This window comes from Garra rufa, chromosome 11 (genome assembly GCF_049309525.1).
Source record: "Garra rufa chromosome 11, GarRuf1.0, whole genome shotgun sequence".
Lineage (NCBI taxonomy): Eukaryota > Metazoa > Chordata > Actinopteri > Cypriniformes > Cyprinidae > Garra > Garra rufa.
In genome coordinates this window covers 2,096,004-2,164,620 of record NC_133371.1, presented here as the reverse complement: position 1 = coordinate 2,164,620, position 68,617 = coordinate 2,096,004, and the positions used below count along the sequence as shown (strand labels likewise).

The window sequence follows — 68,617 nt, the reverse complement described above, 5'->3', positions numbered from 1 at the left end:
TATACACTGTAAAAAATTTGCTGTAGTTCTGCAGCTGGTTGCCAGTAACTTACTGTAGATTTTTATTTATGTTATTTACTGGCAACAGTTTGTTCAAAGTTAAATGAACATTAAACATTAACAAGTCTTTGTCTTTACAGAATAAAACTATAAAATAACAACCTACTGCAAAGCATTCTGGGAACCAGAAACCTTCATCAACCTTTTTCTGTTTTTTTCCTTCAGATTTTGGTTCCCAGAATGCTTTGCATGAGGCTGTTATTTTAGTTTTATTCTGTAAAGATAAAGACTTGTTAATGTTTAATGTTCAATTAACTTTGAACAAACTGTTGCCAGTAAATAGCATAAATTAAAATCTACAGTAAGTTACTGGCAACCAGCTGCCAGTAATACTGTAATTTCTACAGATTTTGTTTACAGTGTATATATATATATATATATATATATATATATGGTAAAGTGCTTCTTTTTCACAAGGGAATAATCACAACTGCCACAAAAAATAAAGACATTTTGAAACAAAATGACATTTAGATTCAATAAGATTCCATATTACAAAACTGGAACAATTATTAGCTTTAAAAAATCAACAACTAGTCTGAAAGTAGAAGCAACCTTGTTCACCAAACTCTGCTTATCAAGATCTTAAACAATTAAAACTTTATTTGCTTCAGCCTCTCGGTTTCAACTGGTTGAACAGGATAAAGTCTGATAACCGTAAAATAAACACAGCTCTCACATGTTGTAGGGTTTTAAATGACATGCAATTCTTAGAAAACTCCACCTTAAACATTGAAATGTACTACCAAAGGGTTTCAAGTTCAAGGAATTTACCCTGACCAGGATTTAAGGTACTTCGAAAAATATTAACAGACCATGGCTAATAAGGGTTGAGAAAACTGTAATTTGATATGCAAATATGATATTTAATGCACCACTGCATAGAGTGACCTCTGCGTACTATGAGAGACCAATAAGTAAACTCTTTTAAACTGCTCTTGATAGTATATACTTGCATGTCCTACTTTACATTACCTGCCATGTAAATCATTGCCAATGACATCCCCATAAAAATTTCAGATAGATGTTATGTTATTTAAAATACATCTCATGAAACTTTGATTGGAATAATGTGAATAGAGCTGAATCCGGCAGGAAGGAGAATTTGGTAACAGTGATTTGAGAACAGTATAAGGTTGTTGAGCATGCAATTAACAATTTATAAAAGTCAGAATGTCATACAGTACTGAGCTCATCAACAATGACAGGTATCTTAACAGAAATTTAGCCCTGAGCATCAAAGGAAGAGCCCATTTGTATTGTATTATTAGTGTGTCAGTGTTGATATGATAGCTAAACAAAGTTAAGAAACCAGTTAGACGGGGGATGGATGGGATTTATCTAGAAAGTCGCTTTCTATGGCTCTTCCTTAGTCGCATTCTCATAATGCTTTGTCACAGATTCCAGACCAAAGGATTGTAAGACACAATTTGCCTCTCAATGCTAGCTTTCACACTCTTCAGGGGGTCTCATTCACTCCTTTTTCCCAAGTCATTAGCCCTTTTACTGTTCCCCTCGGCCACAGAGCGCTTTTGCATTCCAATACACACAAACACTCTGATTTAAACAGTATGTGCCACTCAAACATCTACGATCTTCACTAATAACACTAATAATGAAAACTACTCAACAAAAACTTAACTGTGTAAGAAGGTTGGAGAAATGGGTTTACTTACCCAGTCAGAACAACAGATGATGAGGAGTTTCCAGAGTTAACCTCATGCAAAATGTATTAAATGAAAAGTCTATAAAAACAAAAGCTCGTCTTAAAAGTTAAGCTTCCAACCACTAAAAACACACGTGTGTCATCAGAACTGGTTCTGCCACTTCTGCGTCCTCGTCATGAGCGCTGATGTTGTTGTGTAAGCCTGTGTCACAGGTTAAAGCATTTTCTCAATGCTCTGAATCAACACATTCCTACACCTCAGGGTTAAATCATGCTGGAGAACCTGTTGGCAAGGTCACTCTACCTGGCTGTTGTTCCGGTTTTCTTATCAAGAACCTAAAGCGGCCTTCTCTTCCTCTAAACTGCCCATCTGAACCCTGTATGTAGCCAAGGTGCTTTATCAGCTGGGCTTTATGGGAACACATGGGGTGTGATAAGCTATGGCATGTTAAAGGGATAATTATTGATGACCGGGGTGTTATAGTCGTTGTCATGTTTATTGGTCTGCTCATGTTTGACACATCACAGCACAGCTATGGAATGTCTTCAGGAATGTGAATCTCTTGAAGAACCGCCCAGGTCACATTTCCCCTAAAATCAACAGAGTCTAAGAAGTAAATGGCACTTGACAATTAATAGTTGTTTTTTCTGTTATAACATGTTTAATTACATGCTTGTATGTTATATTTGATTTAACAGTTTTAACAATGTGATATAGACACAGACAGATAGATAGATAGATAGATAGATGATAGATAGATGATAGATAGATAGGATAGTGCCTTGCAAAAGTATTCACACCCCGTAAATCTACACTCCACACACCATAATGTCAAAGCAAAAATGGAATTGTCACAACTTCAAAAATGTATTAAAAATAAAAAACTGAAATAAGTACATTGCATAAGTATTCACACCCTTTAAGTCTTTTTTTGTTATGATGCAACAAGCTTTGCACATCTGCATTTGGCAATTATCTGCCATTCTTTGCCTTACCTCTTCACCTCTCAAGCTCTGTCAGCTTGGATGGGGTCTAGCAGACATTTTCAGGTTTCTCCAGAAATGTTTGACTGGGTTTAAGCCTGGACCACTCAAGCCACTCTTGCTGTGTGCTTAGGGTCATTGTCCTGTTGGAAGGTGAACCTTCTGCCCAGTCTGAGGTTCTGAATGCTCTGTATTGGGTTTTCATTAAGGCTATCTCAGTATTTTGGTGCACTGAGATTTTCTTCTACTCTGACGAGTCCCTCAGTCCCTGTCGCTGAAAAACAGACCCACAGCTTGAGGCTGCTACCAGCGCACTTTACTTTTGGGATGGTGCTCTGCAGGTGATGACCAGTGTCTGGTTTACTTCAAACATGATGCTTGGAATTGAGGTTCATCAGACCAGAGAGTCTTGTTTCTCACAGTCTGAGCGTCCTTTAGGTGCTTTTTAATTTTCAAATTCCAAGTGCGTTTTCATGTATCTTCACTGAGGACAGGATTGGGTCTTGCCACACCGCCATAAAGCCCAGATCGGCGGAGTGTTGCAGTGAAGTTTGTCCTTTCGTATGTTTCTCTTATCTCCACATATGATCATGAAGCTCAACTAGAGTGACCATCAGGTTCTTGGTCAGCACTCTAACCAAAGCGCTTCTCCATCACTTGCTCAATTTGGCCAGGAGCAACATTTTCAGCTGTTAGATCTTATATTAAGAAGTATGTGCCTTTCCAAATCATACCCATTCAAATGAATTTGCCACAGGTTAACTTCACTCGAAGAGTAGTAACATCTACAAGCAATACGAATGCTCCTGAGCTAAATTTCAGCTGTCCCAGATAAGGGTATGAATATTTATGCAATGGAATCATTTAAGTTTTTATTTTTAATAAATTTGCAAAAACCTGTTTTTTGCTGTGTCCAGTGTTGCAGCTAAGCATTACACATAACACAAGTTACGTAATAATATTACTTTTTCCGCGTAACTAATAAAGTAACGCATTACTTTTTAATTGACAAGAAAATATCTGAGTTACTTTTTCAAACAAGTAACGCCAGTTAGTTTTTCCCCAATTCATTGATTAAAAGCTCTCCTGCCCCCATGCTGAGAGAAATTGTGAGTAAGATGTTACTTTAGTTCTAGAATAAATGTGAACATGCATTAATTCATCTCACTCACTAAAAAAACAGATACAGTATTCTTCAAAATGAATAAAAACAGTGAAATTCAATGCAAACCTGCAATTAAATAGGTTAAATAATACAAATATCCTTTATGTATTTAATCCCATTTTTATTAACCAATGTCTTTGCTGCCGTCCTTCGATGATTCAATTCCATACTAATAAGCAAAAATCACTCGAGATAATCTAACATTTGTTTTCCTTTTTTTGTTGTTGCTGAAAAGTTGACATTTCTTCTTTCACGGTCTACTGTACAGACGTGAATTTACTTTTCTCTAAGCCAGAGGCTTTTGGTGTAAAAAGGCTTTTACATTTGCCAAAAATAGAACTTTTTTTTATTAAAAACAAACAAGCAAGCCATGCCAAGATTTAAAAAGCAACGGAAAAGTAAAAAAACGCATTACTTTGCATAAAAAGTAACTAAGTACCGTAATTAGTTACTTTTTTAGGGAGTAACTCAATATTGTAATGCATTACTTTTAAAAGTAACTTTCCTCAACACTGGCTGTCATTATGGTGTATGGAGTATAGATTGATGGTAAAAAAAAAAAAAGTATTTTAAAGCAATTTAACGTAAGGCAGAAACATGAAAAAAATAAAGGGGTATGAATACTTTTGCAAGGCACTGTAGATATATAGATAGATAGCTCCTGTCTTTTGTACCAAGTACTTTCAGGATGGATGGCTTGTGGGTGGATTGTATCAATTGCCCATCAATTGTCCCCACAAACGAATTCCAGTCTCAGTGAAACCAGAACACTGAGTTGACCGGTGTCAAAGAGTCCTCTCATCTCTGCTCCCACACAACCCCAACAGCACGTTCCTATCCATATTCATGCGTCTCAGCTGTAGGGCAGACGTTTGGGACTGGACAAACATCCAGTTCTCCTAGCAATACGCAGCCTGGAATCTACTAACGCCCCTCACTAGATTGAACGGTACAGTGGCTTCCTTCATGGCGAGCCATTTGTGGACATTGAAGTCTTTGTTTTCAGCCACAGAGATGTTCGATTTTGCGGCATTGTGGCTGACAACAATCATATTTTATTCAACAGTCTACTGACATAGCTGTACTGAAGTCACACAGTCTCAGCCACATGACTGAATAGTTTTTCCATGAGACAACTAGAGGACAGCAAGGACACCCCATGTGTGCTTAATTGTACTGACTGTTAAAATATTAAAATTATACTTTACTTTTTACACATATTATTGAAGTAAAAAGCCACTTAAGTGCACTTAAAGACACTTTCATGACTGTTTAACAAACTTAAAGGAGTAGTTCACTTTCAGAACAAAAATTTACAGATAATGTACTCACCCCCTTGTCATCCAAGATGTTCATGTCTTTCTTTCTTCAGTCGTAAAGAAATGATGTTTTGAGGAAAACATTTCAGGATTTCTCTCCATATAATGGACCTCTATGGTGCCCCCGAGTTTGAACTTACAAAATGCAGCTTCAAAGCCGAGGAAAGAAGGTTCTTATCTAGCAAAATGATCGGTTATTTTCTAAAAAAAAAAAATACAGTTTGTATACTTTTTAACCTTAAATGCTCGTCTTGTCTAGCTCTGTGTGTACCTGTGTATTCTGGTTCATGACAGTTAGGGTATGTCAAAAAACTCCCATCTCATTTACTCCTCTAACTTCAAAATCGCCCTACATCACTGTTTTATCTTTTTTTGTAAAGGGTTTTGATCTTATTTGCACGTTCACTTTGTAAACACTGGGTTAATACTTCTGCAGCGATGTAGGATGATTTTGAAGTTGGAGGAGGAAATGAGATTGGAGTTGGAAGAGTTTTTCGACAACTGTCATGAACTGGAAAACACAGAGTTCAAGCAGAGCTAGGCAAGCGTTTGAGATTAAAAAGTATATAAATTGTAAATGTTTTTAGAAAATAATCAATTGTTTTGCTAGATAAAACCCTTCTTCTTCGACTGGGATTATTTAGAGCCCTTTACAGCTGCATTTAAACTGCATTTTGGAAGTGCAAACTATAATAGAAGTCCATTGTATGGAGAGAAATCCTTAAACTTTTTCCTCAAAAAACATAATTTCTTTACGACTGAAGAAAGAAAGACATGAACATCTTGGATGACAAGGGGCTGAGTACATTATCTGTACATTTTTGTTCTAAAAGTAAACTACTCCTTTATGTACACTTTTAAAAAGTGCACTTTAATGACAAAATAAAAGCTTTACAGTACATTTTAAATCATGGTTTGAATAATCTTCCATCATGCTTTAAAGAGGTACACTTATTTTGATGTAGACTACCATACTAAAGCACATGTACTGTATATTTTAAATGTATTAAAGGAGTAGTCTAAGATGTTCATGTCTTTCTTTCTTCAGTCGTAAGGAATGTTTTTTGAGGAAAACATTTCAGGATTTCTCTCCATATAATGGACTTCTATGGTGCCCCCGAGTTTGAACTTCCAAAACGCAGCTTCAAAGGGCTCTAAATGATCCCAGCCGAGGAAAGAAGGGTCTTATCTAGCAAAACGATTATATAAAAATTATAATTTATATACTTTTTAACCTCAAATGCTTGTCTTGTCTAGCTCTGTGTGTACTCTGTGTAGAGATTAAAAAGTATATAAATTGTAAATGTTTTCAGAAAATAACCGATCGTTTTGCTAGATAAGATCCTTCTTCCTCGGCTGGGATTATTTACAGCCCTTTGAAGCTGCATTTTGTAAGTTCAAACTCAGGGGCACCATAGAAGTCCATTATATGGAGAGAAATACTGAAATGTTTTTCTCAAAAAACACCATTTCTTTATGACTGAAGAAAGAAAGACATGAACATCTTGGATGACAAGGGGGTGAGTACATTATCTGTACATTTTTGTTCTGAAAGTGTACTCCTTTAACTTGCAACTGCAAACTGTCTAGAAAAAAGAGATTAATATTTTTTAACATATTCCACTTGGTTTTCATGATGCATCAGCTATTAATACTGCAAATTTGATAGCCTAATGGATGATCTAGATCTGATTTCTCCAAATTCACTGACCACACAGACAATGCACTTCACAATTCATCTTGTTAAACTGTGAAACAGGCTAAAGATTAACCAACCTCTCCCAGTGATAAATCACTGGTCACGGCATGAAATCTGCAGCATCACAACCTTGTCCTGCAGGAAGAGGAACTACAGACAACAGACAAAATGTCACACAATATGACTTCCTGTTTGAGGCTCAAGTGGCAGAGACACTTTCACTGCCAGAGTAATCCCTATTTTAATCAATACAGCTGCTTGACGCATTTGGTAAGGTCATGGTGTAAGTTAGTCCTTGTATTTTGAGTTGTGATAATGTAGCTGAGTACTATCATTGTAATTTTTTTTTTCTTGTTTTGGTCGCCTGTTATCTAACTTACACCGTCAGTCTTTGTTTTGCCTACGTCATGAGAGCTGTGATGGTGTTTCACTAATAGCAGAGAACTGATAGCAGTGCACTGATAGCAGGGAAATCTGAAGTGGACTCAAATGTAGAGACAAAACACAATGCTTGTTGGCCATAAAGGCCATGCTAAAGGTAAAGGGTTAATTAATAAAAAAAAAACATTCATCATTTACTCACCCCCTCATGTAGTTTCAAACCTGTTTGACGTTTTTTTTTTTATTTGCTGCAGAGCACAACCAAACCAAAACGTAACCAAACGTTTTGATTACCCTTGTATTTAAAATGTTGTATAAAATCAAGGACATTTTATATACACAAATCCCTCAGTAAAAACCTTCAGGATATAGAAAGGAATAAAAATGTAAATTTTGGTGTGTGTAAGTGTTACTGAAGTGGAGATTTATGGCTCAGTGTAGGAGAAAAAACAAATTTTGAGAAAACAGGCTTTAAAATTCTGGATTGTAATTGAAATCTATTGACACAAATAGATAAAGTGCTATAAAAGAAACACTTAACAGTGTCTTTTGGATGTTTTCTTTCCACTAGTCTAAAAACCAAAATCTCAAATTTGACAGGTGCATGAAAAAACTGCATTTTTGCCTGCAGTGTCTCCCCTTAAAGTAGTTCACTTTAAGAAGGGTCTTATCTAGCAAAATGATGGGTTATTTAAATTTTTTTTACAATTTATATACTTTTTAACCTCAAAAGCTTGTCTTGTCTAGCTCTGTGTACCATTGACTTGGTAATTGGACGAAAACACTTCACTTTTGTCATTTCACAAAATAAATTATGTTATGTTCCACAGGAGGAAGAAAGTCATATAGATTTGAAATGACAAAGTTGTGTAAATTATTTTGAACTTTCCCCACTTAAATGACCTGGATGTTGAGATGAATTAAAAGCTGGCCTGAGAAAGCCAACCTACTGAAAAGGTTCTTCTTCTTCTTCTGAGAAAAAATTTGGACTGAATCTCCACCTAGAGTTTTCAGGTCTACAACCACCAAACTCAGGTCAGACCTTCAGACTTTTCTGAAGTTAGTCGCTACATCTTTTCTAACTGATCCAGCTTAAGGTTTTCAAAAACCAGACTATAAACCACCAAAAATCCCATAGACTTACATTGAAGGGTGAAAACTTTTGTACACAAGACCCGGTTTCACATACAGGGCTTAGACTAAGCCAGGATTAGGCCATAGTTCAATTAGGACATGTAAGTAATTTTTATAAATCTGCTTAGCAAAAAACATTACTGGTGTGCGTCTTGGGACAAAACAAGGCATGGATATATTTTTAGATTAGTCAGTGCAAGTTTTTTTTCAGTTGAAACAGCTCAGACTTACATTTTAGTCTAGGACTAGACATAGGCCTTGTCTGTGAAACCGGGGGATAGTGTTTAAGCTGTCTGTCACTAACAAAACTTAATGACTGTTCTAGACAACATGTTAATGATGCTAATAACAAGCTAATAATGTTAAAAAACAGGCTAATCATGCTAAAACATGCTAACAACAAGCGGATCAAGTTAAAACATGTTAACCATGCTAGTCATGTTACAAGCATTATAATCATGCTAGAAACATGATAATCATGTTAGAAAGATGCGTATCAACACATATATATATATATATTGGACCGCTCCAAGCACGTAGATGCGTCCGCCATATTGGAACGGTCCACTTGACGTCATTCACCATTCTGTAGGATCGCAGACCAACGGTGATTACTATGGTGATTTACATAGATCTATGGGTGAATGACGTCAAGTGGACCGCAGCAAAATGGCGGACGGCTTACATATAAAGGCCCATAGAAACAGTCGCTAATGAGGCATCTACGTATACATATCTATGTATCAACATGCTAAAACACTTAACAACAGGCTAAGCATGCCATGATATGATGATAGCAAAAAAACTTGTTAGAAACATGCTAATCATGTTAAAATGTGCTAACAACATGCTATTCATGCTATAAGCATGCTAACAACATGCAAATCATGTTAGTATAATTAGCAACATAACATGCTTATCATACTTGAAACATGCTTACCATGTTAAAACATGCAAACATGTTAATATGCTAGAAAGATGATTAACAATGTGTTTACATTTAATCATGCTAGAAACATGTTAGCAACATGAAGCAACAGGCTAATTATGCTAAAAAATGTTAGCAACATGCTAAAAACATGCTAGCAACATGTTAACAAGAGGCTAATAATGCTAAAAACATGCTAGCAATGTTAACAAGAGGTTAATAATGCTAAAAAAATGCTAGAAATGTTAACAAGAGGTTAATAATGCTAAAAATGTTAACAGGCTAATCATGCTCAAAACATCCTAATCATGTTAAAACATGCTATCAACATGTTAACAAGAGGCTAATAATGCTAAAAACATGCTAGCAACATGTTAACAAGAGGCTAATAACACTAAAAACATGTTAACAGGCTAATCATGCTCAAAACATCCTAATCATGTTAAAACATGCTATCAACATGTTAACAAGAGGCTAATAATGCTAAAAACATGGTATCAACATGTTAACAAGAGGCTAATAATGTTAAACACATGCTAGCAACATGTTAACAAGAGGCTAATAATGCTTAAAACATGTTAACAGGCTAATCATGCTCAAAACATCCTAATCATGTTAAAACATGGTATCAACATGTTAACAAGAGGCTAATTATGCTAAAAACATGGTATCAACATGTTAACAAGAGGCTAATAATGCTAAAAACATGGTATCAACATGTTAACAAGAGGCTAATAATGCTAAAAACATGCTATCAACATGTTAACAAGAGGCTAATAATGCTAAAAACATGGTATCAACATGTTAACAAGAGGCTAATAATGCTTAAAACATGCAGGCTAATCATGTTCAAAACATCCTAATCATGTTAAAACATGGTATCAACATGTTAACAAGAGGCTAATAATGTTAAAAACATGGTATCAACATGTTAACAAGAGGCTAATAATGCTAAAAACATGGTATCAACATGTTAACAAGAGGCTAATAATGCTAAAAACATGCTATCAACATGTTAACAAGAGGCTAATAATGCTAAAAACATGGTATCAACATGTTAACAAGAGGCTAATAATGTTAAAACATGCTAGCAACATGTTAACAAGAGGCTAATAATGCTAAAAACATGTTAACAGGCTAATCATGCTCAAAACATCCTAATCATGTTAAAACATGCTATCAACATGTTAACAAGAGGCTAATAATGCTAAAAACATGCTAGCAACATGTTAACAAGAGGCTAATAATGTTAAAAACATAGTAGCAACATGTTAACAAGAGGTTAATAATGCTAAAAACATGCTAGCAACATTTTAACAAGAGGCTAATAATGTTAAAAACATGTTAACAGGCTAATAATGCTAAAAACATGCTAGCAACATGTTAACAAGAGGCTAGATAATGCTAAAAACATGCTAACAGGCTAATCATGCTCAAAACATCCTAATCATGTTAAAACATGCTATCAACATGTTAACAAGAGGCTAATAATGCTAAAAACATGCTATCAACATGTTAACAAGAGGCTAATAATGCTAAAAACATGCTAGCAACATGTTAACAAGAGGCTAATAATGCTAAAAACATGCTATCAACATGTTAACAAGAGGCTAATAATGCTAAAAACATGGTATCAACATGTTAACAAGAGGCTAATAATGCTAAACACATGCTAGCAACATGTTAACAAGAGGCTAATAATGCTTAAAACATGTTAATAGGCTAATCATGCTAAAAACATCCTAATCATGTTAAAACATGGTATCAACATGTTAACAAGAGGCTAATAATGCTAAAAACATGGTATCAACATGTTAACAAGAGGCTAATAATGTTAAAACATGCTAGCAACATGTTAACAAGAGGCTAATAATGCTAAAAACATGTTAACAGGCTAATCATGCTCAAAACATCCTAATCATGTTAAAACATGCTATCAACATGTTAACAAGAGGCTAATAATGCAAAAAACATGCTAGCAACATGTTAACAAGAGGTTAATAATGCTAAAAACATGCTAGCAACATTTTAACAAGAGGTTAATAATGCTAAAAACATGCTATCAACATGTTAACAAGAGGCTAATAATGCAAAAAACATGCTAGCAACATGTTAACAAGAGGTTAATAATGCTAAAAACATGCTAGCAACATGGTAACAATGTAAAAATGTGCTAACAATGTTAATGTTAATTATGCTAGCAAAAGCAACATGCTAGCACAACATGTTAACAATGGATTTATAATTTGCTTCTATACTTCACTCATCTAGGCAATCTAAACTATTTTAAGATGTCAAGTGTATTGTAAAGAAAAAACAAAGAAAACATCCACCTGTTTTCAGCATCAAATGTCAGCAAGCGACTTCCCTGATCATTTATAAATGAAGTACTCACTCAAAGTTCTCATTTAATAGGAAATTTAATTTCACATGTCAGCAAAAACATTGTAGTGTGTAACACAGCTACACCTGAAAAGCAAAAAACTAATCCAACGCTGTCGGCACAGTAATTCATTTGAAACGGTGGCAAACTTGCAAAGTCACCAAATAAAGGAACTTCCTATGTGACGTATACAATGTGCATATGACATACAGACGTATAGGGCATCTACAAACGTACGACAAATGAGCACAATATTTCCTTCTGTGAAAAATACATCTATCTGTGAGATAAAATACATGTTTTGAGGACAAAAAGACAGAGTATAAAGAATTTTTTTTACCTCAGAAAAAATATTTTAAGTAAATGCTTTTTATTACAACGAAATATCACAAAAGCAGTATTAGAATTGCACCAACTCTGTTGAAACAGAGTTTAAAAAGCACATCGGTTAAGTGTTCTATATTACGTCATGAGATTCCTCTGAAAAACAAGCTCTCTATACAAAATGTACATTATCATATATAAATTTGGCATTTAGATGTAAAAACTGATGTCTTACATATATATCTATGTATAGTTTTACTCTTATAACCACCTAGCCCTCCAAACATAACTCTTTTAAACCAAAGAAGCTTCTCAGAAAGACACATGTATCGCATAACAGATCAATTCTGGTCCTTATTGATAAGAAGAAAGGACGCTGACATTGATTCGGTACAGAACATACTCAACTACAACTAAAGCAGGTTTACATGTAAAATCCCACAGTCCATCGTCTCTGTGGATGACAGAAAAAGGCAGCCGTTTGGTCGATTTATTTCCATTTGTTAAAACCCTCACAGTCTCTTCTTATTGATGTCTGTCTCCAATAGTGCTTTAAGGCAGGCTCATCAGGTTTATGAGTGCTCATTCCCAAATATGCTTGTCAATCAGCATAATCTAGGCTTCTGTTCAAAGGCAGGCCTGCTGCACCTGTGTCAGAAGCTCCCCGAAGCGATCGAACAGGCCCTCTACCCATGTCCTGTTGCCCATGCAGGTCTGAACCGTCTCCTCCTGCCCCAGATCTTTACCCCGCGACTTCAACAACCGAATCTGATGTGAGAAAAAAACATGCTCAAGAAACACAGTATAGCAGTCTAAACATAAAATAGATGTAACTGAAGAGCTTTTCTAAAGAGACAAATGTGTCTACCCTTACCAAAAAGTATACTTCAAGTTTATTTTATTTAGTATACTTACGTAAAGTTCAAGTATATTTTTAAGCATACTTTATGTAGTAAGTTTAAAAATACCTCTCCATGGGTCGACATTTTACATATCAAAGGTTTTGATGCTGTTTTATGTCTGATGATTGTGTTAGATTACATGTGGAAGCATCTGTTGTTTCGGTTTCTTCTTCACTTGTGTTTTAGAAGCATATAACAATCAAAACACAGATTCTCGGAACAAAAATAAGCTCAAAAATACTTAGACTTTTTCTAAGTCAAGTGTACTTAAATGTCATTTTAAGTATATTTCTGAGAAGTATATAAAAGCACATTTCTGAGGAGTACATAATAAGTACTGAAAGTATACTTTAGTAAAGTTCAAATATATTTTTAAGTATACTTTATGTAGTAAGTATGAAACATCAGTGTACTAGTAGTATACATTTAAGTGTACTATTTTAATACTCCTTGGGACTAAACTGGCCCAATTTCTAGTATATAACAGTAGTAAACTTTGAGTTCACAACTAGTTTACATCTATGTTTTCAGTTTGTAGTGCAAGTATTAGGGCTGGGTAAAAAATATCGATTCTCCGATTTTAATCGATCTTCAGTTTAACCCAACGATATCGATTCGGGAAATCCCCGAATCGATTCTTAATGCAAGTGCTTCATGTAAGAGGATATGAATATTCCCCTCTCGTCCTGAAGGTGTCACTAGTGTTCCTGCTGAGAGAGTTTTCTCAACTGCTGGTGATCTAATCACAGCGCAAAGGAGCTATCAGAACATGTTGATCAGCTGCTTTTTTTGCAGAAAAATCTGGTGATCAAAAATGATAAGGCTGTAGTTAAGAACTGTTAGTTTTATGGACAGTTAGAATGTTTTGTATACACAGACAAGGGCTTTATAATGGGCCTGTTTTGAACGTTTTGAATTTAGAAAAATGTTTTATTTCTTAAACATGTTTGAAGTTCTTAATAGATTTCACTGTTGCACATTTACAGTCTTTTTATTTTTTTTACAGTAATGTGCATTTTGCAGTTTGTTTACATGGTGTACAATGGATGCACATATTTATGACTTCTTGTTAGTGTTCATTTAAAATAAAAGTTGTTTAAAATAAACAACTGTGTGCACCCTATTATTAATGTAGATGTGTATTTCAGTAATAAACTTTAGTAGGAGAGTTTCAGTTACCAGAATTTATATCAAAATATGGATCCCATGTCTGCAAAACTAACATTTTAAATGAAATATTGATAGCTAATCGATATCGAATCGAATCGAAATCGGAATCGAATTGAAATCGGAATCGAATCGAATCGAAACCATAAAAATAAGAATCGAATCGAATCGCCGAATTGGTCACAATACCCAGCCCTAGCAAGTATACTAAAAGCGAATTTATAGGTATATTGTTAGTTTAATAATTAAATACTTTTTATTGCATTTTTAGTACACTTTGAAGTATAGTCTTAGTAAACTACTAGTTTAGTAGTTTTATACTGCAAGTACACTCTTAGGTTTTGTTTAACTGAACTTTACATCATACTTCAAATATACTACTATGTCCCTATTTAGGTATTAATTTGTATATATTTTGTTATATAAATATCTGAACATTCAAAACATCAAAAGAAATAAACACGGTATCTGCTTGTAAACAAAAATTGTAGCTTCATGCACTTTTATAAACACTTGAATGTGGGTTTCATAAATAATAAATAAATAAACAAACAAACAACATTTTGTACAAAAAGACTATTCATGATAATCAAAACGTAGATGAGTTAATAAACAACCCAAAGCTTGACAGTCATTATTACCTCTTCATGGGTCGACATTTTATTCCATAACGTTACACAGTTTTACATTTCTATGGTTTTGATGCTGTTTTATGTCTGACGATTGTGTTAGATTACATGTGGAAGCATCTGTTGTTTCAGTTTCTTCACTTGTGTTTTGAAAATTCTGTACAGATGTGAAATAGCGCCCCTAGCGTATAACAATGAAAACACAGATACTCAAAGCACAAGTATAGCTCAAATATACTTAGACTTTTTGTAAGTCAAGAATACTTAAATGTCATTTTAAATATATTTCTGAGAAGTAGGGCTGCACGATATTGGGAAAATATGCGATATGCGATATTGTTGTTGAAATACTGCGATAACGATATTTCTTACGATATTTATTTTTTCAATTATTTTTATTATTATTGTCTATTTTTAATCATTTATATATGTAATGATCATACTAAAATAAACAGGTAAAATATATTCTACTGAATTAAAACTTAATAGAAAATATGAGTACCTCAACAAGATGTTTATTTTCTCTATTATAGGTAGAGCCATTAAAATTGGAGATAACCACTGCATTTTTAAAGAATCTACAGTATAAATAACAAAAAATAAACGACCCAGTTCTTTCTTAGTCATTTAGACAATAAATGCAGCCATAATCAAAGTAGGCTACTGTTTCAAGGTAAGGTAAGGTAATCGTTATTGTCCCTCGCAGGGAAATTTGTCTTGGGCCCATCACCCATGCTGCAATCAATTGACAGACAAACCAAGCACACCAATAACAATACAAATAACACAACAATAAATAGATAAATACATAACCCCAATAAAAAAATAAATAAATAAATAAAAATAACATTTTACAGCTCCATAATACAATTATTTAACCACTTTATAGACACAGTGATGAATGAATTTTTAAATCTATTCATTCTACAATAAGGAACTCTAAACCTCCTCCCAGAAGGCAACAACTCATATTCTGTGTACAAAATGTGTGTTGAATCACAAACAATCTTATTAGCTTGTCTTAGAGTAGCCTTTTCATAGTCTGCAGTGATGTCTGTTCTTTAACAATATTCAAAGTGCAAATAGAGACCGAATTTTTGAAGCATGATACAGTTATAGACAACTACAAAACTTAATATATAGCCCACATATTAATAACAGCCTAAATATGTTATATAGCCTAATTTGCGCGCATTGTGGGTTCGCTCTCTAAACACGGGGTATTAAAATTGTATTTGAATGCGCGTGCGCGTGTTACTTTTGGTTTCGTTTTAATGGCCGCGTAAAACTGTCAGCAGCGCATAGCGTCCATTCTACAATACAATAGATTACTTTAACTAAACCTTATTTTGAAAGTGGCAGGACACAAACGGGATTTTGAAAAAAGCGTGTCCCCACAGTGGAAATTATGGCTATGCGTGAGCGGTCCTCTGCAGTTGAGTTATCATTTGATTTGAATGTGTGCCGCGTTGAACAGTAGCCTACATTAAGACTGAATCGGCAGAATTGTATTTGACAGAATGTGCGAGCTCTAACACGAAATATAGATTGTGGGGACCTTTTAACTGTCCACAGTAATACATCGTCATATCACACACACCTAATTGCAATGCAGTTTGTGCAGATCCGGAACAGAGGATATTTGAGAGAAAACAGCCGGTTCCTAGTTCAGCGGAGCGCAGTGTCAGTGACAGGGAGTGACTGACGGCTAATATATCAAAAGTTAATTAAAGGGAATAATATAAAGATTAAGTTTAAATGGTTATGTAATGTTGGAGAGAAAGGCGAACCTGTCACACTGCAACTCACAGCAGTCTGTGCAGTAGTTAGCCTAGCGAAAGTTTTGTAAAGAAATGAAACCAATTAAATGCCATTTATCGCAACTCTCTGCGATACCAATATCGCGTATACTGTTATCGCGATAACGATAATTCTTCGATATATCGTGCAGCCCTACTGAGAAGTATATAAAAAGTACTGAAAGTATACTTTTCTTATTTTAAAGTTTAAAATAAGTATACTAATAGCACACTTTAATAAACTTCTTTTTTGTAAGGGTATCTAGGCTGCTCTGAGTAGTTTGTTCATTGGTAGCAACCAGATTCAAACCTGAATCTCCCATAGATCAATGTGGTACACACACACATTTAGTTAAAGTTACTTTTAAAAAGTTAAAAGTACATTTGAGATTTATATATCATCTGAAAGCTGAATAAATAAGATCCATACATAATTCCATTAATGTATGGTTTGTTAGGAAAGGGCAATATTTGGTCAAGACACAACTATTTGAAAATCTGGAATCTGAGGGTGCAAAAAAAATCTAAATATTGAGAAAATAGCCTTGAAATGAAATTCTTAGCAATGCATATTACTAATCAAAAAATAGGTTTTTATGTATTTATGGTAGGAAATTTACAAAATATGTCATGTTTAACACATTTTTGTGCTCAGTTCACTTTATTTACATTTATAGATTTTAAAAATGATGAAAACTAAAGGGTTGAAAGAGAATTGTTTAAGAATATTGCTAACGTTTAGTGTAAAATGAAATTGTTTTCATTTTCAATGCTTCGTTCAGGGACTAGTTGCATTAACAAACAGTTAGCCAAGCAGAAATCAGTGTCTTATTTTTTGGATTTAATGTAGACTAATCTACATTTTTAAGTAACCAAATTAAAAACATGACTAGTCTTAAAGAAAAAATAATAATAGATGACTAACTTGTAAGACTCGCCTAAACCTTTTATGCAACCGGCTCCAGGTCTTCTTTTACTTGAGCAAACAGTGTGAGGTGGAGTATTTTAAGGATAAAACAGTCCACGTCAAAGCTGATACTGATATGAACACTGCTAGTCAAAACAAGATTCCTTTGAAGATTCCTAGAGCTTGTCAGCAAGGACTAGCAGATTGGTTATCCATTCAAAAACTCATACAAACAAACATATTAAAGCCTCACCTCCTCCATACACATCAGGTATGTGTGGTACTTATAGTGTTGTAGAGAGTGATATAGGGAAAACCACTTCGTTTTCTGCTGATCCACTGTGTATTCCTAATTGAATGGGACAACAGAGAAATAAGCACTTCAACTGTGTATCTACAGTAATCTAAAAGCCAGCATGGTATACCTCCTAGTGGTCAAAAAAATTAACTAGTTGTTCTCAGGATATTTGGCATTGGTTGTACTGCTAGACCTACAACACTCACCAGGGGAAGTTTGCTGAGCGATTTTGAGGGCTTCATGGTTTTCCTGTTGTAAGACTTCCCACTTAACCTCACTTTAAAAACGGGAGTCTCGCAGTCTGTTTTCAGCTCGGTCACCACGGACAGCTCAGGAAAACTGTCTAATGCATTCTGATGGACAAAACAGATAAAATAACATGCATGAAAAACACATTCTGCAACCATAAGCTTGCACAGTGAGTATGTTTACACATACTTGCACAGATCTTCATGACCTATTTTTATTAGTCTGACTGCCATTAACTATATATAGATATTTGTGTATCAAATTTATTCTGAACAAAATTTCTGTGCAAGTGAAGGGCAGTGCTTACTTTCAATGATGAATCCAACTAATGAGAATTTAGGCAACTCAAGAGTGTTTATTTGAAGTTTTTGCCTTTCTAGTAGGGTTGTTTAAACGTACATCTTTTCAAAACCAACAGGTTAGTGGGTTGTCTTCATTACTGGTCAACTAGTTTGTTGGAATTGTTTACCTAAAAATGTACTTACCCTCAGGCTATTCAAGCTATCCATGAGTTTCTTAATCGGAACAGATTTGGAGAAACTTAGCATTGAATAATGTTTCTCACCAACAGATCCTATGCAGTGAATGGGTGCCGTCAGAATGAGAATCCAAACAGCTGATAAAAACGTCACAATAGTCCACAAGTAATCCACATCACTCCAATCCATCCGTCAACATTCCATAAGGTGAAAAGCTGCATGCTTGTAAAAAACAAATCTATCAATTTAACTTTAAACCATTACTTCTGGCCAAAATACGAGTCCATAATCTATAACACTTCATCCAGTGTTAATGTCCATCCTCTGTTGTCCTCTCACATCGAAATCTACAGACATGTCTCTTTTACAATCTTTTTGGAATGTTTTACTTGTAAACGGTGCTTGATCTGTGCATATTTATCTCCTGACTCAGGCGAGACCACTTTTTCAATATTACAGTGAGGAAAACCATTATTTGATCCCCTGCTGATTTTGTATGTTTGCCCACTGACTATAATTTTGATAGTAGGTTTATTTGAACAGTGAGAGACAGAAAAACACATTTCAAAAAGGTTATAAATTGATTTGCATTTTAACGAGTGAAATAAGTATTTGATCCCCTATCAATCAGCAAGATTTCTGGCTCCCATGTGTCTTTTATACAGGTAACAAGCTGAGATTATGAGCAGTCTCTTAAAGGGAGTGCTCCTAATCTCAGTGTGTTACCTGTACAAAAGACACCTGTCCACAGAAGCAATCAATCAATCAGATTCCAAACTCTCCAACATGACCAAGACCAAAGAGCTGTCCAAGGATGTCAGGGACAAGATTGTAGATCTACACAAGGCTGGAATCGGCTATAAGACCATCGCCAAGCAGCTTGGTGAGAAGGTGACAACAGTTGGTGCGATTATTCTTAAATGGGAGAAACACAAAATAACTCCCTCGGTCTGGGGCTCCATGCAAGATCTCACCTCGTGGAGTTTCAATGATCATGAGAACGGTGAGGAATCAGCCCAGAACTACACAGGAGGATCTTGTCAATGATCTCAAGGCAGCTGGGACCATAGTCACCAAGAAAACAATTGGTAACACACTACACTGGAAAGGACTGAAATCCTGCAGCGCCTGCCCAAGAAAGCACGTCTGAAGTTTGCCAATAAACATCTAAATGATTCAGAGGAGAACTGGCTGTGTTGTGTTGTGGTCAGATGAGACCAAAATCGAGCTCTTTGTCATCAACTCAACATGTTTAGAGGAGGAGGAATGCTGCCTATGACCCCAAGAACACCATCCCCACCGTCAAACAAAAAATGCTTTGGGGGGTGTTTTTCTGCTAAGGACAGGACAACTGCACCACATCAAAGGGACGATAGATGGGACCATGTTCTGTCAGGGCCAGGGCATTCAAGCCAGCCAGGGCACTGGAAATGGTGCATGGACGAGTAGGACCCAAAACACACAGCCAAGGCAACAAAAGAGTGGCTCAAGAAGAAGCACAGTAAGGTCCTGGAGTGGCCTAGCCAGTCTCCAGACCTTAATCCCATAGAAAATCTGTGGAGTTTCGCTGAAGGCAAAAGCCAAACGTAAGCCTCAAAAACCTTAATGACTTGGAGAGGATCTGCAAAGAGGAGTGAGACAAAATCCCTCCTGAGATGTGTGCAAACCTGGTGGCCAACTACAAGAAAAGTCTGACCTCTGTGATTGCCAACAAGGGTTTGCTAAGTCATGTTTTGCAAAGGGGTCAAATACTTATTTCGCTCATTAAAATGCAAATCAATTCATAACTTTTTTAAATGTGTTTTTTTGTTGTTATTCTGTCTCTCACTGTTCAAATAAACTTACCATTAAAATTATAGACTGATCATTTCTTTGTCAGTGGGCAAACTTACAAAATTAGCAGGGGATCAAATCATTTTTTATCCTCACTGTATGGCTAGAGAACTTGTATTTTTGCCAGAAGCAATATAGCAACTTAAAAACAAATTAACGATGGATTTGTTTCTTAGAATCATCCAGCTTTTCTCTTCACAAGTCATTAACTGATGAACAATGGTGTGGATTACTTGTGGACTATTGTGATGCTTTTCTCAGCTGTTCAAAGTCTCATTCTGACGGCACCCATTCACTGCAGAGGATCCATTGGTGAGCAAGTGATGTAATGCTGAATTTCCCAAAAGTGTTCTGATGAAGAAACAAACTCATCCACATCTTGGATGACCTGAGGGTGAGTACATTTTCAGGAAAAATCTAGCAAAAAGGTGTTTACATGATTGTTTTCATGCTGACTGAGCTATTAGTCAGAGGAGTTTTAAATGTGATTATTATTGTAAGCTGAAGCAGCACTATGATATACTGATGATAAAATGGAAAATGGTGACTCATGGCTCACTTTGAAGATCTGACCCATGCGCAGTTTGGGCAGCAGTCTCCGCCTGTTGTCTGTGATCATTCCATCCACCCTCTTCATGTGAGGCAGCAGCAGCTCGTCTGAATGCAGGCCCAGATCAACCACAAATTTTAGCTTGACCATGTGCCACTTATTACTGTCCTGTTAAAAATCAGATAGTTTTGATTCTCGACTTCTCACCGTTCTCGCGCTCTAGCGCGTTCATGACGTCCGCGTCCAGGGCTATGCTGATCAGCAGCTCAACAAAGCTCTTAAAGGTCTCCTTCATGGTTCTGGTGTTCAGGAAACGCGGGGCGAACGGAACCGGAGGCGTAAACTCTGGGGATATATGGGATTGGACAAAGCATAAGTGTGGAACAATAGCAACATACAGACTGATTCTTATTGAGAAATTATTGTGCAACAGCAACCAGACCAGTGTTTTCTTTTTTAGTATAATTTATATACTATTACAGATTTGTTTTTTTTTAATATTGACAAATTTGCAATATTAAGCAGCAAAACAAACTGTTTTGTACAGCTAAAAATAGCTGGATGCGGATGAGACCAGAAGCCAGACCCCAAAAAATTTACAAATCGCCACGTAGACTCATACAAAAAAACTTTAGTTTTTATTTTAGTTGATATAGTCATTTTGTCATTTTTATTTGTTTTGAATATTATTTAGGTTTGGTTTATTTGTATTTCAGTTTTAGCTATATATTTTACTTCCAGTTAGTAATTTTAGTGCTCCGGCTAAATTTTTACATCTAATATTTATATTACATTTTAACTTCAGCTTTTTTTTTTTTTTTTAATAAAAAATGTTTTAATAGTCTTAGTTAATGATTACCCTGAACCAGACTTTCAAAAAACATGAAACACAGAAACATTAGCCACTACAACCTGAACCTATTTTATTTTATTTTATCTTTTAAATCATTAAAATTTAAAAGTGCACTAAGTAGCATTTTCCAATTTAAAATTTCAGCAAATGTTTAAAAATTTGAGTGGTTTGATATAAGTCACTTTTTTCCATACATTGGATAAAATTTTGTCTGCAAACCTTGATGGTACACAAAACAAGTGCTATAACATGAAACATATAATAGTTTATGTTTATTGGTATTTACTGACATTTTAGATTGTACTTGTCACATTTACAGTGCCTTGTGAAAGTATTTTTTTTTACATTTTGTTGCAGCTTTATGCTGCTAATCTGCTTTAAAAAAATCCACATCAATCTACACTATATACACCATAATGACAAAGCAAAAACTGATTTGTAACAACATTGCAACAACAAATTCATCAGAAATAAAACACTTAAATCATTCCTATGCATAAGTATTCATACCCTTATATGGAAAAGTTGAAATTCAGTTCGGGAGCATTCATATTGCTTGTAGATGTTACTACACTTCAAGTGAAGTTAACCTGTGGCAAATTCAATTGAATGGGTATGATTTGGAAAGGCACACACATCTTAATTAAAGGTCTAACAGCTGAAAATGTATATCAGAGTAAAAACCAAGCTCAGGGGTAAAAAAATAAACACATCTGGGAAAGAATTCAGAAAAACTTCAGCAGCATTGAAGTTTCAAAGAAGCATGTAGTCTCCATTACCCTTAATGGAAAAATTTTGAAACCAGGACTCTTCCTTAAACTGGCCTCCTGGCCAAACTAAGCAATTGATGGAGAAGAGCTTTGGTTAGAGGTGACCAATAACCTGATGGTCTCTCTAGTTGAGCTCCATGATCATTTATGCAGATAGGAGAAACTTACAGAAGGACAAACATCTCTGCAACACTCCACCAATCTGGGCTTTATGGTGGTGTGGCCAAACTCAATCCTCTCCTCAGAAAAGACACATGAAAACACACTTGGAATTTGCAAAAAAACACCTAAAGGACCCTCAAACCGTGAGAAAAAAAAATCTGTGCAGAGTACAATCCCAAAAGTAAAGTGTGCTGGTAGCAGCCTCTTGCTGTGGAGCTGTTTTTTAGCGGCAGGGACTGAGGGACTCCATCAGAGTAGAAGAAAAGCTCAATGCACCAACATATGGAGATTGCTTTAATGAAAACCCAGTCCAGAGCATTCAGAACCTCAGACAGAGCAGAAGGTTCACCTTCCAACAGGACAATGACCCTAAACACACAGCAAGAGTGGCTTATAGACAACTTTTTGAATGTCCTTGAGTGGTCCAGGCTTGAACCCAATCAAACATTTCTGGAGAAACCTGAAAATGTCTGCCAGACCCCATCCAAGCTGACAGAGCTTGAGAGGTGAAGAAGTGAGGAGAAGAATGGCAGATAATTGCCAAATGTTGATGTGCAAATCCTTGCATTATACACCAAAAGACTCAAAGCTGTAAAGGTGCTTCAACTAAAGTACAGTATTAGGGTATGAACACTTTTAAAATGTATTTTTTTTTAAATGTGCAAAAAGGTGTCACAAATCAGTTTTTTGCTTTGTTATTATGGTGTACAGAGTGTAGATTGATGCATGAACAAAAGTTATTTAAAGTAGCTTAACATAAGGTTGCAACATAAAACGTGACAAAAATGAAGGGGCATGATTACTTTCGCAAGACACTGTACACAGTTTTATCCAGCAGATGTCATTAGTGTCTGGTGTTTTGAGTGCATAAGCAACTTTCTGCAAACTAATTGATTTAGTAAGTTAGTCCAAAAAGCCTCAGTTTTCACATTTGAACACAATTGATTACGTCTCACCATCATCCTCACTCACAGCCTCCGGTGAGGAGTCAGAGGGAGATGTTGTGAACTCCTCCTTCCACTTTTTTCTTTTTTTAGGTGGTGGTTCAGCCTTGGCTTTCGGCTGCTTGGGTCTAGGTTTCGATAGAGCTTTCTGTTGTGTTGTCTTCTGCGTGGGAGAATCCGACACAGCCACCGCAGTGAATCGTTGGGCCAGAAGAGCTTTAGCCTGAGAGCCTCTGGGAACAACAAAATAAATAAATGAATGTTATGTATGGAGTATAATATGTACATTTTCAATAGTGTAGTCAACAAGGGAACATTTCTGAAGGAAAGTGAAATACTGTGAATTTTCGTGCTAGCTGGGTGGAATAGAGTTATGTGTGGGATCAGATTGATGTTGGAGATTTCAAACACACTGGCAGGAGATTGATGTTCCATGGAAAAATATTTGGCTGAGTGGGATTGCACAATAGAGGCCAGTGGCTCAGTTTGACATTTAGTAAAGTGTAAAGTGCCCCGACCCAGATTCCACTCTACAACTGATGTTTCTTCATGCTCATTTCCCAAAATTGTTTAATTAAAGAAGGAGAAGGTCAACAGTTGTGTTGTTTCTAAATCATTTAGGACAATCACATCCTGAGCAAATGATGACCAATTGTAGAATGGGAATGGGTGTGGGATACCAAGCACCATCTCTTCATTAACTTCATTAACATACAGACCACAACTGTTACAAAAGGAGCAACTTCATTTAAATTAAGGGTAGTAAACTAAAGGTGTTACAGGTTTCAGCTTAGGATGTTTGGGGTTCATTCCAACTCCACTAAACCCAAGGTAATACGTGTACTTTATCACTGCTAAGCTGCAAGTTAAGATCCTCAATATCCTCATTTTATCTTACAGAAGAAAAGCAAAAACATAAATGCTAACTCATCTAAGCTATTTTCTCTACATTTGCAATGGATAGGAGGTGTAAATACAGGGCAGGTGACATTGAAGTCTCTTTAAAATTGCAATGAAATGGAAATAAACAGATCTTTTCTTCCATATTGTGAGGTACAATCAGGGTGTAATGGGATTTTGAAATAGAAAAAAGTAGGATGGGGACTAGATGGGGTTCTATGCATCGGTTGTTGATTGGATGTTGGGATGTGGGCGTGGCACTAAGACTAAAGAAGACTAAATGATTTGAGAAGATCCAGTAATGACATTCTTATTAAACTTTAAAAGGCCAAAAAAGTAATGCATGAAACATGCATGGATGAATTGTTCAAAGTAAGATTTATAACATGCATTTAAAAAACAAATGGGGTGATTTTCATTTCAGGCCAGTTTTAGGCCATATTGCTAACAGATGGACAAACACGTCAACATCACTTTTTAAATCACATACTGTACACAAAATCTGACTGAAAAGCTGAATTCAGTCTAATAGAGTAAAACAGATATGACCTGCACCTCATTGAATGCATGGGCTTGCATCGTGGTTTCCGGCTGCAGACTCGAACATACTCCCGCTTGTTGACAGTGTCAAGAAATTTGACATGCACTCTTCTGTACATGGACTTAGCATCACCAAAATAGCCCAAATACTGTAAAAAAAAGAAAAAAAAAAAAAAAAAGGATAAGACACTACCTGTTGTTTATAGCGTTTTGAGATATTAATTGGAAACACACTATGTTGCCACATATATTAATGTTTTGTATTGGCACTTACACTGTTGGTGGCAAAGAACACCCGTTTCCCGTCCCTGAGCTCCGGTACGAACTTCTGAAGCAGGGCTTTCTGAACCTTCCAGATGGCTGGCGGTTCGACCCCTGCCTTCATTGTGATCTACACCCAGAAAAACACAACACATCAAAGACTTAAAGAGACAAAGGATTTGATGAAACACAGACAGACAGTCTGCCCTACGTCTCTTATAATTGACAGGAGGTGGGCGAAAACATCGCTAACTGCTCAGCCACAAATGATACGTCACATAATGAAATTTTATAGAACTAGATAAAGTTAAACAATATTATAAGACATTTTTTTCTATTTGAATTGTGCACAATATGACGATACAAGAAAGTGTTTTTATGTTGGATTTCAACATCCCAGCATACCTCCAGCCTTTCAATGTCCTCATTCCTAACCACAAACTCATCACGCTCCCGGTACATGCCCTCCCCTCCACTGTCAGACAGCTCCTCGTCAAGCAGGCCCTCGATAGCAACTGCGCTCAGTTGAACAGCTAGCATGTCTGGAGGCACATCCTTCAGTAACTCCTCTGTAGACATCCTCTGTACAGCTTTCTGTTGGTCCTGTGGCTTGGCATCAGTGGGCTGTGTGCTGGAGACCTGAAGTTGCTTTGTACTGTCACCTAAATGTTTATGTTGAAACAGAAGAGGATGAGGGTTGTCATAATACTACATTTCTGTGATTCATTTACAAAACTGAATACTAAGCAACATGCCTTTACCTTTACATACAGTCCTTGAAGCTTCCCTAAATATTATATTACAATATTATGATTTGCACACATTTATTATAAATTATTAAAGAAAATGTCTGTATACAGGGAGCTTTCATACCGAACTTCTGCTTTTTGTCTGAGGGCTCGTCTAAAGATGACAGCGCAGAGGTGATGCTCTTTTGAAGATCTTGGTTTTTCCCCACTGAATCGTCTTCATCAGAGGAAAACGATGGCAGTGCTTCCAGGTTCCTCTGGAGCTCTTCATCAAGTCGCTTTGTAGGAATGACACTATGAGGTTCTGGAGATATCAATGGGGCTGAAGGAGGAGGAGGTTTAAAAGGAATAAGTAACGGATTAGGAGGCCTCTTGGAGGCAGAAGACTTTCTAGTGCGATTGGGTGACCGTATCGGTTGAGATGATTGGTTTTGTCTGGATCCAGATTTAAGGAAGTCCAGGAAGGAGCCCAAGAATCCAGTTTTAACCTCTGGCTGTTTTTCTTCAACCTCTTGTAATTTCTGACGCATCCTCTCCTGCTGTTGGTAGCTTTCATTTGAAACCTCCGAGGTGGAAGTTGAACTTGCCTCGCTGGCACGTGAATTCTGACGCTTAACTTGTGTGCCTTTCTTCTGAGTTTTGGGTTGACCGTTTTCATCTTCAACAGAACCTTTTGAACCCTTTGATCTGGGTCGTTTTTTTGGAAGGCCATCTGTATGTTCACTAGGGTTGTCATCGTTTTTAAGACCTTTCAATCCCTTCGGCTGGCTTATATTATTTGATACATTTTCAGCATTGGAATGTCCTGACTGACTTTGCTCCTGGCCAGCCAAATGAAAGTCAGAGGAGGTTGTATTACTAATAGCAAGTCCGTTAGCATTCAGAGCATGGCCATGGCTAGAGTTCATAAAATGTCCTTTGGGTAACACATCATTTTTCTCATGAGAGTTCGCTACCTTGTCAGATATTTCTTGTGCAGGGTTGTTTCTTATCTCTGGTTGGTTATTAGAGTTTGAGAGTGTGAACACTTGGTGTCCCTCCGTTTCATCTTTGGAGTATGTCGTTTGAGCACCAATTATAGTCATGGCTTGTGAGTTAGCGATTATCATATGCTGAGATGCGAAACTATCCATTCTGTTCTCAGCTGACTGAAAATTGCACTTGGAGTCTCCTGAATTGGCTACTGATGACATGTCTGCATCAGATGACGTAGATTTGACAAAGTCCTGTGGTGTGACGCCACAGGCGGCTGCGGTAGCAGCAAGGATGTCATCAACATTTGAGAGGATGTTCCTCTCATCCGCCAATAGCATGGATTCAGGAAAGCATACGGAACTAAGAGTAAAGTTCTGCTTTGCGTCATGAGGATTTGATTGGTTGAAGTTGTCTTTTTGCGTTGGGTCTTGTTTAGTGGAGTTGGGCACTTGATGAGAGACAACTTGCTGATTGTGACGCCCATTAACGGTCAAATTAACAGTGTCGCTGTTCATTTGGAGGTACTGCACTGGTACGGACTGCATGTACATAGTCTGCTTGGGCTGGTTCTGGCCTGGGGTGAGTGCAGGCTGTTGCAGAACGATCATGTGAGTTGGATCAAGGAGAACTTGAGCACCAGGAACTCTAATGAACTGTGTTTGGTCATCAGACAGGTGTCTTGGATCTGTTGGCTGAACTCTGATAATCTGACCCTGAAGGTTCTGCTGCTGAGAACTAGACCCTTTCAGAAGTAGAGTCTGCTGTTTCAGCTGGTCAGAACTCAAGGGTGCATGGGTGGAGTGCATCAACAAAGGGTTACTCTTGTGGTCGGAGGGAGTATTGGCACTGGTAGCGAGTTCCTTTGAGGTTTCCAAATGTGTAAAGATCTGTTCCTCTGTTCGGGAGTTACTACGAATGACACTTTGGGTGTTGTGCCTGTCTTCCATTTTCGAAACTATATAAACGTCATTTTTTGTGCTGTTCTGTGCTCCGACTTCATTGGCTGAAAGGGTTTGAGGGGAGGTCACCATAGAGCCTTTCTGTAACGCCTGCACATCCTCAAGAGGAAGCTCTTCAGAGCTTTCTTTTGAAGAAAGAAACATTCGTTCATCTTGTTGATGTGGTTTTAACTCAACCGAGGACTGGTTGTTTGGTAAGGCTTGGGTGTGAGCGGCAGGAGAGGAGGCTGACGACTGGACAGATAACAAGTACTTCTGCTGTAAAAGGGCACTTTCTGTCTTGCTACCAGGAGGAGACTGCATTAAAACATAGTCTTGACCTGGGTTAGCGGATGATAAACTTCTGGCACGACTGGGTGAGAAGGAAGGGACGGGAGATAGGGATTGACTTGACACATAGTTCTGCGAAGGTATGCTAGCAGACGCCAGCCCCTGGGTATAAAAACTAATTGTTGGCAGGCCCTGAGTGTGGCTGGAAGTATAACTTTGAGAAGGACTTCCCATGCAAAGACTTTGCACCTGTGATTCATACCCTTCCCTGTTTCCCGCAGGCGGCAAATCTTGCTGCTGACTAGAGGAATAAATAAGAGACTGGCTCACAGATGTCGCTGTTTCAGAATGACTAGCAAATGAAGGGAGAGTCTTGTAAATGGAAGGAAGCTTCTCAGGCAAACTTGAAGAGAAGGCTTGTGTTTGGCTGAGGTTGCTCGACAGGCTTTGAGATGTGATATACGTATGCGAGGCACTAATGGAGACTAGGCCCGGAAGCTGCGTGGATGTGTATGGTTGCGACTGGCTAGCGATCACTGAGCTTTGTTTCTGGGCTGGGGAGGAGTAACTCTGCGGCTGCATGCCTGGAGAGCTTGCCTGGGCTTGAGTGTCTGTGTTCTCACTGGGATGTTGAGCTATTTTGGAAGAACCGTCTTTAACCTTTACTCCAGATGAGCTGGAAAACCCAGGGGAGGGGGCTGAAGAAACGTAGGCCTGAGTTTGCTGCAGTGCTGCTTGAGAAGTCTTCTGCTGTGTGGTGCCGTTGAGGGGCGAAAGGTCGCCCGCAGGACTGCAGGGTATGGGTGTGTGTGGGGAGGGGTCTTGTTGATATGAAACGTCACTTTCATTGTGCAAGTAACTCTGCAAGGAGTGCTGAGCACTGTTAGCCAGCTGCTCCTGGACTGGCTGGGTGCTAGAAGGCCGCTGGTGGTGCTTGATCACACTACATTCACGCTGAAGTGCTCGTTCAATGGAGCCTGAGAAAACCGGGCCACCGTAAGGCTGAGGGGCTTGCTGGGAGCTGCCCAAGGATGCGGACAGCAGGCTGAACTGAGGCTGAAGAAGATGTGGGGCTGACTCTTGTGCTGAACGATAGGTGGAGGACTGGGGCGGCAAACCAGCCCCTAGAGACGTACCACCAAAAGCAAGTGCAGTTGGCACAGTGTACTGGGAGGGTTTGAGCTGCAGCAGAGGGTCGTTAGGCGATAGCAGACCATTTGAAGAGTTGAAAGTGCTGTCCTGAACAGCAGATGCTGACGCAGTGGTGAAACTTCTGGTAGGAAAGGCACTAGGGTGCTGGTAGGATGAGAGTGCAGATGGCGTCGGGAACGTTCCTGATGGATGCAGGGCTCCGGTGAGATAAAGTTCTGTTGAAGAGTTTGCACCTAGAGCAGAAAAAAATGGAAGTTTGACACACTGCAGACAGCAAACTACGTCATTTCCTTTTGCACTAAAATGCCATTTTTTAAAGGGTTATTCCAAAGGGTTATTCCACCACGTTCGTCTTCGGATCACAAATTAAGATATTTTGATTTATTTGCCAAGTAAATAACACTGTCAAGGCCCAGAAAAGTATGAAAACATCGTCAAAATAGTCCATCTGTGGTTCAATCTGAATTTTATGAAGTGTCAAGAACACTTTTTGTGTGCAAAGAATACAAGATATCAACTTTATTCAACTTTTTCTTCTCCTAAGTGACACTTCCTAAAACTGCGTTCGTGAGTTCACAAGCAGACCACGACGCATGCATACAGACTAGGGATGCACCGAAAAGAAAATTCTTGGCCGAAGCCAAACAAAATTACCGAACACGGTTTTTCGTGTTTTTCCTCCATGTTTTATGCTATTTTTTTTTCACAATTGTATAAATGAAATAGCCAATATTTGCTTTTTACAGTTTTGTCTTGCTTTTCAAAGAAAAAAACAATAATTAAAAAATATTTACTTAACACTGAACATTTTAACATTCTAGTAGACATTATAGCCTACCAACAAAGCACAATTTAACTTGTTAATTTAAAATGAATAAGTTAGTGAAATAATATTCTTTGGCCATTTTTAAGACACCCTTCTTGAATCAGGCATGTGTTTTTAATGTGCAAATAAATGCAGCCTTGCTGAGCAATAGAGAATGTTATAATAAATGTATTAATAGAGCGTTTGTAATGATTGTTATCATTACTTTTGTGTTACTTTTTTATTTTATTTTACAGAACAACAGTAAAATTACAATACTAACATTTATGACTGTTGACTTGCGGAAACTCGCAAGAAGACCTCAGTATTGCTTTTTGTCGACAGCATTAGATTTATAAATGATTCTCATCAGCAGATTTCCATCAAGCTTTGGATTTTCAACCCTGGCTAACGAGCTTGTGCAGCGCTGTCAGAATAATTAAAATTTGTGCGTTTATTAGACAACATAACACTCTTTAATTTATTTAATAATGGTTTAAGGCCATTTTGCAATTTCAGTCATCATACAGTAACCAGCAACAACCACCCCTTTCTCTTCTCATCGAAGACAATGCAATGCAGTTATAAACAGTCTCTCGCTGTCGGTGCTTGTAATGATTTCTGCGTCTTTCTCTGACAGTTTTAAATGCTTCCACACTGCTGACATGTTTGCTGCATTAGTGCGCACCTCTATTTGATCGTGTTCGGTATATTTTATTCAGCCTTTTCGCTTATTCCAAACACAGAAAGGGCTTCTTTTTTTTTTTTTTTTTTGCTATTTTCGACCAAATAATTTCGGTTGCTGAACAGAACAGAATGCACTTCAGATCATGATATTTTGTTTGCTTTTGCGCACAAAAAGTGTTCTCATCGCTTCATAAAATTCAGATTGAACCACTGATGGCAGATGGACAATTTTAATAATGTCTTTCTTACTTTTCTGCGTCTTGACAGTGGTAATTACCTCAATGGGACAGTCACAAGGCTCACAGTTTTCATCCAAAATATCTTAAATTGTGTTTTGAAGACGAACGAAGCTTCTAGAGGTTTGTAACAAAATGGGGGTAAGTGATTAGTAACAACATTTTCATTTTGGATAGAATAACCCTTATCATGAGGAAACAAATTCTTACTTAATCTTATGAAATAACGTTGTACATTATCCCATCTAAACCAAAACTTTCCTTAGTCCAAACAGACCCTCTATTGAAGCTAAACTGCAGAAATATACTTATTCATTCAGCTATTTCAGTGTTTAGAAACATGGCATGCCCAGTTACAGTGAGATGAAAAGAAAATGCAGTATAGATGCTATTATTATTAAACACCAGAAGATCTAAGAGTAAGAACAAATTAGGAATCAGGGCCCGTATTCACAAAACATTTTATCTTAGCACTAAGAGTTCTCCTAAATAGCAGTAAAAGTTTTTAGCTAAGAATTTTCTCTTAAAACCTATTAACAAAGCTGCTGAGACAAACCTTTCCTAAAGAATAGAGAGAAGTCTTAAACTAAGAGTAAGGGCGGGGTTGACCTCATTGCTATGGATGATGTCAGCATGCTTACTAACTATGCACACTGTGATTGGCTGACATTCATATTATGTTGCCATATTCAATTAAAGTAAAAAAAAAATGTTCCACATTCAAATAAAGATTTTAAAATGCAGACTAAGTGTCCCTAATTAAACAAGTATATGTTCAGCCCTTTACATGTGTGCTTCTTATAAGCAATTAGCTACTACGCCTATAAACAGCCTTCTTATTAATAGAATAGAATAATCATGGCTGACAGTCAGAAATGCAAACTAAAAGAAAACCAAACTAGCAATAACAGCTGTTCTTGCCCAACTTGTTAATGAAAACAAGTATATAATCAAAGGAGAATTTGGAGTTGGAACCTCCAAAACCAAAAAAGTTAAAAAGTTATAAATGCAGAATGTTTCTAAAAAGTTTAAGTTCTGAGGCAGATTGCCAGCAACAGCCATTTTAGGATAGTTGGGATTTGGTCATAGTAACTTAGTGACTCTTTACTACTCCTAACGTTTAGCGCTAAAACTCTAAAACTAAATTTAGGACTGACACCCATTATTTTTAAGATTTTCTACTAAATCGGCAAGTTATGAGCTACTTTTAGCTCTAAGATGTTTTGTGAATACGAGCCCAGATCCCTTGAGTCTGGTTGTAACAGTTTTAGTGGTGCATTTTAGCCAGAACTGTTTTGTAAACCTATCACAACGTAATGCAGACTTTGTTATTGAAGGATGGAACCGTGCAAACTATAATGAACACAAAATGAACAAAATTGCAGCCTATGTGTGAGCGTAGCAATGCGCTAAAGGCCAGGCCACAAAAAAATTTAAGGGAGGGTGGAAAATGTTCATGATACGCTAAATTATGACCTATTCATACATGGAACTTAAGGGAATTAACATTTTATTTTTTTATTTTTTTCTTGCATCAGCTACTTTATTTCATATAACCCCAATTATCTACTTCATGACCTTTTACCAATGACTGGCAGCTGACAAACCATCGCTGATAAGATGGTGCAGCAAAAACCTCAGTGACTTCTCTAAATTAGAGACCTAACACATATTTACCAGTTTGCCAGGAGGGGCTTCTAAATGACGGGAGAAGAGTTGAGCCCGCAGGTCCAGCCTGAAGGCCTCGAGATTCAATAGCGGAGAGGAAGTTCATGACTGATGATTCAGTAGTGTTGCTACTGGTTGTGCTGTGCTGATTTGAGTCAAACACTCCTAAGAGAGAGATACCATACACACACAACAAGCTGTCAATGACTTGAGTATGAAGGAGTAACTATGTCTCATTACAGCCTGAACTCTTGCTCACCTGTGGGATGGTGGGTGGTGGTAAACGTAGGCTGGTGGCTCGAGGCAAAGGTCTGCCGTTGGAGAAGCTCAGAGTCCAACTGTGAAGAACCATAACTAGAACTGTAAAGTAAAAAGGCCTCCTTTAGACAGTGTATTTTGTTCATTTAAAATCCAATCACAACCTCACGCAAAGACCTTTAATCTTAACTTAAGCACTTATATATACAGTTCTTCACATGTAACATATTCTAGAGGTGTTTACTATACGTTCACACAACTCTAACCTACTTAATATAACAAAAACAAACTATTTCAGACAAAACACCAGATATCACGGAAGTCCTCTGTGATGCTGAATTGTCATAGCATTTGCATAGATTGGTTCTACAGTTTCCACTGACATATACACGTTTTGTGTCAAAATATATCATCATTATTTTAAATGTGCTATCTATACTTAACAGCAAATGAGACAAAAAGGCACAAGCTGCAAAGACAATAAACAGATGTCAGAGAAAACACATGGAAACTATTCTAGTTGGTTAGTCTGTCTGTTATGATTTTACCAATGAGGTCTGTAATATACATATATTTTGCCAAATAAACATCTGGCTTGGCTGAATAGATTCATTTGGGTTTGTTTCCTGGCTGTTTTTGATGGTTTCAGTGTGGATGTGTTTACAGACATCACATAATTTAATGGAGTGAATATGCACCAGCTAGTTCTAGTCTGTTGGATTCCTATTAACTGATCTAGTAAAGCCAGGAAACTAAATTATAGCACAGCTGGAGAATCAGGAAAAAACAAACTGGTGGCTTAAACTCGGATGTTAAACTGCAAGTGAAAATTGATCATTTTGACATAAAAGAAAAACAGTGAATGCTACTACTAAAACAACTTCAAGTCCTACTATGAGCCTACTTCCATAAAAATAATCTTTGTGAAAAATGTTAAATGTGTGTTCACTTGTTACTGTATTATATACCTAACTACTTGACTATATATATAGTCAAGTCTGAAATTATTATGACTTAGTTACTTTTATTCAACCAGCAAGTTTTTTTTGACCGGAAATGACATAGGATTCTCCCAAAAGATAATAAGATGATGTACAAGAGGCATCATTGTGGAAAAAAAATATTTCTCAGCTTTTTTTTTGACATTTGAACAAAAAGTGGCATGTCCAAAATTATTCATACCATAATTGCAAACTGTCATAGTCTATGGAAAAAATCCAAAGTTCTATACCATTCCAAATAGTCCATGCTGTTCTAAAGCATCCTAATTACCCTGATTCATTGGGAACAGCTGTTTTAATCAACTCAACAGGTGAAAAACAGAAGCTCTCTGCTGTTGGTTTGTGGACAGTCATGGCTAAGACAAAGGAGCTCACTGAGGACCTGCGTCTGCACATTGTGGCTGCTCACAAGTCAGGAAAGGGCTATAAGACCATATCTAAATGTTTTGACGTTTTGCAGTGGCCCAGCCAGAGTCCTGACTTAAATCCAATTGAGAATCTGTGGCAAGGAGACCCTCTGACTTAAAAGAGTTGGAGCTCATCGCTAAAGATAAATGGGAAAAAATACCAGTGGAGACATGCAAAAAGCTGGTCAGCAATTATAGGAAGCGTTTGATTGCTATAATAGGCAAAAAGAGGCTTTTCTATTGATTATTGAGAAGGGTATGAATAATTTTGGACATGCCACTTTTTGTTCAAATGTAAATAAAAGCTGAGTAATATTTATTTCCACAATGATGCCTCTTGTACATTGTCTTATTATCTTTTGGGAGAAGCCTGTGTCATTTCCGGTAAAAAGCCTTGCTGGTTGAATAAAAGTAACTTTAAGTCTGAATTTGCCAGGGGTATGAATCATTTCGGGCTTGACTGTATATATATATATATATATATATATATATATATATATATATATATATATTAGGGATGTAACGATATTAACATCATGATATCACAATAACGAAACTGTCTTTATATTATCGTGGTCAGATCACGATATGAAACAACAGGTCTTCTGGGCAAAAAGTGTAGTTTTTAAAATATATTTCAACTTCTTATTTTAACATAAATTGTCTTTAAAGTTATGTTTTGGGCCATTATGCTTTGACACAGTATCTGTTAAACCAAAAGCACAATATAACTTTATCCCTTTATCAAGTCTGTTTTCGCTGCACGTTTCAAAGCAAAGCGTGCAATTTACCCACTGCAGTGTACAGCATAAATAATATACCCATGAAATATTAATTTTCATTTATTTTGCAGTGCAATTGTTTTACAATATATGGCTAGTACTGTCATTGTTGTTGTGTATTATTATATTCTAATTTGTTTGGCTTCCTAAAACACCAGTGTAAATTAGACTGAGACAGTATATCACAAATAAAAAGAGGTGCTCTTATTACTATTTTAAACTCTCAAAGTGCATTAGATTGAAAATTTTGTACATTTTTAGATTCAATTATTCCATTTTTTCCAATTCTTCAATTATCTACACACACACACACACACACACACACACACACACACACACACACACACACACACACACACACACACACACACACACACACACACACACACACACACATTATGTTATAGTACAATACAAAATCTCATTCCTGCTGGCTATAAAGGTAAATTAAAGTAGTAGTTCACTTTCAGAACAAAAATTTACAGATAATGTACTCACCCCCTTGTCATCCAAAATGTTCATGTCTTTCTTTCTTCAGTCGTAAGGAAATTGTGTTTTTTTTGAGGAAAACATTTCAGGATTTCTCTCCATATAATGGGCTTCTGTGGTGCCCCAGAGTTTAAACTTCCAAAATACAGTTTAAATGCAGCTTCAAAGGGCTCTCAATGATCCCAGCCGAGGAAGAAGGGTCTTATCTAGCAAAACGATTGGTTATTTTCTAAAAACATTTACAATTTATACACTTTTTAATCTCTACACAGAGTACACCCAGAGCTAGACAAGATGAGCATTTGAGGTTAAAAAGTATTATGTTTTTTTTTTTTTTTTTTCAGAAAATAAAAACTCATTTCGCTAGATAAGAACCTTCTTTCCTCGGCTGTGATCGTTTACAGACATTTGAAGCGTTTTGGAAGTTCAAACTCGGGGGCACCACAGAAGTCCATTATATGGAGAGAAATCCTGAAATGTTTTCCTCTAAAAGCATAATTTCCTTACGACTGAAGAAAGAAAGACATGAACGTCTTGGATGACAAGTGGGTGAGTACATAATCTGTTTTTGTTCTGAAAGTGAACTACTTTAAAGCCACCGATTCGATGGTATCAATGCAAATTTCTCAGAATCATTTAACCATAAACTAATAGACGTAAACTGTGATTTTTGCAAGTGAGTGAACAGAAATGCCCGGTCAGTTGTTTGCATGCTAGTACAGCGTAATAAACTAACCGTCCCTTGTTTTGACTAGCAAACCACCTGGTACTTTTATTTCTGACAAGATAACAATCAATCCAAGCAGGATCACACAACATGCCATGCTGCATTATAAATGCATTCCTAATGCATTATAACACAGCGAATAAGCTCTCATAATTACAACCATAGTTGTAATACACTACCTTTTTTATCTTTTAATAGTTTTCAGACTGATGTGTCATTGGAATGATTCAGATATGAAAAAACACATTAGATCATCATGTGCATTTTTAGGAAGCATGAATTGCTTTATGCAGTACACACTTAATGGGAACCTCCAAAAATAATGTCACCAAATTCTCTAAATAGGTCAGTTACAATATCTCTACTAGAAGACATTTACTTTAGGTTTTTCACCTTTGCTATACTGAATGAATAACTTGCAAGTTGCACATCTAAAGCAATTTACACTTATAAATATGAAACATTAGACCCACACACGTGCAAATGTAAGGTAAATCAGTGACTGACAAAACTAAATAAGACACTTTATGTAAAGTTGCAGACACGTGGCCCTTCTGCAACACTGATCGATCAATTGTTTACAAACCTCCTCGATGTCTGCAAAGACACTCTGACTGCTCTACAAGTTTATAAATGAGAGAACAAGCCGACGCAGTGCTTAACCTGCACTTTCTGATGATTCACATGCTAAACATACACCAAAATGATTATGCATAAGCGTTTAAGTGCAGTGCGGATTTAAAGGTGATCAGTGAGTGATTTGAGCAGATGTACAAACATCATCACGGTGTATAACTCCGCCAGAGACTGCAGCTATAAACGCATTAACTCCATTAAAACTGGCTTTATGTGTGTCTTGACACTTTTACGCTTGTGTACGTGTGTGTGTGTTTCGCTAGGCCTTCCATCACCGGAGTTTTCTTCGGGAGGCGACCCGCCCTCTCGTACCTGGGTTTGTAGGCCCAGCCCGCGCTCTGAGCCGCCGCGCTGACCGGCTCTGTGAAGCTGGAGCTCGGGTAATTCCTCTCCATCATCCGCCTTGGATCGGGAATGACGCGCGTCCCCCGATACAGCTACACATTCAACCGAGCGTGAGAAAATCACATATTCCTCCTTCGTTAAGTGTCCTGCGGTGATCCGAGCGCTGGTCCCGGGGGTTGGACGGCTGATTCGTGTTGTGGATTAAGCGCAGGGTGAAAATCACTGCTCGCGGCCCCCAAACAGTATCACACAGAGACAGAAGCGCTGCTGCATCAAGTCCCCATATTGGCGTTTTCTCCCAAACATTCACTTCCGACAAACTTTGGATGGAAGTTTTTTTTGCTTTTCTCCCCCCTCTGTCTCTTCTTCTCGTTAGCTTTCTTTCTCCCGTCTCGCACGCTTGCGCGCACCACCGTGGAGACTTTATTACGTTACTAAATTTAATACAATTATAACACCCTCTCCCTGTCAATAACCTGACCCCAAAATACACCTTTACACTGTGCGCAGGAAGAGTTATCATTACTTTTCCATCTACTTTTCCATTTTTTTTTTCATCCTATATATTAACTTATATTCTTATGAGATTTAAAGAACTGTGTACCCATAAAAAGGTGCACACACAATGGCGCCAATAAGATGTATTAATGCAATTGCATTAGCTAGTGTAATAACAAATGATTTTCTTGATTGTCTCAGAATTAATTTCACTTCTAACTTCAAGATCACAGGTTGCTAATGTGGTGGGTTTGGCAAAAAACAGTTAAAAGTTTAAAATGCAGCACTTAGTTTTAAATACATTTATAATAGGGCTTAAAGTATAATTAATATCCTAATTAAAATGCGTTTTGAGACTGATGGTTTGATGTGGTCAACAGTTTTTGTTTTACGATTGAAGTGGTCTATGACCTGACAACATTGCACTGTCGTTAGCAGAATAACCACAAACCATAATGTGCCACAATAATCTTGACTGTACCTTAAGTATATTAAATATATTGTTTTGTCATTTCAAATCAGATGTATACTTTTGCTATATTTCCTTTAAAAAACTGTAATTACGATTTTTTTTTACAGTCTTATGCTCAGCAAGACTGCATTTATTTGATGAAAAACAGTAATATTATGAAATACTATTTTCTATATTAATATATTTTAAGATGCCGTTTATTCCTGTGATGGCAAAGCTGAATTTTCAGCATCATTACTTGTCTTCAGTGTCACATGATCCTTTAGAAATCATTGTAATATGATGATTTGCTGCTTAAGAAACATTTAGTCTCAGTATTAATGTTGGAAACAGTTGTTCTGCTTAATATTTAGTGGAAGGAAACTGATACACTACCATTCAAAATTTGGGGCAAGACCTGAAAAAACAGATCGCACAAAAATGTTATGCAGTAGCTTCTTTCAAAAACATAAAAGAAATCCTAATTATTCCAAACCTTTGACCAGTAGTGTACATAAAACTAAAATAGGCCTTCTGTAAATGTAAGTTACCCAACACTTTCACTTTTAACTCCCACTAACCTGTTTAACATTTGAATACAATATTAAACTATCCATAAAGGGTTACTTTGGTGTATAAACCAATCTAATTATTATTATGGCAAGTATTTTATCATGCACCAAAACGTAACAAGACAACACCAATATACAAAAGTAGTCAACAAAGAAGGAAGTTTATTACAAAGTCTATTACCATCTCTATGATGATAACACTAGACCCCAGTCACTATCATTTAAAAAGCATCAAAGAGATGCCTAAACCTCCAGAAACCTCTAGTAGGCCCTATAACTGTACAGTATCATCTGCTTGGCAAAATGCCCTTTAAAGCTGGGTGTTAATGCACAACACATGCCAGTAGAATTAAATGATATTACTTAATTAAAAATTAGTTTATCTATATGCACAACGTTTAGTGCACAAAACACAGCCTGACATACGTGCCATGACGTTAGAGGAGGTAATCTTGTTTTTGGTGTGCTGATCACAGAATTAGTTCTCACAAATGTACACCAAATACTGATCCAGTAAATACACGAATTCCAAGTTAAACTCTACTAGATCGCTATAATGGACTATAGCATACTAAAAATGGATAACATGATTTGTCCTTCATAAAAACCCACACTATCAAATAAAACATTATGATCTGTCTTTATTGTAACAATTATTAATATAAAACTGGGTTTCAATGGTTATAGTTTTAAATAAACACCATTAAAATCATTCGTAAAAAATAAAACTGTTGATTAGGTTTTTAGCTTTAACTATATACACTATCCAGAAATGTCCAGTGATTTTAATTCATTGCTTAATAAGACTAAAAGCTACAATGCAGTACTGAATGGTACCAATATGATATTAGTGGTTTATTCCAAGAGGTTAAATCCAAATGTCTTTGGTTTAACAGCTTTTTAAGTTCATAGTCAAGAAAAGTGGTTTAGTCCATCCTGATTCGGTTTGGCAAATGATGATATGGTTATCGCCGGGTGCTGCCTGGCCTGGAACTGCGGACAGATATTAGAGGTGTGGAATTAGATATGTGAACATTTTAATGGGAATTACACTATAATAGACTGATGCTTGTGTAGAAGATATTTCAGAACAGACAGTTTCAGCCAAAAATGAAATTTGCTCAAATTTGACTCTCAGGCCATTCAAGATACAGATGAGTTTGTTTCTTCATCAGATTGAGAGAAATGCAGCATGACTGTAGTTGTTCACCAATAGATCCTTTGCAGTGAATGGATGCCATCAGAATGAAAGCCCAAACAGCTGATAAAAACATTAAAACAATCCACAAGTAATCCACACCACTCCAGTCAATCAATTAACATTTTGGGAAAAGCTACGTGTTTGTAGGAAACAAATCCATCATGAAGTTTTAACTTCAAACCAGTGCTTCTGACTTAAATACAAGTCCTCTATATCTAATATTGCTTTCTACAGTGATCTCAGTCTCAGATCAAGCACCATGTACAGGTGAAAACAGTCTTAAAATAGTATTTAGATGTGAGAGAAAAACAGTGGATGAACTTTTTATCACTGGAGGAATCATTATTATGGATTACAGACTTACACTTTGGCCTGATTGACAGTTTGATGGTAAAATGCTTTAACGACGGATTTGTTTCTTACAAATACGCAACATTTCACTTCACAAGATGGTAACTGGTGGACTGGCATGGTGTGAATTACTTGTGGATTATTGTGATGTTTGGACTCTCATTCTGATGGCACCCATTATACAGTGATCTCCACTAATATTGGCACCCTTGGTAAATATGAGCAAAGTTGGCTGGGAAAATAAATCTGCATCGTTTATCCTTCAGATCTTTCATTCAAAAAAATTCACAAAATTCTAACCTTCCATTGAAGTAAAACAATGGAAACTGGGGGGGGAAATCTCATTATGATTTCTGTAGTTCATGTTGGCCACAATTATTGGCACCCCTAGAAATTTGTCTAAGTAAAATATCTCTGAAGTATATTCCCATTAATATTAAAACTTTTTTAGCACACCAGGGTGGCTAGGAGTATAAAATTGTCCAGCCATGACTTTCTATTCCATAGGATTAAGCATATGAGGAACACAAAAGCCAAATTCCCTAAATCATCCATCACAAGGAATAAAACCAAAGAATGTAGTTCTGATGTGCAGAACAAGTTTGTTGAGCTTTAACAAGGCTGTAAGAAAAGAGCTAACACATTAAAAAACACAATTTCCACCATTAGGGCAATAATTAAGAAGTTCCAATTAACTAAAGGTGTTACAAATCTGCCTGGAAGAGGACATGTGTCTATATCATTATAACACACAGTGAGGAGTAGACTTTGAGGGGCCAAAGACTCTCCAAGGCTCACAGCTGGAGAATTACAGAGATTAGTTGAGTCTTGGGGTCAGAAAGCCTAAAATAAATATATAAAACAGCCCCTACGTCGCCACATGTTGTTCCAGAGGGTTTCAAGAAAAATCTTCCTCACTCACCTAAAAACAAACTACAGCATATTCAGTTGTCAGACACGACTGGAACTTCAAACAGGACTGGCTTCTATGATCAGATAAAACTAAAAAATTAGCTTTTTGGCAACAAACCCACCAGATGGGTTTGGTGCAAACAGGGATAAAAAGTACCCCATGCCCATGGTTAAAAATACTGCTTGGTCTTTAATGTCATGGGCCTATTTTCTGTCGGAGGTCCTGGACATCTTGTTCAGATACATGGCATCATGGATTCTGTCAAATACCAGCGGATAAAAAATCTAAACCTCAGTGCCTCTGTTAGAATCTTATATAGGCTGTGGTTGGATCTTCCATCAGGACAATGATCCAAAACCAATCAATCAACCAATCAAAATCAACACAAAAATGTGTCACTGAGCACAGAATGAAGCTCGTGCCATGGCCATCCCAGTTCCCTGACCTGAACCCTGTAGAAACTTAAGAGAAGAAGCACCAACATGAAGCTGGGAATCTAAAGGATCTGGAGAGATTCTGTATGAAGGAATGGTCAGGTGTTCTCCAAACTCATTAGACATTGTTAGAGAAAACTCAGAGCTGCTATTTTGGGAAAAGGACATTGAAATAATTGGGTGCCAATAATTGTGGCCAACCTGAACTAGAGAAAAACATTTATTTCATAATGACATTTCCCCCCCAGTTTCCATTGTTTTACTTCACTGAAATGTTAGAATTTAGTCAATTTTTTGAATGAAAGATCTAAAGGATAAATGAAGCAGATTTATTTTTTTTTACACTCACTTTTGCTCATATTTACCAAGGGTGCCAATATTAGTGGAGGGCACTGTATATGCAATGCTATATTTCTCCAAATCTGTTTCCATTAAGAAACAAACTCATTTACATTTTAGATAGCCTGAGAGTAAAGACAGAGTGAGTATTTTTTTTAGTGAACTATGCCTTTCATTTAGCATTTACAAACAGACAGTGGTTACATCTTGAGCGAGACAGTTAACTATAAATTGCTGCCTGTTCTTGCAATTAACATACTTTAAATAGTTTTATTTTTATTTTGAAGAAACATTAAATGTGCGGTAATAAGCAACTAAGTGCCATATTAAAGGTGTTATAAAAAGAAACCAAGATTACATATTAGATCAAATGAAAATGTGTGTTGGTACCCAGGATATGGAGGAGGTGGGACATCATGTGGTCCATTGATGGCGATGGCCTGTTCATAAGAAGGTAAACCATGAGCATCTGTGCTGCCATCTGAGCCTGTGTGAGGAATAGGATGCAGAGAGACCTCCTCCAGCCTCCGGATTATCACAGAGGCATTGCTTCGGGTGGATCTGCGTCTGAAAGAGCTAAAAAGGCAAAACATGACAATTACAATCGATGATTTTGGCTTGCAAACAGAAAGTGCTTCACACTTGTTGCTGTAAAGCCTTACCTTCGGAAGCCATGGTCTTTATTCCTTCCCTGGCAGCAGTACCAGATAACAAGGCCAACTATAACAATAAAGACTCCAGCGGAGATAATGCCCACCAGCAAAGCTGTTACATCAACTTTTGATTGGGATTCACCCTTATCTACGAAGACAGGTGGACATAAGCCCAAAGTTAGCAGAAATCTATTAATAAAATGCATTTAAAACACAATTTTAATTTGATGAGTATTATTATTTTTATATAATATGACATGACTTCTTTTAAATAACAGAAGTTTGTACATGGGTCAAAGACATAAAGGGTTTAGGCATAAAAACAAGTGTATTACTAGTTTAAATAGTTTAAACTGTAAAGTATTTAAAGGTTTTCTGTTTAATGTCATTGCATTTTTGTTTTGTTTTTCTGAGCAAAAAATAAATATCACACATTTTTCCCTAATGTACAGAAGTAAAAATGTAATTCATATATACAACAAAAATCAATTCATGACACATTAAAAGACAAATTACTTTTACCCCAAATACTAATTAGCTGTAATTCTACAATTTTAATATTTGCCACTATCATAGGTTTTGCCCATTTGTCAGTAAAAATTGTTTTACTCATTTAAAACACAATACAATTTAATATGCTCCCTTATTCATTTATGTATTTTAATATGCACAAGTCAGAATAAGCATGTTGTTTGAATTTTTACGACAACGTAACATTAATTTAACCAAATTTTGACATTTTATTCTCCAGAAAAATATTTGAAACCTTAAAAGTAGACACTTTACTTACATTTAATGTGCTTTCTACAGACATAAAATCACTTTTGTAAATTTTGTAAAACGTGGACAACTTAACGTCTTTGACCCACATACACTGTCAGTCAAAAGTTTGGAATATTTGGAATTTTTTCATGTTTTTTTTATTCTATTTTTTTAAGACGCCTCTTATGCATTTACTTAATCAAAAATACAATAAAAACAGTAATATTTTGAAATATTATTACCATTTTCTATTTGAATATACTATATCTTTGAAAGTTATTTATTCCTGTGATGTCAAAACTGAATTTTCAATATGCTGATTTAGTGCAATTGTTATCAATATTGTATTTTAAATACAGTTTTCCTACTTTAATATCTACCCTGCTAGGCTGGTTGGCTGGTTTTAGAGGGGTTTTGACCAATTTCCCAAGCTGGTCAGGCTGAGAGACAGCTAAAACCAGTTCCTTCCAGCTTAAACCAGCTAAGACTAGCCAACCAGCCTAGGCTTTTTTTCAGCAGGGTATGGCAACGGTGATACATTTTTTTTTCAGGATTCTTTGATAAATTAAAAATTCGAAAGAACAGCGCTTACTTGAAATATAAATCTTTTGTAACATTAAAAATGTTTATGAATTATAATCAATGAATGCATATTTGCTGAATAAAAGTATACTTTTCTTGTCTGTTTTAATTATTTCTCACCCCAAACTTTGAAATGGCGGTGACGGTTTCTACAAAAGATTAAACATCAAAGGCTGTTTTCAATGACACAGTGAAAAAGTGTTTCAAAAAGTTGTGGAACATTACAATAGCAAGAACTCTGGATAAACAGGTTTCTTTTAGTAGATAAACGTTTGACTGAGAAGATGAAAAGGTTTCAGTGTTTTTTAGTCTTGCGATCACTGAGCTGTACGTGTGACAAAAACTCACCCTCTGTATATGTCTTCCAAAAGGCATTCTGTCAAAAATGAAAAGGCGAATTAAAATGAATGTCCACTGTGATATTAACAAATGTGTGTTTGTTAATGCTGGTGTATTAAGAACTGATAATCAGATGCTGGGAGTGCAGGGAGTGTGTTGCTCCGAACACACTTTGGTATCACTCTTAAGTAATCACACACTAAAAATGAGAGTCCTCTGCCCAAATCCAACCCATGGGCAAGTACACATGACAATGCTTTTTTTTAACTGGGAGTGGTTGTTACAGCCTGGCTAATGAATAAAATTCATTACTCAAGAATAATAATAGGATTACTCAACTGTTTTAGGGATACTCTCGAAGACTTCCCGAGCCTCCTCGTAATTGCATATCTCCTCGTAACACTCTCTTTCTAGATCTCCAGGGGTGAAGATCTCAAAGTCGAAGCGGTTGAACAACAGGTGGCGTCCTAAAAATGTGTTGGCCTCCTGGTCCACAACAAACACTACACCGCACCAATAAATATGTCAAATGTCTGACTGAAAATATATAGTCCCACAATATTTAAAGTATTGCTATATGTACACTACCGTTCAAAAGTTTGGGGTCAGTAAGACTTGTAATAGTCTTTAAAGAAGTCTCTTATGCTCATCAAGGCTGCATTTATTTGATTAAAAATACAGAAAAAAAACAGTAATATTGCAAAATGTTTTTACAATATAAAATTTTTTTTTTTTGTTTTAACATACTTTAAAATAGAATGCTGAATTTTTATCAGCTGTTACTCCAGTCTTAAGTGTCACATGATCCTTCAGAAATCATTCTAATATGCTGATTTATTATTAGAATGATCAATGGTGGATAATATCAGCAGTTGTGCTGCCAAATATTTTTTGGAACTTGTGATTTTTTTTTTTTTTTCCCAAGATTCTTTCATTCACAAGTTTAAAAAGTACAGTGTTTATTCAAAATATAAATATTTTATTACAATGTTAATTATTTATTATTAACTTTTAATAAACTTTTAATTATTAACTTAATACATCCTTGGTGAATAAAAGTATTGATTTCTTAAAAAGTAAAAAAATTAAAATGTACTGACCCCCAAACGTTTGAACAGTAGTGTATATTAAAACATGGATCAAGACAACTTAGACAAAACATAAATTGACAGAAATATAAAACACCCCTGAACATAACCATAACCATAAAAATACAACGAACTCAAGTAATGATACCATTGCACTATCACAAATCTCATAAACCTAACATACACTCATCAGATCTTAGATCGTGATAGGATAATAATGAGTATGTGCTTTCATTTTGGCATTTAAAAACAAAATGTAAGTGTTTAAAAACATTGCCCACCTTTACTGTCTTGATCAGCGGGTGTCTGAAGGGTTTTTCTCATACACGCACAGTGTCCACATAAAGTGAAATGACACAGCAGGAGGACAAATATGAGCATTTCTAGACAACTGCGGGAGAAACAGACACAAATAGGGCTTTCTCAATGACAACGACAGACCGAATTCCACAAACACCTAGATTAGGTATTTCAAAAGTTGAAATTCCAGTAATAAACCCATCCAGTAGGCTAATAACAATCACAGTTGTTTCAATAGTTGACGTTGTTCTTTATTTTGAACAAAGCAAATGCGGTTTTAATAGAAAAAAGGCCTCACTCACCTTTCATGGCCGAAATCGAAACAGTGTGAAGGTAGAAAGATATCATATTACTTACCTTTCAATATTAGTTTATATTTCCGGAGTATAGCCTTCAACCTTATTTAATTTCCAAAGAGCACCTGAAGACTTTCATGGTCAGGACGAAATGCCATTTATTGTGTTCCAGGAAATGAGTTTCTGTTTACAACACAAAAACTGTTGAGTCGGAAAACACCTGCTCAGACCTGACTAATCGATCGTTTTACCTAGAGAGAGAGAGAGAGAGAGAGAGAGAGAGAGAGAGAGGACAACGTCAACAAATACCGATTTCACGAAACTTACTATGGCGAAGGATTAGCTTGCGTTTCATGACGCTTGTCTAGTACGCCTACCTGCTTTGCCGAAGGGCTGACTTTGTGAACGTATTAGGCTATAAAGCTTTCAAAATTATGTAACTGCCATAATATGGTATAGTAGCCTACTATTTATCTTTCTTTTTACATTTATGTTCAGTTTATTTTTTGCAGTTGGTATTCTCTGTTTCACACTCTCTGAACGGTATGTTTGCCTTTTTTGTTCTCACTGTATTTGTCTGCGATTGGACTTAAAGGAGTTCACTTTCAGAGCTAAAATTTACAGATAATGTACTCACCCCCTTGTCATCCAAGATGTTCATGTCTTTCTTTCTTCAGTCGTAAAAAAATGTTTCTTGAGGAAAACATTTCAGGATTTCACTCCATATAATGGAAATCTATGGTGTCCCTGAGTATGAACTTCCAAAATGCAGTTTAAATGCTGCTTCAAAGAGCTCTAAATGATCCCAGCCGAGGAAGAAGGGTCTTATCTAGTGAAATGATTGGTTATTTTCTAAAAACATTTACTATTTATATACTTTTTAATTTCTAGTACACACAGAGCTAGACAAGACCAGCATTTGAGGTTAAAAAGTACACTACCGTTCAAAAGTTCGTTTCTTTTCTTTTTTCTTTTTAAAGAAATTAATACTTTTATTCACCAAGGATGTATTAAGTTAATAATTAAAAGTTTATTAAAAGTTAATAATAAATAATTTACATTGTTATAAAAAAAATTATATTTTGAATAAACACTGTACTTTTTAAACTTGTTATTCATGAAAGAATCCTGGAAAAAAAAACACAAGTTCCAAAAAATATTTGGCAGCACAACTGTTGATATTATCCACCATTGATCATTCTAATAATAAATCAGCATATTAGAATGATTTCTGAAGAATCATGTGACACTTAAGACTGGAGTAACAGCTGATAAAAAAATCAGCTTTTCATCACAGGAATAAATTCTATTTTAATGTATGTTAAAATAATAAAAAAAAAACCATTATTTTATATTGTAAAAACATTTTGCAATATTACTGTTTTTTCTGTATTTTTAATCAAATAAATGCAGCCTTGATGAGCATAAGAGACTTCTTTTTAAGACTACTACAAGTCTTACTGACCCCAAACTTTTGAATGGTATAGTATATATAAATAATTAATTAATTCAAACTCGGGGGCACCATAGAAGTCCATTATTTGGAGAGAAATCCTGAAATGTTTTCCTCAAAAAACATAATTTCTTTACGACTGAAGAAAGAAAGACATGAACATCTTGGGTGACAAGGGGGTGAGTACATTATCTGGAAATTGTTCTGAAAGTGAACTACTCCTTTAACAAAAAAAGACGTTAAGGGATAGTCAGACTAATGGTAATTAGTTGTTACATAACTGTATGGTTACATCACATGTCAATTAATGTTGAGTAGGCTAATTTTGGCTTCGCCATTTTTCTTCATTTATTCCCACGCAGATTTATTCCTGCATCGTTGCTTTCAGATACTCTATTAAAAAAGTGGTAAATGAGGTTCACTCAGTGCCATGGGTGCTAAAGATGCTCACAAGCATGAAGTTTGTCAGCGAACTTTTTTTAATAGTAATTTTGATATTTTGTATTTAACAACCCCTTTTGTAAATACAACCCCTGGCAAAAATTATGGAATCATAATTTTTTACTTCATAGCAAAAATTTTTTGTTTAATAATTTAACATTCTGCTTATGTGAAAAATACCCCAAACAAATGAAATTAAACTCTTTTAATTAATGAAAAATTATTTTCCATATCAAGTACAGAAAAAAAATGTATGGAATCATTCAATTTTAAGGAAAAATTTATGGAATCATCAACCAAAAAACACAATTATTACTTTGTTGCTCCTCTTCTGGCATTTATGACAGCCTGAAACTAATGGACCTTTACTAATGAAAAACAATATTCATCATCAAGCTGGTTCCAACTTTGTTGAAAAGCGGTTGATGGAACAGCTTTGCAAGATGGAGCCCAGTTTTTCCATTTCCACCATACATTTTCAATCGGATTGAGATCTGGACTGTTTGCAGGCCATGTCATTGAGTTGATATGCCTTTCCTGAAGAAAAGCATTAACACTCTTTGCTCTGTAGCAAGCGCCATTATCACACTAACATCATCACCAAACTTCTTTTCTATTGATGGAATGAGAAAAGTGTCCAAAATTGGAAAATTTGATTGTTTTCTTCAGGCAGTCATCTTTATATATTTCATTAGAATGGCACAAGATGAAAGTTTCAGCATCACCTCCTTGTCCATTACAGATTTGTGATTCATCACTGAATATCACTTTTATTCAATCATCCACACTCCATGACTTCTTCTCTTTAGCCTTTCTAATCTTGTTTCTTTTGTTTAGGTGTTAACGCTGATTTTCATTTGGCCTTTCTATATGCAAATCTCATTTCATTTAACCGGTTCTTACAGTTATGTCACACACATCGACTGCTGTTTCCGCCCATTAGTTCTTCATTTGTTTCATTATGCATTTTCTATTTTCAAGGCAAATTGCTTTGAGTTTTCAATCTTGATGCTTTGATGTGTTCCTCAATCTGTCTGTATGTTTTCCTTTTATAATCTTTCCATTTTGTTTTTAGAAACAGCTGACTGGGAAAACCCAACTTTTTTGCCACACTTAGATGGATTTGCATTTTGAAAGATTTTATAATCCTTTCCATTATTTCAACTGACAGCTTTCTTGTTGGGGACATGTTTCCTTACAATTAGCCAAGGTCAACAACTCGTTAAGGTCTGGAAGCACTCTCTTTTAACTGCTGACTAATTAGCCTTTTAGACATGTTCAGATATTTGTTTTTAGAAATAAAAATTACAAGCTGATTCCATATTTTTTTCCTTAACATGGAATGGTTCCACAATTTTTCTTCTACTTGATATGGAAAATAATTTTCCCTTTATTCAACTATTTTAATTCAATTTGTTTAAGGATATTTTGAAGCACGTGTCTTAAATAGCTGATAGGCCACACTGACTGCTAAAGTCTGCACTTCCGTTGCTGGGCGAGTAAAAGATGACACAATTTTCAATTTCAATTTTTTTTTTCAATTTTATATCTATATAAAATCTAGAGGCGTTTGAGTCACAGGTGAATGTTACTTAAATTAACCACTAGATGGCACTGGAATCTGCTGTCCACAGATCCTGAAGTTAAAAGCGTTAAGCAAATATTGGATTTAATTTTTATAAACCTTTATTTCTTATTTAGTTACTTGACAATATGTTTTATGATTAATGTCAGATTAAGGTGTCATTCTAGCTGTCATACTTCATACTCCAGAGTGGTGTTGGTTGAAAATCAATTTCTATATAAACATAAACCCTAAAGTCTTGACTACAGAAAGCTGTTGAATGCTTCCATCATTATTACTGGGGAAAAAGCAGTTTTTCACAATATTGGGGCATGTTGTCACATTGGCGATTTAAAATATGAAAAAAATAGGATATTTTACAATCTTTTTCTGCATTTAAAATTTATTATAGACAATTTAATTAGTTTTCAGCAATATTTAAACAAAACAATGAAAATATGAAGATAATAAAATCATTTCGGAATTCATCATTTAATAATTAATTGAATTTATGAAAAACACTAATCATTTTGATGTTTTTAAATATACACATATATCTGATTTAATTATTTTTTTATTCCACTTTTATTTGTTAGTTTAGTTTAGTACAAATAAAAGAAAAACTGCTTCAGCAACAATCTGAAATAAAATCAGTTTCATATATTATTTAATATGTCCCATCAGACCACTTCTATGTAACTCATACTTGTACTACTGACATATTCAGTGTCAGGAGACAAAAGCCCTGGAGGTATAATTACTGATCGCATGTTTGTCATTAACCTCAGTTATGTCTGGTCCAAAAAATTCCCAAGAGCATTGTTAAATGTACATAAGCACGTGTCTTTAACCATAAAAACAGTCACCAGAACCATATGTGTGTTCTCTATGAAACATCAACAAGGCTCTCAATGCATTAACATGCAGCTGATAAGATGATTTCATGCTCCATGGAGACCACAAAAAATAAATACATTCATATAAATATCCTGAACATACCAAACAGCTCAGACAAACCGGATCACTTTATAACATGATCGCCTCATATCTATGCTTTCTGGGGTAAGCAACTCCTCCTCTGCCTCACCCAGATGATCTCCAGCCAGGAAAAGTCCCCAGTTTAACAGCAGTGATGTATTTGTGCTCTTTCTGGAGACTGGTGCTAATTGAACAGTAATAGGCTGCACTATTTCAGCAGGGGTCTGGACACTGTTGCAGCGGCACACTATGGCAAGCCGATTTAACATTTAACCTGATTTAATGCTACTAGTACTTTTTTTTAGCTAACTAATATCTGTTAGGTACTATTATTTATTAGCTGCTACTGCTTATTCTTTAACTACTAGTAACTTTTTATTATTATTATTAAATACTAGTTCTTTTTTCTACGGTTACTAGTAACATTTAAAATTTTTACTATTGACTTCTGTGGGTATCATATATCAACTCTTTTAAGTACGTTTTTAAATATTACTAGTAAGTATTCATTAGATACTAGTATTTGTTAATACTGCCTATTTAATAAATCCTATTAGTTATTAATTAGGTAGTGCTTATGTATTAGAGACTAGCATGTTTTGTAATTCCTACGAATTCTTACTAATTCTTACTTATTTTTCAAGTCACAATGCTTTTTTACTTGTCTTATGTTATGACCAGTCAGAATGGCAACTATATAGAGCTAGTATCTTAAAAACTAGTATGTAATAAATACGTATTTAATAATAAGTATGTAATAAATACTAACGGTAATGGTATCTAATGATTAAGTACTAGTATCAAACAATAGGTAATAGATTAACATGTAATGGATGGACTAGTATCTAAAGAATAAGTAGTAGTATTTAATAGGTAGGTACTTAGTTCGTACATTTTATTTTAACACATTATTTTATTATGTCACACACAACCTGTGCCTGAAAATGTCACTTGTTCACTCGTTCACTCATTCACTAATCCCTATACAGTGAATGGCAGTTGAGTGGACTATATCAAAAGGAGTGAACAAAATGTAGTGAACTGATTCGGACAGCGATGTATACACTGCATGTGAGAAACATCTTCATCACATGTAAGCTACTTATTTTAGAAAATAATATTAATAGCAATAACACTTAAACGGACTATATATCATAATTATACTTACAAAGCATCAGCATTGTGGTTTCATTGATGGTATATTATTAATTTGTTCTGTAATGCTGTCAATAAAAATTAACACATTAACACGTGTTCAGAATATTATGTATTTATTGTTTGTAGTATTTTGAAACTCTCCCAAGCAGCGCTTTGCATTCACATTTTGTCACAAAAGATGACAATGGTCATAGAGCACCCTCAGGCGACTGTTCATTTTGCTTCAGAATGAATACTAGGTAATTAACAAACATTTTTAAATATCTACCAAATTATCATCATTTTTTTTAATTAAAAAAAAGATGCCACCCTAAATAAAATAAAAAAATTAAACTGACATTGTAACATCTGAGGGGCACGTTGTAACACGACCATATGACAGCTTAGAAAATGTTATCTGATCTAATGAAAAAATATATACACAACAAACTAAAATATTTTGTCAATAAAATACATGTGTTAACTTTTTCAAATAAAGTAATAACATTTTTTTAAAAAATTAAAAATAATCTAATTTTGGAGTTTGACAATGAACACATCGCAACAATGCTTGGAACGGCCCTGATCGCAACACACATTTGTACAGTAGTTCAAAACAATGTGGACAAATAAATGAAACACATTTAGACATTCAGAAAAACACTCCCCTCCCTCCACACACAACTCCAAAGACTATAGAATAGCCAAGACATGTCATTTGTATAGTTTTGAATGGGGAAAAAATGCAATGCTCATTATTGTTCATTATGGCCGCGAAGGCCCGCCTTCTTAGTGAAAGAGCCAATCGTTGATTAGTAAAGTCAGCACGTCACTGCAGCTGCCGTTAGAAGTCCCGGTTGCTATAGAAACAGTCTGCGCTCTAAGACGTGCGCTCAGTACTGCGCATGCGCATTGGCTCATCTAGCCAGAAAAATAAGCGTATTTTAACACTATTGGAGCACAAGGAACCATATTTATGAGGCAGTTCTCTGCATAGTGTTGCTATGGCAATTAGTAAATACAGTAAATTTGGTTATGCTAGCATGTGTGGAAATATTTAAACCACGTGTGTTACAATTAACCCCGCGTTAGTTTGTGCCTAGTCTCGCATAGCCAGACCTTCAGACTGACGGCTGAAGGTCTGGAATTCATGGCAGCTTTCATTGGCCAAGGCCCGCCCATAAGGCCGTTTGACCGACATGTCAAACAACCAATCACAGTTTGTTTCGTTTAGCGTCACGTTTCGGTGTGTGGAAATGCCCCCACAACATCAGACTGGCATGCAACAAGTCAGTCATTGAAATAACCTGCATTTAAAGTTAAATAGGAAGAGGGAGAACACGCAGTAAGTCAATAATTTGTTCGCGAACGTCGCAAATGTGTATAACAACAATGGCATCTGCATAAGCACATTTTAGCAAAACGCCGAGTAAATCAGTCTGCGCTTTGTTTCCCGGTGGACCGAAAATAAACGCGACACTCGCGTCTCCCGGAAATCCGGTCAAATTCAACTAATCAGATGATAACTTCGACATTCCTGAAGTGTTTCCAGTTAAGTGTACCATATGCATCAGACGTTTAGCCAACGTTCCGTGGGCGTGAGGTCTGAGGCTGAGACTAGTTTGTGCCCCGCTCTACCCAAGTAAGTTTTAAGGTTTAAATGGCTTGCCATATAAGCGGCCGGCTACACCGCACTGAACGCTGAGGCAGTTAAAGCAGCGTCTGTCCGCATCGAGCCTGGCAGTGAGCTGATATAAAAGTCACATTCCTGTCTTTATCTGCTGTGTAAGACCAGACGACGTTGAACTCGTCAGAACCCCGGAGGATTTTAAACATGCGCTCTGGATGTATAATGATGGATAACTGGGGTCTGCTGCTGGAAATGCGATAATTTCTCTACAATGGGAAATGCCTCCTGCTGTGTTGCTGGATTCATGTTTTATAGTGTCGGAAGTATGCCAAGTTTATAAACTTGTAAAAGATTTATTCTGTTTATTTTGCGTTGAAATTAAGATATCAACTTTCATCAGCTTTGGCAAAGCCTTTTAAGCTCAGCAGAAAATCACCCAACTATTACTCAACTGCCTACAAGCTTTTTATTAAAAACAAACAGGTTATCATACACAAAGTTATGAAATATGTACAGAGAGTCCCCAAAAAGGGAACTAGACACTTTAGAACTTGAAGTCATAATTCATTTAAACATTTAGGTATTAAAACCACAAGGCAAACAGATGCATTACTTAAAGCAAACTTAAATACAAATTGTGACTGTTCCTCACTTTTTATATTTATTTCCATTCCAGTTTTCATGCCACTAAAGCTATTTGTAAAATTGGATTGCTTCTTTTTCTTAATAACACATATCTGAATGTCACAATTTAAAAGTTAATGCACATTGTTCTGAAGGGGCCATCTTCACCCTCATACATATACTATATTGCCAAAAGTATTGGCACCTCCTTCTAATGATCAGGTTTGACTACTTTAGTAATTTCCAAAAGTAAAAATCTTAATGTTAAGCATATAATGATAACTAATGATATTCTAGGGTATTGTATGATTAATTTTGTAGCAACAGTTTGGACAGGAGCCTTTTATATTCTAATATGACAGTGCATCTGTGTATAAAGCAAGGTTTAAAGATAAATGTGGAAGAACTTGAATGGTCTGCATAAAGTCAAGTCCTAATCCCAGCTGAACACCTCTGCTGTGACTTTAAATGCAGACCTTGAGCCAAAAACTCATCACCAAACACCAACGACTTGTACATATGGGTAGCCTACAGTCATTTTAGACACTTCCAAAACAACAACAGAGATGGAAATGAAATGTTTAAATACATTAATTACGTTTCCATCTTTGTTGCAACAGTTTTGGAAGTGCCTTTTTCTGTTCTAAAGCAGGGGGTGTCCCAATACTTTTGATCTTATAGCAAATGTCATTGGTGTTTGATGATGGGTTGTTGGCTCAAGGTCTGCATTTAAAGTCACAGCAGAGGTGTTCAGCTGGGATTAGGACTTGGTTTTACCCGATTAATCAAGTTCTTCCACACTGACTGAAGTAATAGTTTCTTTTGAAAATGCTTTATACACAGAGGCATTGTTATGTTAGAATAGAAAAGGGTCCTGTCCAAACTGTTGCTATAAAATTGGAAGCACACAGTTCCCTAGAATATCATTATATGGTTAAACATTAAGATTTGTCCTCAAGGAAATTATAGAAGGATACTTTTGACAATATAGTTTATATTAGTGGATCTTATGATCATGCCCATGTTAAATCAATGTCACGATGTGATGACAACACTTGTGTGAACTTGAGAACAGAACTAACTTCATGCATCCACTAATGCAATGAAATTCATTTTTAGTCTGTCTTAAATGGCCAAATACTTTGTGGGGCCACCGTATAACCGGCGAGATAAGAAACATTAGCTACGATTTCTCTCAGAGCAGAAATATGATTCACCCTGTATCAGATCATGATAAAACGGGGTCATGAAATCGGACACACCAGAGAGAGAAACGGAGACATAACTGGTAAATCTCACACAACACATCGTTTGGGCATGAACTGTTAACCTGGGATAGCGAGAGGGGAAGCAAGAGGGAAAGTTTTGCATTTCATTGAAAACATTTCTCACACAATTTATCTCAACGTTCCAGTGTTCAACGTCAAAATCAACTGCACTAAAGTGTTGAATTCAACTTATTTCATGCAACTATTAACATTAAGTGTCTTTATCATAACCCTCTCATTTTCAGAGTTCATCTTTGTCCTGGTAAATACTCATGTGTGGTTGTCTCCCATAACCAGTTTATTCACTTCCAGTATCTCTTTACCATTTACACTCAATGGGTGCATCCGACATAACTTAATCTCTGAGTAGGTACTTTTGTTGAATAAGCAATTCTATATATAGAAAGAATTTGTGTTGTATGAATGCAATACGAACATACTACATTCATTATGTTGTCATTGTCATGTGACTACCAGTGTCAGTAGATCATTCCATGAAACTGGTACAATTTGAGTCCCTCTTAAAGGGGTCATCTGATGCAAAACTCACTTTTACATGTTGTTTGAACATTAATGTGTGTTGGCAGTTTGTGCACACAACCACCCTACAATGATAAAAATCCACCCAGTGTTTTTTTTTTATCTTTAAAAGTAATATCCCCTTTTTTTAACATCAGGTCATTCTCAGCTTCTTGTCACTGTGACGAAACAGAGTTGATTGACATGAGCGTCTTACCTTAGACCGAGCTGAAACAGTCAGACTCCGTGTCGATTCAGGTGCAGAGGAAGACTCTAATTGAGCGAATGAGGTGTTCTGTTGTTGGATGTAATAATGAACATAGCAGTAGTTTCGTTTTTAAAAGGAAAACACCGACCCCTATCTACAGATGCATCTATGTTTGTGTGAATCATTTGTGATGCAGCTGCACCCACAGCAGAAGTGAGTATAGGGCTTTTTTATGCATCTTTGCAAATGTCATTTTTTAAAAATATGCTTGTTGGCAAGTTTTGCCGGTAAACGCAGCTAAATGCGGCTAAAGTAAACATTACAGCTTGTAATCCCTCAGCAGAGAGGGGCGGAGCGTGCAGAGCTCATTTTCATTTAAAGGGCCCATGCAATAAAAAGTACTGATATTTTGCAGAGCTGATTTTGACAAGGTAAAAGGGTGTTTTTTTATTCAAAGTATGTTAGAGATTTTTCATTAAGACCCTAAAGAATCATATGAACTTGTGGAAAGTGTGCATCCGATGACCCCTTTAAGAGTATTTTATTTATTGGGTCACTAAAATCTATTTTTAAAAGCTTTTTGTATTAATTGAAATGTCTCCTTTACTAAGGTTTAAAATCATGACGTACATTTTATCTTTAAATTAGAAATGATCTTGTTTTTTCAGTGGACGCCGCCAATTTTGTCATGTCCCTCATGGCCCTCTATGAAAGCGTACTTTGGATATAATAAAATTAGTAAAAGGTGCATACATTTTGCCATTCTCATAAACATCTATCTATGACTTTTTGCTGGTAATGTTTTTTTTTAGTAAATTCATGATTATTCATTAAAATCCTGTACCTCAGTAACCCCTCAACCCAGTTACACAAATCATTCTTCCCCTCATAAAAATAATGAACTGATCCTTATGTGTCATCATTAACAGGAAGTGACATAAGACTTCTGAACTACATTGTGAGCAGACACAGGCCTTCTTTTACAGGGTGTCTACAGGTTTGACCAAGTTAAATTTAAGACATTTTAAGACTTTTTAATACCATTTTCAAACAAAATTTAAGACCAAATTGAAAGTCCCGCAAAAGTCTAGCACAAAACTATGAAGATATTTTAAATTATTATTTTATTTAACTGATTATTCTTGGGAATATTCAACAGAAAACACTATTCCAGAAGAAGAAATTATTTTCTATTCCATGACAAAGTCAAGGCTCTCACACACTTTGAAGCCAATGTAACAGTGTAACAAACACGGATTTTGAGTCATGGATCGGATCATTTTTCGGATCAGCAAAAAAAAAAAAAAAAAAAAAAAAAAGTTTGTTTTTTCCTAATTACTGAATGCTACTTTAGGTAGGCTACTTCTCATCCACAGCAAAAACTACTATCTGAACTAAAGTTCAGTAACAAAACAAGAACAATTACACAAATGACAAGTGTAAATTAATACAACATAAAGTTAGTAATAAAATCAATAACACTAGTATTCAGGAGGGGAAATTTAATAATTAATTGTAAAATAACTAGTGTTTCTCACTGCAGGTATTTATAGGACGCTGTCTCTTTAAGGCCAAATGCCCAAACCGAATACTGGCACGCATCTCTTTCTCAGCTGTTTCGGTTCACTGAAGACATAAACGACTGTTAAACAGAATACCAAAACGGGTATTAAGACATGACTTGGTATGTACGTTTCCGTTCAAATAGCAGTTAAAGAGGAATCAATCTGTGTGAATCGCGCCGCGCGCCTCTCTCTCCTCTCTCTCTGCGCGTGCTCGCGCCAGTTGTGTGCGGCAACGTAAAAACATGTGCTAATTATAAACTTTTACTCTATGATGGTTAAACTTAACAGCTAATCTGCGATTCAAATGCGTGTAGTTGGGCGGAAACCCGCTAAATCTGGCAACACTGAGGCGTTGTCAAGCAAGCGCGTGTCTAGCAACAGAACAGATTTAGAACCTGCGCAGGAGATTCTCCTCAAAACGATAAACTTTTCCTTTTCAAAGTGTAAAAATTTAAGACCCTTGGATTTAGATTTAAGACAAATTAAGACATTTAAAGGCCTTATTTTAGGACAACGGAATTTAAGACTTTTTAAGGATCCGCGGCCACCCTGTTTTATAACTATAACTTATTAATATTGTGATATTGCGTTTGTCAAGCTTAACAACTCAACCCTGTTACATCGAATAAAGATAGAAAACTATCTGAAAATGGTCTTTAACAATATACCTGATTCCTTAATATCATGCATACCACATGCTCTCCTGTTATTCATTACATTTAGAGCAAAAAATCACAACCCCGTCACACTCAACCCTCTTACTTATTTGATCATAACGGGGTTGTGAGATGAAGTTATCCAGTAATTTAAATTAATTATTATATTTGATCAAGAGCCCAAGTAATGTCCATATTAAAGCTGTGTGTGTGTGCGCACGTGTGTTCCACCTAGATTTTCACATCTCAGTGTTAAGTAATTAAATTGCAATTTATATCTGTTGTCTTTCTTGGTTACATTATGAAATACAGTGTTTATAGAAAATCTTACAGTGAATTTGAGTAAAAAAAAACAACTATTTATTTAAGATGTATTTGTCTCTCAACCCCATTACCTTAGTCTCAACCCCATCACACCTACATTTTTATTATTTTTTAAGTTTATGAAAAATTTAATGTTTGTTGAACACAATCATAAAAATACTTTGTTACATTTACATTTTAGTTTAAATTCCAAACTTAAGCCACTTCTTTGATCAAAAATGATGAGGTTGCTCTCACAAAAGTTCCATTTCAGGATTTATTATAGCAAACGTGTGAGATTTTATGTAACTTTTGTATTTGCAAATACTGAATTGGTGTGAGAGACATCTGATTAGTAGGAAAATGTTGCTTTCATTACAAATACATTTATAATCATATTCAGAGAGCTCCCATAGTGTCTATAACAGGGCTGAAGACTAATAGTGCCCATATCTTAAAACAAAGACCAATAATAATAGAGATTTGATGCCTGAGGTGGAAAAATATGTTTTTCTGGAAGCTAAATATGTTATTAATGTTGTGGGGTGTTCAGAAAAGTAATACATTTTGGTAAAAAAAAAATGTAAAATGTATAAATCCAAATTGTACCGGTTTTGTGGAATGACTCCAGTACTTTTTATGATGGACACAATTTATTTTGCTTCAAAATCTTAACCACCATTCACTGCCATTATAGAGCTTGGAAGAGTCAGGACATTTTTTAATACAACTATGATCGTATTCGTAGGATGGCTTGAATGTGAGTAAACTATTTATTTAAGTTACTGAGAGGAGTAATGTAGTAATATTTCACAGTTCACTATTACTCATACTTGGAGTAGTTGACTTTCAGAACAAAAATGTACAGATATTGTACTCACCCCCTTGGTCAGTCAAGTTGTTCATGTCTTTCTTTCTTCAGTCGTAAAGAAATGATGTTTCTTGAGGAAAACATTTCAGGATTTCTCTCCACATAATGGACTTCTACGGTGCCCCACAGTTTGAACTTCCAAAATGCAGTTTAAATGCAGGAAGAAAGGTCTTATTTAGCTAAATGATCTGTTATTTAAAAAAAAAAAAAAACTCTGTGTGTACTCTGTGTAGAGATGAAAAAGTATCTAAATTGTAAATGTTTTTAGAAAATAACAGATCATTTAGCTAAATAAGACCCTTCTTCCTGCATTTTGGAAGTTCAAACTCATGGGCACCACTGAAGTCCATTATATGGAGAGAAATCCTGAAATGTTTTCCTGAAGAAACCATTTCTTTACGACTGAAGAAAGAAAAACATGAACATCTTGGATGACAAGGGGGTGAGTACATTATCTGTACATTTTTGTTCAATATTGACCATCTGACTGTCCATTATCCTTTATACAGCACTGACAGTGAAGCAGAAACATGATGGTCTTCATGGGTCTTTTATTGGATGTGTATAAAAACAGAAGCAGCTGTGTCAAGCAGTGGGAGAGAGTGTCTGGAGGCTGCTCTTCACGGTGACCAGATTCTGTTTCCAGGAGCACAGTGTGTCAAACAGCTGCTGCCACTGCTGTTTGCCAAAGGTGCGGTGTGTGCTGTGGCTACAGGAAGAAAGACAGAAACACAATCGCATCAGTATGGGCAGATTTTCAAACACAACCCTACTGCTCAACAACTTAAGTGTTTACGTGTGTTTCCAAACTCACCTCACCACAACCTTCCGCTGTGTCTGGTCGATCTTGCAATAGACCATTTTAGTCCGAACAGCTAGAAATTCACAGATAAACACAATATGTAAGTATTCACGCTGTTGTCCAATAACATTGCCACAACGTTTTTTAACATTCAGGTTACATATACGAGGGAGATTAGGTTAAAGGAGAAGTTCACTTTCGGAACAAAAAATTACATATAATGTACTCAACCCCCTTAAGATATTCATGTATTTTTCTTCAGTCGTGAAGAAATCGTTTTTTGAGGAAGACATTTCAGGATTTTTCTTCATATAGAGGACTTCAATAGTGCCCCAAGTGTGAACTTCCAAAATGCAGTTTAAATGCAGCTTCAAATGATCCCAAATGTGGTTGTAAAGGATCCCAGCCGAAGAAGAAGGGTCTTATCTAGTGAAACGATTGGTATTTTCATAAAAAAAATACAATTTATATAATTATTAACCTCAAATGCTTGTCTTGCTCTCCCTGAACTGTTTTTTCCAATTCAAGACAGTTAGAGTATGTCGAAAAACTTGCATCTCATGTTGTCGCTCAACTTCAAAATCATCCAACATTGCTGTTTTGACTTTTCTGTTAAGGGTGTTTGATAATCTTTGCATGTTCACTTTGCAAACACTGGGTTGGTCCTTCAGTAGCGATGTATACACAGAGTTCAGAGAGAGCAAGACAAGACAAGCATTTGAGGTTAAAAAGTATTTAAATTGCATTTTTTTTTGATGAAAATAACCAATCGTTTCACTAGGTAAGACCATGTTTACAACCCTTTGAAGCTGCATTTAAACTGCTTTTTGGAAGTTCAAACTTTGGGGTACCATATATATCCATTATATGAAGAGAAATCCTGAAATGTTTTCCTCAAAAAAATGAATTTCTTTGTGACTGAAGAAAGACAGACAGCAACATCTTGGATTACAAGAGGGTGAATACATTTGAACTTTACTTTACTACCATATTCAGGGAAATTTGTGCTGGATTTAGAACCCAGCAGCTAAATACATAAATTACCAAATAGTTAGCAAATGACAAAATAGTTACATTTAATATACATGTATACAGTAGGGGTGGGCGATATGGCAAAAATATCATATCACCTTGTTTATTTTTTTGAGAATTACCACAATTCACGATTTTATCACGATTCCTTGTCATGTTGGTTTTACTACTTTGCAAGCTGTCTGAGCAGTACAGCCAAACTAATTTCCCTATTTTTAAAATTAAAGCCTTACAAAGTAACAAAATATAAAATAAAAAGAATGGAAGATGTTTAGGCTAAATTAGGCAAAGATAAATATCTGTAATTTTTTAATCTTTGTTATAAAAAAAATAAGAACAAAGATAGACTACAAATACACAATACATACAAGTAAAACAAGCTTTAATTTTCAGGTATAGTAGGTGTATTTAATAAAGTTTTGGGACACCATCTGAGTAATTTTTGGTGAACTGTCCCTTTAAATGACAATCGGCAGCGAACCAGAAGCAAAAGATAACTTAGTCCAGTAATCAGGCGCTGTTTGACAGGCTTTTAGCGTGCATGCTTTGGGTGTACGCGCTTATGAAGCACATACCAGAACAGCGTGCGGACGAACATAACAGCAAGGCTTCAAATCACATGCAAATAATGTATTTTGTGACTGCGAATAAGTGCAGTGAATGAATGCATGTCGTGTTGCACAGTATATTAAGATGGAGGCATGCTGTAGCACGATACTACAAAAGCAGATCGTGGAGACATTTTAATCGTCCACAATCAATAGACAAATAGTCATATCGCACAACCCTAATATACAGTTTAAAAAGATCAGAGCCGTACCGTCAATGACGAAGGCCTCCACATCTTCAGCATCGATCTGCAGCTCTTGCTGCATGGTGTCGAACAAGATCTCCTTCATCTCTACCGCCATGCCCATGAACGTCAGCAGCCTCATTTTTGCCATGTTCTGCTCATGACACAAACCTGAAAAGACAACATGAAGCATTTAATATTCAGTTTGATCCTCAAAGCACCAATGTCACTGGCTGGTGCTTTAAAGTCAAAAAATTAACTAAATATTGATAAAACTACACATATTTTATAGGCAATGACTTCAGGAAATCAATAGTATTTTTAATAATCAATATTTCAATGTTGCTGAATGAATTAATCATTCATAAAGTTTCCGATGGGAAAAATAGAGTGAAACACGCTGACAAATTGGGCCGCCACTGCTGCACTCTATTAGCTGTAGGTGAAGATGCTGCTGACGTAGTCTGTAATGTATTTCACCCTCTCAACAGAAAATCTGTTTATGTTAATTATAAAATAATCAACATGAGTAGAAGGTCAATGAGCCATTTCAGGGTTTAGAGGGAGGTGCAGCAGGTGATCAACTCAGTAAGATCAACATTTCATCAGAACTAGTCTGAATTGGCTGTCGCTGGTCACCGGCAGGGAGGATCCTTCTCTAATTAATGTCTGCTTTTTGAAAGAACCAAAACTGCTGAGACTCAAATTCCAGCAGCCCAGTGACACCACAGACAATAGACATGTGTGAGCCAGTGTTTAACCCTTCGGTGCATTTAAAAACAAATAAAAGATGAGCAGCGACGCACAGAAGATAAATAACTTTTTACTAAAGGTCATTTTAAATATGAAGCAAAAAGCTTTTGGATTTCATCAAAAACTTTAATTTGTAAATATCTAAATAATATCTTAATTTGTGTTCTGTCTTATGGGTTTGGAATGACATGAGAGTGAATAATTAATTTTTGGATGAACTGTCCCTTTAATAAATTATGTATATGGTTGTTTGGTGTTTTAAGGCTATGGCAGGAACAATTAAAAAAGTCATATAGAGTTTTTAACGTTCACTTTAGATATAAACTTTAGATAGAAAAAAATTTGGGTTCAAACCCTGAAATTTCCTCCAGCACAATAGTAAAATATGTTCAAGACATACTGGACTGAAGAGCACAGTGGTGAATCTTCATTTGATAAAGAACTTGTGTGTATAAGTATATAAATTTGTTATTGTAAAATTAATATTCTTAATTCATACAGTATTTTATGGACTCAAAGATAAACTCAATGAAAAGTTGAACCTTTTTTCTTCATGATGTTCAAAGTACTTATAAAAGTAGTTCAATCTAAGACTAATTTACACATGATGTACTCACCGAGAGACTCAATGAAGTCTTTGTTGCTCTGGTAAAACTTCAGATAAGAAGCAAGCTTTGCACTGACAAAGATAGTAAGGAGCTGGAACGAGAAGGAGGCGTTTTATCCAGAGAATTGCTAAAAATTAGTTCAATGAAGTATGCATTGATTTTGGAGATGTATTCTTACATCATGGATGAGTTCTCCCTCCAGGAAACGCACTGGTTTCAAAGCCAGGAGATGGTCGAACAGATAGGTGTTTGTGTCTTTCAGGGCACGAACGATGCACCTGGGACAAACAGCAGGGCATACAGTTGAGGACAAAAGTTTACATACATGTCAATTATTTGACCAAAATAAGAGTGATTATACAAAAATGCAATGACCCCGTTCAAAAGTTTACATACACTTTTTGTTTAGTGATAACTGTTCGTGAGTCTCTTGTTTGTCTGCCTGCTGTTCTTCAGAAAAATCCTTCAGGACCTTCAGCAATGTGTGTATTTGAACCCTTTCCAACAATGACTGTGTGATTTTGAGATCCATCATTTAACACTGAGGACAACTGAGGGACTCATATGCAACTATTACAGAAGATTTATGATGCTTCAGAAGGAAAAACACTGCATTAAGAGCTTTTTAAATTTGAAGATCAGGGTACATTTAACTTGAAGGGCTGTACTAAAAGAAAAAAGATATTTAGGCAAAATAAGAAAAATGTACACATCTTCTGTTCAAAAGTTTTCACCCCTGGCTTTTAATGGATCGTTTTTTTCTTCTGGAGCATTGGTGAGCGTTTGAAACTTCTGTAATAGTTGCATAAATCTAAATAGCATATCTAAACTGAGAGAACCGGCAAGATAAAGCCATACCTGTGTGCATCCACTCGGGCTTGTGAAGCATTGTCCTCTGTGTAACTACCCAGTAACTCTACCATCACTTTGGCTGCTGCTTCACTGAAAAACACAGAGTATAAAGAGCAAATAAGCAAACATCCCTCACAATCCCCGGACAAAACTGACATAAAAAAACCAAACAAGCAAGTACCTCTTCTTGCAGTCAACCAGCGCATCATACACCAAACGGAGCAGAGTGTGTTTCTTCTCAGTATTCAGATTCCAGTCTGTGATCCACTTCCGCACCTGCACACAACAACATTGTTTCCATATTACACAAATACAAAGACAAATCATCAGTTTAAGGATTAAAGCAAATGTTTGTTATACAGGTTAATCTCTCAAAAAAAATTCCAGATCATAATAAACATTTAATTTTTTTTTTTTTAAAGTACAGCAGGGACCTTTTGTGCACAAAATAACGACTTCATTCAACAATTTATCTCTTCCGTGTCAGTGTTTGTCTTACGGGTTTGGAAAGACACGAGAGTGAGTAATTAATGACACATTTTTCATTTGTGTGTAAACTAATACTTAAAAAAAAAATAAAGCTTGTTTATCATACACATTTTTAAAAATACATTTCTAACCCAAATTCTAATTATTGGAGCACACACCTTTTTACTGTAATTCCTCATTTACTCAAATGTACTCATCTTTACTGTAATACAGTCACACCCATCAGGACACTTTTGTAATCACTAGTTTACAGATGCATTTAGTATATGGTACAATTATGCACTTTACATATATTTACACATTTCTTTTTTTTTTTTTTTACACATTACTTCTAACTAGGAAAGCATCGAAATGAAAATTCTTGGCCGAAGCTGAAGCCGAAATGAAAATTCTTGGCCAAAGCCAAACATAACTAAACACTGGGCCAAATACCAATTACCGAACATGGTTTTTCGTGGACTTGTTAGACATGGACTTTAAACCCTGTCTAACATGCTTGTGCAGCGCTGTCAGAATACATACAATTTGTGCGTGTATTAGACAACATAGCGTTCCATAGTTTATTTGCTAATGGTTTAAGGCCATTTCACAGATTTTAGTCATCATACAGTAACCAGCAACAACCATCCCTTTCTCTTCCCATCAAAGACATGCGATGCGATACTGAACAGTCTTGCTGTTGTTGCTTGTAATGATTTTTGTTGTTTGCAGCATTAGTGCGCGCCTGTATTTGATCATGACTTTGTTCCGTATAATTTATTCTGCCTTTTTGCTTACTTTCGGTTGCCGAACATTTGGTGCATCCCTACTAACTGTAGAAAGAGGGCTTAATTTGTCCCTTTGTGTAATTATGAGGTAAAATATGAGCTGGACATTGTTTTTTGTGAGATTCAAAGACATATCTTGTGATGAACTTTAAAAGCAGGTAAGGAAATACTATGATTATTTTCCAACATTATGCTGAAGTCTGTACCTGGTCCAATTCTGTAGGTATGAATGCAATGGCGTTGCAGGTGGCCGCCACTTTAATCAGACTGCAGTACACAGTGTACCTCACTGGTGTATTCTCATCCATACCATGGAAGAGATTGCTTAAGCTGAAAGCAAAGAGTTTAATTAAAACAACTGAACATGGCTAGAAAAAAACTGAGATTGCAAATCATTTCAACAATGCAGTAAAAACACTCACAGTTGCATCCTGAGCGAGGGCCGTTCACCCTCACGAAACTTCACCAGCTTCTCACATAAACTCTCAATGAGAGCTTCCTGCTTCTCCGTCTCCAGAATCAGCAACAGGGAGACGATGCTGTTCATCACACTCTCCACATCTGCAGAGGAAGACAAGAGAGCTTATAAGAAAATTTTTATGATAAATGTACAGGTATGTGTCAAAAAAATTAGAATATCGAGGGAAAGTCCATTTACTTCAATAATTTGTTTCAAAAAGTGAAACTTGTATGCTATATTAGTTCACTACACACAAAGTAAAATGTAAAGCCTTTATTTGATTCAATTTTAATGATTATGGATTAAAAAAAACAAATCCAGTATTTCACAAAATTAGAATATCATGACAAAGTTCAAGATTGTAGGCTCCCTGTGTCCCAATCTAGTCAGCTAATTAATGCAAAACACCTGCAAAGGTTTCCTCAGCCTTTAAATGGTCTCAGTCTGGCTTAGTAGGCTTCAGAATCATGGGGAAGTGTGCTGACTTGAGGATTGTGCAGAAGACCATCATTGACACCCTCCATAAGGAGGACAAGTCTCAAAAGGCAATTGCAAAAGAAGCTGGATGCTCACAGAGCGCAGTATCGAAGTATATTAACAGAGTGTTAAAGGGAACAGAAAAATGTGGCTGGAAAAGGTGCACAAATGACAGGGATGTCCGTAGCCTTGAGAGAATTGTCAAGCAAGGGCGGTTCAGAAATCTGGGAGAGCTTCAAAAGTCCAGTGTGAAGTTTCCACAGTCAGTGATGGTTTGGGGAGCATGTGATCTGCTGGTGTGGGTTCATTATCTTTTATCAAGTCCACAGTCAACGCAGCTGTCTACCAGGAAATTTTAGTGCACTTCATGCTTCCTGCTGCCGACAAGCTTTTTGGAGATGATGATTTTATTTTCCAGCAGGATTTGGCACCTGCCCACAAAGCCAAAACTAGCAGTACCTGGTTTAATAGCCATGGAATAACTGTACTTGATTGGCCGGAAAACTCACCTGACTTAAACCCCATTGAAAATCTAAGGGGTATTGTCCAAAGGAAGATGATGGAACAGAGACCCCGAAATGCAGACGAGCTGAAGGCCAATATCAAAGCAACTTGGGCTACCATAACACCACAACTGTGTCAAAGGCTGATCGCCTCCATGCCACGCCGCCTTGATGCTTCAATTAGTGCAAAAGGAGGCCCAAAGTACTGAGATAATATCCTTTTTTATTGCTCACATGAAATATTCTAATTTTGTGAAATACTGGATTTGTTTTTTTGTCTTCAATCCATAATAATGCAAATTGAAACTAACAAAGGCTTGAAATATATGACTTTGTGTGTAGTGAACTAATATAACATACACGTTTCACTATTTGAAACACATTATTGAAATAAATGGACTTTCCCTCGATATTCTAATGTTTTGACACGTTTGCTTTAAAGCTCTAACCTCTGTTATATCATACCTTTGTCATCGTCTTTGAGGCAGACATCACAGGCTTCAATGATCTGAGCCAGATCGACATGCAGACCTCCTTCTGAATTCTCCTCAGAGATCTCAGCTCCTTTAGATTTCAAATAGGCCCGAAGCTCTGACGCCTAAAAAGACAACAAAAATGAAGCCACCTCTTATAATAACAACAACAAATGTATATCCCCATCATAGTGTCTCCCTCAAAGGGAAGCAACCAATTCAGGCAAACATAGTAGGTTATATTGTGTGATATTTGTGGGTTGTGAAATGTTGTCAATAACAACAACAAAAACGTGACTATTGATCCTGGTAATATTTAAGAAATGGATTTTCTAACTCAGTGCAACTAAATAACACAAAGCCCAGCTTAAATGCAACGTCAATAATACGTATTTTAAAATATAAACTGTTAAATTGATTATTACTACGTCAATACGTTGTATTGAGATCAGCTAAAGCTAACAGATGTTAGCATCCACAAGCATGCTTAAACAAAGATACTTTTGCTTTGTTAAAATACCAACGTAACCGCACAAAAATGCTTGTGAATTATTCAAACACACCTGATCCTCCTCCGTTATATCAATAAACGCCGGGACACTCATTTTAATAAATATTTTAAGAGCACAGATAAGAATCCACGCTCGCAGCCTAGATTCACAGGCCGGAAGAGACTCTGTACACTTGCCGGTAATGCGACGTACTTCCGGGTCACAGACTTAAAGGGACCGCAAAGCTGCCTAGAGTTAGCGATACTTTGCTGTGTGCGACACAGAAAGACACTACAGGATCCTCATATAATGTAAGTTGATAGTGACTACAAGTGTCAAGCTCCAAAATGGCATGGTAACACAGTCTTTGATTTTGACTTCCGTCATTTTCATGTGAGGGATCCCACTCTTAAATTAATATAGCTATATGTTGTTAATGTATAAACACCCAGTTTATTCTATCAAATAAATACATTTTATACATATATGTGAAATATTATTTGAGTTACAATATGATTTTTTCCTACGCACTATAATACTGTACTATGTGATATTTATTTGAATACATTTATTTTAAAAATAGTTTATTTATTGTAATTAAATTATGTAATTATTATGTCGAAAAAATTATGTTTTTATGTACTTATTTATTAGATTTTTTATTTATTAATTAATTTTAATCTATTACT

At 36.1% G+C, this 68,617-nt stretch overlaps 3 protein-coding genes across 3 annotated transcripts; all 3 read right to left on the bottom strand.

The window, feature by feature from the left end:
• Positions 1 to 11,737: 11,737 nt before the first annotated feature.
• On the bottom strand, positions 11,738 to 37,798 carry qser1 (glutamine and serine rich 1). Its single transcript, XM_073850361.1, has 13 exons — positions 37,400 to 37,798; positions 33,047 to 33,147; positions 32,797 to 32,952; positions 26,160 to 29,624; positions 25,692 to 25,948; positions 25,300 to 25,416; positions 25,041 to 25,174; positions 23,598 to 23,818; positions 21,064 to 21,201; positions 20,866 to 20,963; positions 17,952 to 18,098; positions 17,701 to 17,796; positions 11,738 to 12,811 (listed from the first exon to the last, which is right to left on the bottom strand). The coding sequence occupies exons 1-13, from the start codon at positions 37,483 to 37,485 to the stop codon at positions 12,671 to 12,673; spliced, it is 5,157 nt and encodes a 1,718-aa protein (XP_073706462.1). The 5' UTR covers positions 37,486 to 37,798; the 3' UTR covers positions 11,738 to 12,670.
• A 1,300-nt stretch (positions 37,799 to 39,098) lies between these two features.
• On the bottom strand, positions 39,099 to 46,473 carry prrg4 (proline rich Gla (G-carboxyglutamic acid) 4 (transmembrane)). Its single transcript, XM_073850876.1, has 7 exons — positions 46,273 to 46,473; positions 45,897 to 46,006; positions 44,867 to 45,030; positions 44,537 to 44,564; positions 42,854 to 42,992; positions 42,582 to 42,767; positions 39,099 to 39,946 (listed from the first exon to the last, which is right to left on the bottom strand). Exons 2-7 carry the CDS (start codon positions 45,994 to 45,996, stop codon positions 39,919 to 39,921), a joined length of 645 nt encoding a protein of 214 aa, XP_073706977.1. The 5' UTR covers positions 45,997 to 46,006; positions 46,273 to 46,473; the 3' UTR covers positions 39,099 to 39,918.
• Positions 46,474 to 59,962: 13,489 nt separating this feature from the next.
• eif3m (eukaryotic translation initiation factor 3, subunit M) lies at positions 59,963 to 68,116 on the bottom strand. The gene is made up of 11 exons (XM_073850504.1): positions 68,001 to 68,116; positions 67,430 to 67,562; positions 65,947 to 66,085; positions 65,731 to 65,854; positions 64,450 to 64,544; positions 64,275 to 64,358; positions 63,595 to 63,694; positions 63,426 to 63,507; positions 62,083 to 62,226; positions 60,243 to 60,303; positions 59,963 to 60,137 (listed from the first exon to the last, which is right to left on the bottom strand). The coding sequence occupies exons 1-11, from the start codon at positions 68,040 to 68,042 to the stop codon at positions 60,014 to 60,016; spliced, it is 1,128 nt and encodes a 375-aa protein (XP_073706605.1). The 5' UTR covers positions 68,043 to 68,116; the 3' UTR covers positions 59,963 to 60,013.
• Positions 68,117 to 68,617: the final 501 nt, after the last annotated feature.

Coding starts and splice junctions, on each gene's coding strand:
- qser1 (XM_073850361.1), bottom strand. CDS start 37,485: ATGATGGAGAGGAATTACCCGAGCTCCAGCTTCACAGAGCCGGTCAGC. Junction 29,625..32,796: donor AAGCCCCTCCTGGCAAACTG/GTAAATATGTGT, acceptor TTTCTGCTCTAG/GTGCAAACTCTTCAACAGAA. Junction 20,964..21,063: donor CGCGCTAGAGCGCGAGAACG/GTGAGAAGTCGA, acceptor GCCTGCATTCAG/ACGAGCTGCTGCTGCCTCAC.
- prrg4 (XM_073850876.1), bottom strand. CDS start 45,996: ATGCTCATATTTGTCCTCCTGCTGTGTCATTTCACTTTATGTGGACAC. Junction 45,031..45,896: donor CGCTGATCAAGACAGTAAAG/GTGGGCAATGTT, acceptor GGTGCGGTGTAG/TGTTTGTTGTGGACCAGGAG. Junction 42,993..44,536: donor TTGGAAGACATATACAGAGG/GTGAGTTTTTGT, acceptor CTGTCTTCGTAG/ATAAGGGTGAATCCCAATCA.
- eif3m (XM_073850504.1), bottom strand. CDS start 68,042: ATGAGTGTCCCGGCGTTTATTGATATAACGGAGGAGGATCAG. Junction 67,563..68,000: donor ATATAACGGAGGAGGATCAG/GTGTGTTTGAAT, acceptor TTGTCTTTTTAG/GCGTCAGAGCTTCGGGCCTA. Junction 65,855..65,946: donor CCCTCGCTCAGGATGCAACT/GTGAGTGTTTTT, acceptor CTTTGCTTTCAG/CTTAAGCAATCTCTTCCATG.